The following is a 60948-nucleotide window of genomic DNA, read 5'->3' as shown; positions in this document are numbered from 1 at the left end:
TGGTTTGATATTTACCCTTCTATTTCAGATCTGAGATGATTCCAATTTGATGTAGATAAGGTTTGCAAAACGTTTTTGATGCAGCAATATAAACTAGCGAGAAAAAAAATTAAAACGAAATAAAACCTTAGGGTACCAAGGACAGTGAAAATGGAATCTGATTATTTAAATTGATTAAATTCAAAGTTGCAATTATATCTTGAAAATTATTAAAAACTGGAAATTCAAATTTTAATGAAATACACCTTCATATGCAGTTATGCTCTCTTTGGTATTAGCAGGAGCCAAAATAAAAAAAGAAAGGTGAGTGAAAAATCCGATAAAAGCAACTTAAGATGGTGAAGCTTCCCTTAAAAATTTGTCTCTTAACGGAGGCAAAACATTGTTAATATTTTAAAATAACACAGTCCTACTCTTTCGCAGATAAAAAGGCCTCAAAATATACCTGTTTGAAACTGCGACACTTCGTGCCAACCGAGCACTTCGAGTAGAACAAATTTCAATATGATACATCCAAAAAATAATGGTGAGTTTAATTTACAATCAGATAGTCAATGAAAGTAAGGAGTTTGCATATATATATATATATATATATATATATATATATATATATATATATATATATATATATATATATATATATATATATATATATATATATATATATATATGTAAATCTCGACAATGAAGAACTGAAAATAAAAATATCCAGTAGCTAAGGAGCAAACATTTGTCAACAAACAACTAATTCCAAGCCAATCAAACCGTCAGTTTTACGGAATAGCACAAACATAAATATATTTTATATATATATATATATATATATATATATATATATTATATATATATATATATAATATATTAATATATAATAAATATATTAATATATGTATAATATATATAATATATGTTAATATATGTGATTTGGCAAAATTTATCACATTTAGTTTACCTATTGTTGCTAAAAGGTGGAATACATCAACAGGATAAGCTTGTTTTGGTGTTACTTGGTTGTTCTAATTTGATGGTTTTCTTTTTTTTTTTCCACAGGCATGTATTTTTCCACAGGCATGTATTTTGGGGGTGATACCTGACACGGGGATGCCACGGATATTCTGTGGTAGGCACAACACTTGACTGGCTAGAGAATTTAAAGTGCCGAAACCCTATAGGCAAGTGTATTCTCCTGATGAGCCCTTGTGTTGGGTTGTTGCCTCTGAATTATTTGTCTTTATAGTTTTTATTGTTTGGTAAATGACGACTTATACTTATTGACGACATGACTGCCTGTCCATGGATTATTCTTTATGGTTGATTGTGTATGGCTATGCTGTCTGACCTATGTGATTGTATGGATGAGTAGGGTTAAGGCCTCGTTCAAGTGCTGATCTATATTAATCACTAATTTAGGAAAACAGTCTTCATTTTCTCCTTCTGTCTCTCTTTTTTTTTCAATGTGTTTGTGCTGTTGCATTGGTGATTTCTCTTTTCGTAATATATATATATATATCGTTATATCCAGCTTCTATGTGTATTTATTTCCCTTTCTTTGTTATAAATTTACTCATCTTGTACATTTAGTTTCGCTTCGTTCGTTTTAAAATGGAAATAAAGTGTCGTCAAAAAATTATTGATAAGTCGGGCAAAAATACTATTTATTTCAAGGAAACATTAAAAAAAAAAAAATAAAAATAAAAAAAAATACAGATTGGTATGACAACAAATTTGTGTACCGTACTTTAAATATATCACTCATCCAATGGTATGGCTATTCACTTTGGGATATGTTCCCAACTTTACACTTTTTTCCAGGTTTTTAGCAACCCTTTCCTCCAAACTATGTGAATACTTATTTCCTGATATTCAATGTCATTTATTGAACATAAAATTATTTTCTGACCTAAAATTAGTTCAAATTAGGATGAGCAAATAGCTGACGGTTCAGCTTAGGAGAAAAGAACTGTTCTCTAGGCGTTTTCCTCAGTGCCTTTTCATTGCCATCATAATACATTTCCGGCACAGTTTAAAAGCAGTGTCGACTGATTTTAAAAAATCCCGCCTTCGAAAACGAGGAACAAAATATCACTCGTTTTAAGATCAGGTCTTTCATCTTTTGTTAACACAAACCAAAGCCACGAAGTGACACAATTCTAAGTCTTTCAGTTGTTTACATTATTTCAAGCATCTAAAAGAAAGCGACTTTCTATTTAGTGCATCTTCCTTTTCTTCGACGAGGGCTTTTCAAATTGATTTCTCATTCCACCAGCAACATTGTTAAAGAATTTCAAATTTGTAGATGTCTCTGATATCCAAGGTGAATCTCCAATAGTTGTATCCTGGTCAACCAGATGAGTATACTTAGTACGACCACTTCTACCAAAGTTTTTAACCTAAAACAAGACAATAAAAACATTGTACTTTGACTTTTAAATCACCAATAAAAAAATTCGACAGCACTATTGTTCCGACTAGAATCAGTTAGAGCCAAGGTAATGAGTTTGGATAACGTATACGAGTGAAAACCGGCGCTAGTGTTGAAAAAAAATAACAGCACTGTCTAGCATTTGAAACTTTTTGGCACTGTTTTCAAATTTCGTGACTGTGTTTTTTCGAAACAGAGATCAGACACTTATTACTTCACCAATTATATTAATTAATTGGATTTTACCTTAATATTGCACTAAAAAATATCAAGATACGACAAATGGTAGATGGCATCGGTGATTTTATATCACAATAACACCAGTTTTTGTTCCTAGAACTTACACTAAATATTTGAGCCCCAGTTCAAAATATCACCAGTATCAGTATTAAAAGATAGCGTTGGTACACTAAATTCAATTAATGATACAAAATCATTAGAAAACTACCCCTTCTAATAAATGAATGTTGCATCATTCTTTGACAATTTTTACTATCTAAGTTCCCCAAGGTGTGCAAGTGAGAGCCATTTTAAGAACAAAGTATTTAATTTGACACATTCTGAGGTACACAACCTTGAGGTATACCTCAAAAATTCCTTTTTTGAAAGCCTAGCTCAGAGCTATTATTTATAAAAAGATTATTGCATCATTTATCTACTTTTACTCTCCATTATTCGTTAGGAGTTAAACCTCTTTTTACCATGATTTTGGCCTCTTCAAATTTATCAATTTTTTTGTGATTTTTATCTCGCGTTGGGCCTGTGCTTTGTTTTGATTTTAACATTTTTTTTTACTTGAAACACCAATTCAGCTTTCCTTTTTAGCTTGTGATAATCGTTTATCAATTAAGTATTATCTTTTTTTCTTACAGAGTTAAAACTGGAAATTTTTTCTATTATTTCAGAAAACACGTTCAAGAGGACCCCAATTTAACTCCGTGTTTTTTTTAGACATGGCGCAAACGCCAAGAGGTATAATCTCCTGTATAAAGGGTTTCTTATGGCTAACAGTGGTCTTGAGTCTAGTCAGAAACCCTTTACCTGAATTAGTCTCAAATAGCAAATCTGGGAAGCTAAGTCTTTTCCAGACACGAGATGGAAAACTGAATGGGCCAAACGTGGCTAGGTTAGGTGAATCCTGAGGCGGATCACTGAGCCTCCAACGATCATTCACACCTGATTCTTGAACACATTTTACCGTGATCCATTATGCTGGAACAAAATTTTCTATGCCAACAATAATTAAAGGACCTCCCCACAAGTCTCCCAGAGTATACATAAAGAATATATTGGATGCTGCTGATGCAACTCACCCTTTTGATGAGCTCATATATATGGCCCCGGGAGTATCCATTTGGCTTGAAATTTTTACACTGGTTGTAATGAGAATGACTGTATTGAGTCAGTGTGTGGGCTTTACACTTCTTTAAGACTTTTGGTGCATTTCAGAGTTCTGCTCTTTGATGGGACTTCTCATACTTAAGCTAATTCAGGAATTTGCTAATACTACTTAAAGGATATTCTCAGCATCTCTCAGATTGCTGAAAAATATTACCATAGAAAATTCCTATACATAAAAAAACTGCAGTAGTTAACTTCAACCTTTTCTAGTTTGAAAAAAAAAAATCGATTTCACTCTTGACTCGGATTGGTGAATCACGAATTTCATGTTTATTTCAAAGCGAGGATTCACGAGGGCCCAGGTATGGAAAAATTTCCTAAACTGCTAATAGCAGAATTCAATAGAATTCCAAAAGTTACCCAATCTGCCAACAAATTTTAATAGGTCATGAAAGCTTCCAAGTAGAATTTATACTATGCTTTCCCCCCACTTTTTCCACGGCCGCGAGCGGCGTACATTAATGGAACTGTAGCCATGGAAAATTTTGAGTTTATCCATAAATGTGATCTAATTAAAACAAGTCCAGGCTTGTAATAAAACAGTAATAATAAAGTAATAAAACAATATTAATAATGATAAAAACAATAATTAGTATGAGACTTTGTTGTAGCAAAAAAAAGATAGCATTAGTAACAATCTAAATGCTAGACATGTGGAGTCATCTATAAATGATAAAACTCACCTGCATCACTTTAGGCAGAACTTGCTTATTAAACCTATCTTCCAATGTTTCTGCCGAAAAATCGCGTTTATAAACATCCTCTTCTTTGTCCATAAAGAAAGCGCCCCGGTGATAGTATTTTTGGAGGAACTTATATTTTCCTTTGGAGGCTTTGTTTGTCACCACTTTCGGATTGTGCCGCAGTTCTGCCCTTCTCTGGTCTTCTGTCATGTTACGCAATCTTTCGATTTCTTCTTTCTCTTTTTCCATTCTGTGAAATAAGACGGAATTAGGAAATACCAATAGACTGACGGTTAAATCTATAAAAATAGACGAGCTATATAGTAGGAGAAATCAGCACGGGGTCAACCGGTGAATCTCAAAAAGCATAAAAAAAATGCCTTGCTTAAACTTTGCAACATGATCGTGAAATTATCCAGTTCTGTTAGAAGGCAAAATTTAAGAGATTATCTAACAATTACCAGATTATTCCCCTTTCTTTTGAGTGGTGTGGTTAGGGAACTCTGTTCCTTAGCCAAGGCCGTACCCATGATTTTCTTGGGAGAGAGGAGGGTTCTTTTTCGGGAGGGGGGCAGGTTACAAAAATACATTAAGAACTCTTTTATATGCATTTTCGCTACGTTTTGACAAGTGGGACAAACATCGCGGGGGACTTCAAACCCCCTACTACTCCCCCCTGGATACACCCTTGCACTTAGCTACATGAAATTCTATTTAAACCTAATTTCAAGTCAAGACTTTTTCTGAAGGAAAAATAATCCTATCTCAGTTATTTCTTTTCAGGAGAATTCATACTTGGAAATATACCAAATGCACGACTTGAATGCTTAGAATTTAGAATGCTTAGACTTGAGTCGACAAAAAAAAAACTCCCCTTTTTCGTCCGTTGACTAGATAATCTGTTTTTGCCGTAAGATTTGCCTCCTGTCAGGACTTATTTTAAACAGTTAAACTATTTAAGGTAGAAACGGGAAATTCTTGCAAGTGTCTCTTTTCCTTTGGAATAACCAACCAAAATATTCACGTTAAAAATGTGCGATTTTTTAAAACTATTATGCAATTTCGGGCAATATTGTAGGCCATAAAAAAAATCGCTGCAAAAAAAGAAAAAAAAAAAAAAAAAAAAAGAAAAAACCACGTCCTACTATGGCACAAGGCCAGTGCTGCCAATCTTAGCAAGCAAATGCTGAAAAAAGGTCTACATGTGAACGTGTACACTGACCGAAGAGTAACACTATAAAAGCGAGAAACGTAAAATGTCTCCAAAATAATTTGAGGTATATGCCCAACACTAAGCTGAAAAAACATATCCCCCCCCCAAAAAAACAAAAAAAACTATTTGTCGAGGAATAATAATTTATCCAACTTTTGGTAGTGACAGATAAGCTTATTTGAAGTCACTTATCCATTTTTACGTGGCATTTTAACGAACTTAAGGAAGTTCAGATAAGTTATTGTTAGTGCTGATTTGACTGTATTTGTATCCCAATTGCACTAGTATAAGCTACTCTGGTCAATAGAACACCACACATTCGTCCAAAAATCATATGCTTGGTATAAGAGGCTACGACTTTTCCGGTGTAATGAGATAGTTTGGAATCTTCTCTCCGTCTGAGCTACTTGATTCGTCTTCACCCCCGGAGGTGGCAATCCTACTAATACAGTCTCAAAGTAGCGTCGAGATAGGCCTCTCGCGATTTTGCCTAACCGGAGCCGTGACGGCAAATAAGCCTGAAAGGTAGCCATAAAGAGTGGCACTTCTCGAACATATTAAAGCCTGGTAAACACACTACTGCGCATTTTTTTTATAGTTTAATTGTTTTTATAGGGTCTTTTGGATTGTCGAGGCAGTTAGATTTGTTCAAAAATTCAGTAATAAAAGCGGATAATCATCATATACCCCCCCCCCCCCGGCGAGGCTCTATGGCTGAGAATGCTAGGAGAAAGGACAAACAGCCTCCAACCACTAATTGTAACTCTTGGTTCCATGCAGGGGCCGAAAAGTATGCCCGGATAGATATTACCAATTGGAGTAACTGTTGGATGTGCCTTGATTGTTCCGCTAAATCCAAGGTAAATCATACTTCTTCTCCGGGGCTTTCTGTACCCCGTTCTGGCCTCCCTCGAATGCCTCGTACCCCACTTAAAAGAAAAATATTTTTTATCTTTTAATTATCTTATTATGTAATTATTTTAATTTATCTTTTTGTGGGTATAAATATAAAATAAAATAATTGCTTGCCTTTATATTACATATTTTAGTTCAATAGGGGGTAAAAAGTAACAATAATAAATATTTATCCATTATAAAACCAAGGTATGAAAAGTTTTGGATACTTTTCTTTTTTCACTGCAGCTAATTTTAATACCAAAAAATATTATTAAATTATGTAAATATAATATTATATTTTATAGATGTAACTGTACAGCTGCAACTATGAAACTGCCAAAGATATTTTATGTTTCAGAACATCTAAAAATGTGTCCACTACTAATAGAAGTATATATTCTGCATAAGAGATAATTTCATCTTGTCTAGTCGCATACCGATGATTATTTAATAAATATAATGAAAACCATGGCTCAAAATGATCATTAGGTCCTTTGGTTGCACCCACACTAAAATGGTAAATTAGTTAAGTCAAGAGAATTCTAATGGCCATACTTATTCAATACAATAATTATGCATGTTTAGCCAAGTATAGGGATGTCTCACGGTTCTACTTGATGCCAATCAACATATACAGTAAAGTATAATGGTTGCAAATATCTTTAGATCTTTGGGGTGTACACGTTAAAATGGTAATTTAGTGTTGCAAAGGAATGTCTTCTAGTTAGTTATACTTACTGTTCACGTTCTTCTCTGTCGCGTTTAATTCTTTTTAATTCTCTTATTTTCCATGCTTCATATTCTGCCTCCTCATTTTCATCATCTGTGACAATGTCTGCAATATTGCCTTCATTTAATTCTTCATGCTTAGCTTGAGATTCCTTCTTTATTTCTTGTTCAACCATCTGAAAGACAGAGAATTATTCAATAAACCAAAGAAAGTTTGGTGAACCCCCCCTCCCCACAAAAATGAATGCATTTTTTTGTACAATCATAAAATATATAATTCTCTTACTTGTGGTGAAAACAATATTCACATTGTTTTTCTGTCTCTTTAATTTTTAATTGGTCTTACCCCGTTCCTTTGCTAACATTCCTGTTTTGCTGTGACTAATCAGTTCGGTTTTAGACCTTCCGTAAAATCTTGATTTTTCATTTTTTGAGCCCTCCAAAACCATTTTCATCTGGGATGTTTTTAAGCAGACCTACATGTTTAATCATTCTTGAAATTCAACCCTTCTTGACAGAACTCAAGCCTCTCGCAAATCGACTTTACACAACAAAAATTTTATATAGCTTAATTCAGATAAATCAAACTTTTGTATGGATTGTTGCCTCATTTTTCAAAACATTTCATTTCTTTTTTATTATATTTGAGGGCACGGCCTTTAAGCTATTTTGCCCCCCCCCCCATTTAGTAGCAACCCTACCCTGAGATAATTGTTAAAAAAGACTTGAAGGCTTTATCTTCTGTAAAATATTTCACTTCACGACTAGGAGCTTGCAATATTCCCACACAAAACTATTATTAATAATTTAACCCAGATGATTATAACTTTTTTTTTCTCTTGGAGTTTTTCTTGTGATTAAATAAAGAAAAAAACATGTTTTTTTTCAACTGAAATTAAGGAGCAATATTAAAACTAAAAACGAATAGACGTTATTCCGTATCTAAGGGGGGTGTCCCTTCCTCAACCCTCAGTCTTTATGCTAAAGTTTTGAAATTCTTTTAAGAATTCTCTTTTTAAAAATTCTTTCATTTCTCATTCAAATTCTATGGCCCTTGTGTTTGAGCAGTGTTTCTCAAAAGTTGTGACAAAAAGTCAAAATTTAGCGTAAAGAGCGAGGCTTGAGGAAGGAGTGGACCCCCTCATATAAGGAACAATTTCTGCTCGTTTTAGGTTTTAATATTGCTCCTTACTCTCAGTTGAAAAAGTTTACTTAATTTCTGACTGTTCCAAATCATGCCAGGAAATCATCCCCCTCCCCGTGTACAATTTCCCCTTGGAATCTTTCCTCCCCATGGCTAAGCTCTCCTCGTGAAAAATCCCTCTTCCCCAAAAAAACAATAACGAGAAATCCAAAGATTTCCCAACAACAAACGCTGTATGTGAACAATGGGCAAACTGCTAAACTTAAAGCCGTTTCCCCAGACACAATGGGCGGACATATTAACTCCTAAGGCAGAGCTATTGAACTTTTCAACTACGCTGCATCAAATGACTATCTCAAAAAATTTGAGATGATCGGATGCCTTTGGGGGAAAGGGGACGTAGGAGGGGGATAGCTACCCTCCAATGTTTTACTCTCTTAGAAAGGGCACTAAAAATTTTTAATTCTGTCCGTAATAGCCCTCTCCCGATCTTCTAAGACCACTGGAATGATCCGATCACACTGGAATAAAACACATATCCGTGATCTTTGTTCTGGTTAGACATACAAGATTCCTCATTATTGTAGATAAGAGCTCGAAATCTCTACAGTTAGGTTCTCTGATATGCTGAATCCGAGGGTATGGTTTTCATTAAGATACCTTGACTTTTTGGGAGTGTTTCCCTCTTTTTCAAAAATCAGGAAAATTTTCTCAGGCTCGTAACTTTTGGTGGTTAACATTGAACTTAATAAATTGTATATATTTGAAATTAGCATAAAAAACAAATTTATCTGATGTTTCTACTGCTATCAAAATTCCGTTTTTTGTAGTCTCGGTTATTATTGGGCCAAGTCGTTTCATTTCTATGTTTTGTTACTGTGATAATAATAGAAAACAAAGTGTATATATTTTTTTCATATAAATATTCATTCTTTTCTTGTATGTATTCATTTAAAGAGATCAGAAAAGTAAGTGTGTCTAGAGAAAGCCCCACTCTCTCCACCACTTTAGAATAAAAAAAAATCATTTAAATTGTATAACTAATTAGTTTTACTTAACCTTGACAATTTCTTGAATAGTTTTACTATTCAATAAAATAAACCACGAAACCATGATAACTTAGAATGTCTGTTTACATGTCACTTCAATTATCCTTACATTTCCCACATTTTCTGGGATTAGTTGTTGCAACTTATCTGACAACTAATCCAGTACGTTTCAAATATTGGTCCTCCTAACATCATTCACGCCTCGTGAAACGCTAAGGTTAAGTGATCAGACAAGGTATGCCGTAACTGTTTCCATGATGGGAGCCTCCGTATCAGTCTTGATGTGGGGGGGGGGGTAGCCCCCCAGAAATTATAATAATTAAGTAAGTTTTTTATTTTCTTCCATTATTGGAAACTCCACCCTCTAGATAGTTCAGATACGATTTTCACACGTCCTTATTTACATTCCTAGCTGTACAATATTAGTTACAAGCAGTAAACCTGTAACTTTGAATTTCCGCCAAACAAAATCAGTAGATGCTCGATTTTGAAATCGGGCACCAATTAACCAACGTTTAATCTGTTGGACTAAAATCCCAGCAATTGTTTTAGACCTCACAGCTTACACTGTGAGTAGGCATAAGAACACGGCACTAACGATGTGGAAGGTTACCTTAAGAGTGTATCTTCGACGCTCTTCTGCTAATTTTTTGGCTTCGACTTCTGCCTGTTTTTGCTTCATTTCCTCTTTTTCTTTTTCTGCAACAGTTACACGATCAGTTTTTCGGACAAAAACTGGCTTTAGCCTCGGCCCTGCTTCCTCTTCCGAGTCAGTGTACTCTTCGTATTCTGATTCTTCAATTTCTTCTGCTTCAGACTTGAAGTCGTCTTCCTTTGCAAGCAGTTCCTAAGAGCCAAAAATATACATTAGACAAATACTCGACAGATTACCTAAATGCAAAAGGGGAGAGGGAAATCAGGGGCCTAACCAGAAGCTCAGGGCGGGTATTGCACCCTTGTAAACATGTCCTCTCTCCAATCCTACCTGACCGGTTGCCTCACTTTCCAGTCACCATCGGCACCACCACAACTAGAAAAATCCAGAGCATCTGTCTTCCCAGGGAAACGAGAAACGAAAAACTGAATTGAAACACCCTTGTTTTCACGTTGTCATGAAACAATTTTCAAACTATTTATCTTAACCGTATTACGTTGAGTTCTGGATTATGGGCTACTCCTTTTCCTGACCTCATTTGAAAATAAGAATTATTGCTTCGCAGTTTATGCAAAACATATCGATAAAACTGATTCAAATGAACTTAGGCGTGACCTTTTCTTATATTTAAAGAATTTTATACAACAAGAACTTTGAAAAAAAAAAAAAAAAACAAAACAAAACAAGAGCTAAGAGCTCATATGGCACTTGTGACGAGGTCGGAAGAGCCGAGAGCTCATATGGTACGAGGTCGGAAGAGCCAAGAGCTCATTTGGACGAGGTCGGAAGAGCCGAGAGCTCATATGGTACGAGGTCGGAAGAGCCAAGAGCCAAGAGCTCATTTGGCACTTGTGAGAAGGTCAGAACCTAAAGTTAAACTTTATAGCACAAGATCCTTCTAAATATCAAATTTCATTAAGATCTGGTCACCCTTTCGTAAGTTACAAATACCTCAATTTTCAAAATTACCTCCCCCCTCCCAATTCCACCAAAGAGAGCAGATCCGGTCCAGTTATGTCAGTCACGTATCTTAGACAGGTTTCTATTCTTCCCATCCAGTTTCATCCTGATCTCACCGCTTTAAGTATTTTCTAAGATTTCCGGTCCCCCCAACTGCCCCCCCCCAATTACGTTTGATCCGGTTGAGATTTAAAATAAGATATCAGAGTTACGAGGTCCTTCTAAATATGAAGTTTCATGAAGATCCGATCACTCCTTCGTAAGTTAAAAATACGTTATTTTTCTTATTTTTCAGAATTACCCCCCCCCCCCGCAATTGAGCGGATCCGTTCCAATTATGTAAATTACGTATGCAAGACTTTTGCTTATTTTTCCAACCAAGTTTCATCCCAATCCCTCCAATCTAAGCGTTTCCCATCATTTTAGGTCTCCCCACCCCAAACTTCCCCCAATGTCACCAGATCCGGTCAGGATTTAAAATAAGAGCTTTGAGCCACGATATCCTTCTAAAAATCAAATTTCATGGAGATCCAATCACCCGTTCGTAAGTTAAAAATACCTCATTTTTTCTAATTTTTCAGAATTAACCCCCCCCCCCAACTACCCAAAAGAGAGCGGATCCGTTCCGTTTATGTCAATCATCTATCTAGGACTTGTGTTTATTTTTCCCACCATGTTTCATCCCGATCCCTCCACTCTAAGTGTTTTCCAAGTTTTAGGTTCCCCCTCCCAACTCCCCGCCCCCATCACAAGATCTGGTCGGGATTTAAAATAAGAGCTCTAAGACACGATATCCTTCTAAACATCAAATTTCATTGAGATCCGATCACCCGTTCGCAAGTTGAAAATACCTCATTTTTCTAATTTTTAAGACTTACTCCCCCCCCCCCAACTACCCCAAAGAGAACAAATAAGTTCCGATTATGTCAATCATGTATCTAGGACTTGCGCTTATTTTTCCCATCAAGTTTCATCCCGATCCCTCTACTCTAAGTGTTTTCCAAGATTTTAGGTTTCCCCCCTCCAACTCCCCCCAATGTCATCAGACCCAGTCGGGATTTAAAATAAGAGCTCTGAGACACAATATCATTCCAAACATCAAATTTCATTAAGATCCAATCACCCGCTCATAAGTTAAAAATACTTCATTTTTTCTATTTTTCCGAATTAACCGGCCCCTACTCCCCCCCCCCCCCCCCCAGATGGTCAAATCGGGAAAACGACTATTTCTAATTTAATCTGGTCCGGTCCCTGATACGCTTGCCAAATTTCATCGTCCTAGCTTACCTGGAAGTGCCTAAAGTAGCAAAACCGGGACTTTAGGTTTTCCCCCTCCGACTCCCCCCAATGTCATCAGATCCGGTCGGGATTTAAAATAAGAGCTCTAAGACACAATATCATTCCAAACATGAAATTTCATTAAGATCCAAATACCCGCTGATAAGTTAAAAATACTTCATTTTTTCTATTTTTTGCGAATTAACCGGGCCCCCACCCCCCCCCCCCCCAGATGGTCAAATCGAGAAAACGACTATTTCTAATTTAATCTGGTGCGGTCCCTGATACGCTTGCCAAATTTCATCGTCCTAGCTTACCTGGAAGTGCCTAAAGTAGCAAAACCGGGACAGACCGACAGACAGACAGACAGACAGACCGACAGAATTGGCGACTGCTATATGTCACTTGGTTAATACCAAGTGCCATAAAAAAACATAAAACAAACAACCACACAGGATTGAGGAGAAAAGTCCTCTATCAGTCCGAAGATCCAAAAAATATAAGTAAGCTTAGTTTTCAGTAAAGTTCAAGTTTTACAGAATTCTACAAATATAAGGAAATATTACGAATCACTTTATTCAACCAGTTTCTCAGATATATGTTGCATAAATTGCGAAGCAATAATCATTCTGCGTTTTAAGTTTCAACTTCGTTTTTACTTTCTTCCTAAATCCGGGTTTTTTAGATTAATTTTTATTTGTTTTTAAGTTTTCAAAATATACACCACAAACTTTGCATGATGGCTAACTCTTTACAAGGTTGCAGCCTTAGCTGCAACCATAACTTGAATGTAGGCTAAAATTTATTAAGACTGATAAAAAACAGTTACAATCCCTGAATCAGCTACAAACGACATTTTTTCTAACTATCCATCTTTTTAACGCTTTTTAAATTTTTTTTGTTACTATGGGTCATGGTTCATTTTTAAATAGGTTGCAGAACATTTTAACTACTAAAACAAATCGTCAAAATATTGCAGAAATACACAATATGTGTCAAAATTTCAATTTCAACTTTTTTCGTCATTATGATGACTCTTCTTAATTAGTTTCCGAATGAATTGTCATTCGTGAACGTCATGGAAACGTCATATTTGAATCATCAGGGATGAACGAATAAAAATTAATGAATATATTGAACCAATAAATGAATTAAAAATGGTTCAAAATGGGAAGACATATTGTGAATTTGAATCTTTATTTTTCTTAAAAATGTCATGCATCGCATATGCAGACAATGTTCTTCTATTGGCCGTCTGTTTTTTAAACTGGTTTATTGGAAATTTAAACAACCATAAACATCTTAAAAAAAAAAATCGTGAATCAAGTTTTCAGTTAAAAGACCTCCGTGTTTGTTTATGTCGTTTTTGGTATTAGCGGTTGCCAAATTAAAAAAGGAACATGAAAAAAAAGTAGTGATACCATAAGGCTTTCCATGGGAGCCCTGCTTTGAAACACATCCCTATCCCGTCATTCTGACGACAGCCCTAGTTTTAAATACGTCTCTATGCCGTTATTCCGACAACAGCCACCAGGCCGCATGTTACGTCATAGGGAATGTTTTCTAAGAGACGCAGGTGCATGAACCATGCACGTACGAACAGAAATTACTTCGTATGTGAAAGGGGCTGCTTCTTCATCAACGCCCCACTCTTTATGGTAAAGTTTGACTCTTTCTCTTAACTCTGCTTTTTTAAACAGTAAAAAACTTTAGCGTAAAGACCGTGGCGTTGATGAACAAGCAGCCCCTTTCACATACGAAGTAATTTCTGTTCGTTTTAAGTTTTAATGTCGCTCCTTACTTTCCGTTAAAAAAACTTGTTTTTTTATATTTAATTTCTGAACGTTTTTGAATCAATGCATGTTATGATTTTGGCTCTCCGCAGATGAATAATTAAAACGAAATTTGCATATTTATTTATTTTGGCTAATTGGCTTTCTCATAGTTTTGATCGAATGATTTTGAGAAAAAAGTAGCGAGGGAGGAGGCCTTTGTTGCCCTTCGATTTTTCGGTTACTTGAAAAGGCAACTAGAACTTTTAATTTTTTACGAATGTTTTAATTAGTAAAAGATATACGTAACTTGCAAATTAGCTTACGTAACGAACTTCTATATTCTCATGTTTTTATTACGTATATGAAGGGGGTTCACCCCCTCGTCAGTACCTCGCTCTTTACACTAAAGCTTAAATTTTGTCCCAATCTCTTAAGAATGACCCCTGAATCACAAAAGAATAAATAGTAGAATTAAGCTGTAGAATAAATAGTTGAAATTACTAAAAATGCTTTAGCGTAAAGAACGAGGTATTAGTAGGAGGTGAGCCCATCATATGCGTAATAATTTCTGTTCGTTTTAAGTTTTAATGCTTCTCCTTACTTTCAGTTGAAACAACTTTTTCATTATTATTTTTTCCGTTTTTTTTTAAATAATGCTTGAAAATCCTGCACCCCCTTCATGAAACTTTTCTTCCCCCATGACAAAAACCTCCAAAGAAAGTTCCCCCAACACATTCCCCTCTTCTCAACCCCCCAACCTAAAAATCCCCCAGAAAACGTCTGTACACTTCCAAATAACCATTACTATATGTAAGCACTGGTCAAAGTTTGTAACTTGTGGCCCCTCCCACGGGGACTGCGGGGGAGTAAGTCGTCCCCAGAGACATAGTTATTAGGTTTTTTGACTACACTAAATAAAATAGCTATCTCATAATTTTGATACAGTGACTTTGGGAAAATAATTAGTGTGGGAGGAGGCTAGATGCCTCCGATTTTTTTGGTCACTTAAAAAGGGGACTAGAACTTTTCATTTCCGACAAAATGAGCCCTCTTGCAAGATTCTAGGACCACTTGGTTGATACGATCACCCCTGGGAAAAAAAAACCAATTAAACACGCATCTGCGATCTGTATTCTGGCAAAAAATGCGAAATTCCAAATTTTTATAGATAGGAGCTTGAAACTTTTACAATAAGGTTCTCTGATACGCTGAATCTGATGGTGTGATTTTCGTTAAGATTGTATGACCTTTATGGGTTGTTTCCCTCTTTTTTCGAAAATGAGGCAAATTTTCTCAGGCTCTCAACCTTTGGTGGGTGAAATTAATCATGATGAAACTTATATATTTGAAATCAGCATTAAAATGCGATTCTTTTGATGTAACTATTGGTATCAAAATTCCATTTTTTAGAGTTTCGGTTACTATTGAGCCGGGTCGCTCCTTACTACAGTTCGTTACCACGAACTGTTTGATTATCCTATATGAACACATTACAAGAACTTACTTCGTTTGAAGGTTTGTCCTTCAGTTGATTATGCTTGTGGCCAGAGTTTTCATACGCATGACCAGGGGCATCTGTTACGGGACAAGAGGGAGGGGTATTTGCCCTTTTAGATTTTCGAAACTAACTTTTTGGTATTTTCATAGATAAACAGAAAAAAACAATATAATTCACCCTTCTAGATTATGTAAATTGTATACATTTTGGTACCTTCATTACAAAGAAAAATTGAAAAGTCTTTATACGTTCCCCTACATAATCATGAATTGTTCTTTACCATATATTTCATATCAAATATTTATTTAGATACTCATCTAAATGGTCAAGATTGAGTTAAGTGAATTTAGTTTTTATTTTTAATAATGTACATGCTCATTTGTTTTTCTCATCAAAGCATGAGCATTAAATCAAAGAAAAACCAAATGAAATTTTAAATGGTGCTTCGAAATTGCGACCATGATAGAAATCATGTAGGCCTACCCATAAATCATTTTGAATGTATAAATAAAAAAAAAAATTATGCTTCGAAAAGGAGACATAATCAATGTATCTTGGAGTTATATATGCCATCCCTAAGTCGTCTGCGTTTGCTTTTATGTCAGAGCCGAGGGCTGAAACTGTCGACATATAACAAAATTTTTTGCAAAATCAAGAATAGCCTCTTTCAGGCAGTTTTTTGAATTTGCAGCAAAACTATTAAGAGATAGACTATGTGAATTAAAAAAAAAAGAATTTGAAGCAGATGCACCTACATGTTCACCCTCCCCCTACGTTTGGCTAAAATGAAGCTCCTGGTGGCAGTATTAAGGCCTCAGCTTCCCACCGTACCGTGTGGAGGTGCAACAGAGGGTAGTATTTATAGGACCGAAGGCCAAAACTAGGCTCTTCTTTCAATCATTACTTCAGCATTAACTCTAAGTTGAAAGTCTTTGAAAGACTTCTTAAAAACCAGTTGACTCACATCAAAACCGCAACTTCAGTACTGTTCTTTAGGTGGACTTTTCAAAACTTCCTCTTTTTACAGGTACCCCACTAAAGATTTCTATATCATGCATACTCACCCGAAAAGTATTTCCTCTACAATTCCAGATAACCATTTTTCTTATATCATAAGCAGTACCGCAGCGCTGCTTAAGTAAAGAGCGATGTGAGTGCAATGTTTTTTGTTTTTTTTTTTTTGGGGGGGGGGGTAAGACTAAGGTATTTAGTATAGGATGATTTGTCGTAGAAAATTTTGGAAACTGAACGTTCTAGTGCCCTATTTAATAATCTAAAGTGATTGGAGGGTAACTAGCCCCCTACTCATCATTATCCCAAAGATGTCCAATCAAAATTTTGAGATAGCCATTTTGTTCTGTGTAGTTGAAAGGTCCAGTAATTGTATCTTTGAGGACGATAATCCACCCATACAAAAAGAAAAAGTTATCAGGACGAGGGTTGTTAGTTGTGCCCCGAGGTATATACAAAAAAAAAAACTAATATAAATATTAAAAAATCAATAATCATTTAAACTTCAACACACTGAACGCATAGTTTGCGTAAAGTGCAATTTAATAATCATGCGAAATTCTTCGGCACAAAAAGAAAAAATTCTTTTCAAAGTTGTTTCAAGCTACGACGATGAATTTAATTTGATAACCTAGGCTACTCTTCGGTTTAGAATTCGATTGTAAATCTGTAAGGATTTTTTGTCTTTTTAAAACATAATTCGTTTTTAATCGAAATTATTCAATCGAATGCATTACAAGAACTTTCTTTGGTTGAAGGTATCCTTCAGTTGAGTATGCTTTTGACTAGACTTATCATACGCATGGTCAGGGGCGTCCGTTAGGGGTTCAAGGGGGAGCGGTATTTGCCCTCTTAGGTTATCAAAACTATCCTCTTTGGTATTTTCATAGTAAAAAAGAAAAAAAATATATTTCACTCTCCTAGATTATGTAAATTATATTTTTTTTGTCATAATTTGTAGCTAAATTTTGCCATGTAGGAAAGTGAAAATTTAGGCAGAATAATTTTGGGAGTATTAGAACGGTACAGCTATCAAAATAGAAACTGAACGAAAAAAGAAGAAAAAAAAAAGAAAAACTGACAAATTTAAAATATTATATCAGAGCTGAGGGCTCAAACTATCGACATTTAATATAAATTCATGTAAAATCAAGTATAGCCTCTTTCAGGCAGTTTCTTGAATTTCCAGAAAAAAAATATTAAGAGGTAGTCTATATGAACTAAAAAAAATAATAAAAGTTTAAGCAGGTGTGCCTACGTCTTGACCCCCCCCCCACCTATATTTCGTTGAAATGAAGCTCAGATGGCAGTGTTCTAGGGCCGTATCTAGAGAGTAGGGGAGGGGGATCTGGTGTTCTGAAGAGCATTTTTTTGTTTGTTTCTTACTTTTATTATTCTTTTGTTGGATTGCGGGGGGGGGGGGAGAAACCTTGTTTTTTTTTGTGTCCTGAAGCGTTTTTTTAGTTGGTTTCTTACTTTTATTATTGTTTTTTGTTTGGTTGGGGGGGAGCCTTGTACCAAATGTCTTCCTAAATTTATTGAATATGGTATTTATGAAAGTGGTTCCTGAAACCTAGGCGTCTTAAAAATCAAGAAACTTCAAATATGGAATTTGTCTTTAAGGAAAAGCTACACTATGGTTATGTTTTAGCTGAAGAACCCCTAGTTTCAGAACGGAATGATGTGTTTTTATTCTCGCTCACTCATCGTGTCAATATATGAATTAAATATATTGATTTAACATATGAAATACATATATGAAATAAAAACTTCATTTACATGACGATTGTTGCATTTTTCTGTGACACATCCATATTTGTAGTGTTCGGCTGTATGGTTTGGTACTTTCCCTTCGATACTTCGCCCAATATGCATAATACACAATTATGATATTACCATATGAGTGCAATATATAGTACCAATAATATACAACATAGTAGCCTAATCTCAAAAATTTCAAACGGGATTTTATGGTGCTGTGCATAAGCACCAAGTGGGTGCTGTTTTGACACATTTACGTATTGAGCTGTTCGGTAGGTATACCTTCGAAACACGTTAAAATTTAATGAAAACAAAATTTATATTATATTAGAAAAAATATTGTATTTATTTACTGACTTGTTTGTTTGTATTATTAGTTTTAGGGTTATTGTTGTGTTGGGTTCATAAAATTACGTAGTTTTAATGTGCATCATATAAATTACATTATAAAAAAAGGAACTGATGCGTTTTAGGTGGTATCAAACGCGGATTACAGAAAATTAATTAAAATATTTACAAAATAATTTGAGAAAGATACAAATTATCACAAAACAAATTAAATAAGTAATATTATATAAAGTTATTTATCTTTGCTTCAGAACTTTAATTATTTTTTTTTTTTTTCTCTACCTAAATAACTACTAAAAATCGGCGCTAGTATATGCGATAAAATTGTACAAAAACAAAAATGAATATTTTACATTTTTTGAAATTAATATGTAAATCAGTTAGTAAGAATAGAGGTAAACAAGCTTACATCTTCCTCTCGTTTTTGAAGAGCTCTCAACCTGAGAAGGTGCCGCTTTCTTTCGATTTCATCTTCACTGAGTTCTTCATCTTCTTCGTCCGAATCACGCCTTCCATACTAGAAAAAAAGAAGCAACGATAAATTAAAGTCTTATATAAAATACAAAACAAGGAAAATAGAGACTGATATAAGGAGCTCAAACAGAATGACAACGAAAGAGAGCCAAAAACCACGCTCACCACAGGTTTATTAAGGGAAAATGTGAGAAGTGCAAAACAGCTCGCAAAAAAAAATGACACACAGTTCATGTAAATTGGTTTAAAAGGAAGATCTCGAGGAATATTTCCTTCCTGACGAATATGACAACCAGACACAATTCATAGATAAAATCTGCTCTGATGGAGGGGACACTTGAAAATAAGTTTTGAAACTACCCCTTGAAGTCTAAAAGACATCTTGAACAGCTTCAGGTTTTCTTTCCTGGAGCTAAATATAAGATGGAAAAATTTTATTAGAGGTTCAATTTTGAAAAAAGTACATTCTTTCTGTGTTCGATATCACAATGATACGAGTTTAAACAACAATAAAAAAAAATCCCAGGAATGAGGGTGTCATTTTGGTATCAAAGAAGTCCAGCAAAATTATGCAAGATGACTAATGAATCCAAACAGCTAAAGGAAAAGACAAGGAAAAATGTCTAAGGTATTGACGAACAAAAATCAAGCACAACAAGATATCTGAATAGAGCGTATGCAACAACAAACCAAAATGAAGTCCCAAGCGAAAATGATGCAGAACAAAATGTGCTGTTGGAAAACAAGCGGCAGCAAGAATCACCAATCAAACAAGAAGCATTCGTAAAGTGCAAATTGCAATGGGAAGAAGGAACGCGTTATCTTAACACCAGTCAAAAAGAAGCAAGGGAAATATTAATGCTGAGATTGTTGATCACCTCCCAGAAGAATACAAATTCTATAAAATATACGATCCTTTGAAGGATAAACGGGAAGGAGGAATTGACTTCCTCCACCATCCGTTTATCCTTCCTTAGCTTAACTGACATTGCTGATTAGCTACCTCATGACTTAAACTAAAGCATAACAAGATAAGTATGCTAAAGCATAATTTAGACATTTCAGAGGGCATGTGCAATGGAACACACCTGGTTATTATTAAATTGTCTAATAAAATTGTCAAAGCAAAAATAATTAAAGGGGACAAAGTCTTTTGGGTATCTATGACTACACCATATTGTACAAGATGATGAATGAATCCAAACGGACAAAGCAAAATGTATGAACAAAATGTCTAAAATAATGGTGAACAAAAACGAAACACAACGAAATCTGCGGTTTGAACACATACGACAACAAGGATCCAAACAAGTGAGAAATAAAACTGAAGCAAAATAAAATCTGAGATTAGAAGACAAGCGAAAGCAAAAACCGCATCGAATCATGAACGATAATGACGCACAGCGAAATCGGCAGTTAGAAGACATGCAACAACAAGAATTATAAACAAAACTTGCGTCGAGAAGACACGTGACAGCGAGAATCACAACGAATCACAAACGATAGGTCAAACGAACGTCCATCATCAATCAAGCAGGGAACATTTACAAAGTAAACAAAATTAAAACTGAATGAAGGAGCACGTTATTTTAGCGGAACTCAATAATTCTATTGAGAATAAACAGGAAGGAGGAATTGAATCCATGGCAGGATTCCTTGACTCCATTGAAAATGCCAATTTGCTACCCAATGAAATAAACGACAGGCGACAGCTAGTACCATTTACATAAAAGCCTGCTACTTGCCAAGTTCCAGCGCCCAAGCGAAGCTTGATTTCCTGGTACAATAGTTAAACGAGCAATAAATATTTATATATATATATATATATATATATATATATATATATATATATAAAATAAGTTGTCTGTCTGTCGAGTGACGTCATTATATGACGTCTGAATTATTTCATCATATACCAATTCAAAAACAAAATGTATTCAAGCCGAAGTAGTTGAGTTGGTAAAGCGTTATGTTCCAGGTTACAGGTCCGAGAGGTTCCAGGTTCGAACCTTGGCTTTAGCATTAATACAAAAGAAGAAGAAAAACTAAAAAAGGTAAAAACTACAAAAGAAACTAAAGAAAATACTAAAAAAACTGAAAAAGCTAAAAAAATAAAAAAAGGTAAAAAACTAAAAAAGAAAAGAAACTAAAAAAAGGTAAAAACTACAAAAAAACAAAAACGAAAAATAAACCAAAAACTAATAAAAAAACTAAAAAAAAAAATAAAAACTGAAAAAGAAAAAAACTAAAAAAAGGAAAAAAACTAAAAAATAAAGGAGAAAAAGAAAACTAAAAGCCGGGACACAGGGAATACAAATGACAACCGGGACACTCAAAGAGAAATTACAGACTGGGACACTGGGACACAAATAACAACCGGGAGATATAAATGACGACCGGGACACTCAAAGATAAATTACAGACCGGGACACCGGGACACAAGTGATGACTGGGACACCGGGAATATAAATGAGGACCGAGACGCTCAAAGAGAAATTACAGACTAGGACACAAATGACGACCAGGATACTGGGAATATAAATGACGACCGGGGCACAGGACTACAAGGGGGATGCCGGGGGCACAGGGGGATATATAAATGACGACGGGACACAGGGAATGTTCGATTAGCAATCACAATCAACAAAGCTCAAGGGCAATCATTAGAATAATCAGGTATAGATGTGAATACGGATTATTTTTCCCATGGACAATTTTATTTTGCATGTTCAAGAGTCGGTAAACCTGACAATCGGTTTATATGCACAGACAATGGGACATCGAATAATGTTGTATATTCGCAAGTTTTACGTAGTTAAAAACATATATATACTTACGCGCGGTGGGGGGGGGGGTTGAATATGACGTCATCATTAGTACATAAGGCTTTGTATATGCACAGACTATATATATATATATATATATATATATATATATATATATATATATATATATATGTATTTATTAATGTATGTATTTTTCCCGAAAATGGCTTCATATTTTTTCGGGAAAGTTGGTGTTCTTGCACATAAAATGATCTAGATAGGTCAAAAGTGAATACAATTCATTAAAAGTTTTAATTTTGGTTTTTGAAAATAATGTCATGTATTATGTCAGTACATCATATAAGCATTTTCTTACATGATGTCATGCATAGCATAGATGAGATTGTTGAGTTGGACATCAGTTATTTATGTAATATAATGTATGTTGGAAGGCCTAAAAAACGAAATCTTGTACCATAGATTGTGACAACACCAATACAGAGAGCTAAAGCAAAGGCAATTGTTAAATTGTCCGAGTCTGATTAAAATTCGTTAAGAGCCTTAATTTTTGTTTTTGCAAATGACGTCATGTATTATGTCAGTACATCATAGAAGCATTTCTTATGACATCAAATAAGCATTTTCTTATGTGATATCAAGCATAGCATGAATGAGATTGTTGAGTTTCCAACACACCAGTTATTTATACGATGTAATGTATTTATGTTGGAAGGCCCAAAAAACGAAAATTTACACCATCAATTATGACAACACCAATACAAAGAGCTAAAGCAAAGAACATAGTTAAATTACTTAAGTAATCAAAATCCAAAAACATGTCAAGAATAAAAATGAAGAGCAAATACACGGGCAGTTAGAAGATGTGTAAAAACGACAATTGGAGCAAGTCAAAAATGAAAATGAAGAGCAAATACACATTTGGTTAGAAGAACAGCGGCAGCGTGTCAAAAATGAAAATGAAGAACAAAGACACACGCGGTTAGAAGGCATGCGCAACAAGCATGTGAGCAAGTCAAAAATGAAAATTAAGAGCAAAGACACACTTGGTTAGAAGACATGTAACAATGACCATGTGAGCGAGTCAATGGAAATCAACCCAGACAGCAAGAATTAAAATGTGTCAAAACTGAAAATGATAGCAATGACGATTGGGTTTGAGAATTTCACATGGATAGGGTCATCAATGCCTACCATACCTAAAAAAAAAATAAAGTTTGGCCATAAGTATTTCATAATGACGAAAGACAAGCCGAGATAAAACAACCCAACAAATTGAAAATGATAGCAATGATTATTTGGTTTTGGCTTTTGATATAGAAGACAAGGTCATCAATACCTACCATACCATTGAAAATGTTTGATGATGTCTTTCATAATAACAAAAGACAAGCAACAGCAAAAGAAGAAGTTTTTGTCCCACCATTTAAAGAATTAAAAGAAACAAAGATTTGGCAATATTTCTTTCATAATGACAAAAGACAAGCTGTGACAAAAGAAGAAATTTTTGTCCCACCACCTGAACAGTTCAAAGAATATATATATATATATATATATATATATATATATATATATATATATATATATATATATATATATATTTCAGTCTGTTTATTAAGAGAAAATAAAGAAAATTACATATATATATATATATATATATATATATATATATATATATATATATATATATATATATATATATATATCACAAGCTAAAGAGCCTTTGTGGGGTCTAATGCTTTGTAATTTTCTTTATTTTCTCTTAATAAACAGATTGATATATATATATATATATATATATATATATATATATATATATATATATATATATATATAGTATTTTTAAATGATTAACAATTGTAAATAATTTTTTCTCAAAAATATTTCCATATTTTTTACCGAAAATATACATCTTGGGATTTTTTGGTGTGAAAAAGAAACGATCTAGATAGGTCACGAGCTTGAGAAAATTCGTTAAAGCTTTAATTTTGGAAAGAAATTTATATGAGTGACGTCAGGGCTTACTATGTTTATTCCAATATGCCAGGTTTAACAACTTTTAAGTTACTAATTAAGTTGTTTACATAAGAAAATCCGCTTACTTTGCAAGTTGTTTACTTTATTCCTTCTGTCAATAACTCATTAATATTATTTAATTACCTAATTCATAATTATTTAATATCTGTTAATTAATATTTACTCGGTAATGACTGTTATAGAATTGGTTAGATTTCAGATACCTCTCTTTCTACTTCTCCTTCATATACTTCTGGCTCATGTATTTGTCTATGTCTCTCCTCCCTATCCTCGTCAACTTCCCTTATTCTCAATCGTCTTAATCTAGGATCATCATATGCTTCTGGAGGTAGTTCTGGTGAGCTTTCTCGGTCGATAATAGCACGTTCAGATTTTCCAGCATATTTTCTGTGTGCAATAACATCTTCATCTTCACTATCGGATTCACTTGAGGATTTTGCAAAGTCTGGTCGTTTACCACTCACATACCTCTGAACTTTTACTTTTTGCATATAAAATTGACCTAAAACCAGAAAGAATCGTTTAGAACTTAAAGAAGCTGCTATGAACCCATTAAACTAGGTATGAAAGCAAGATTTTCTGGGGAAGGGTAGGGTGATTAATAATTTGTTCAGCAGATAACCTAAACTAAAGAGAATTTTCAATTACAGGCAGAAGTCCAGACCTCCATCTTCTTACTCTTTGCATGTACAACTAGGATTTATCATTATAAGGTATCCCAGCTTTGATGCATTATTAGACCTGAATCCCATCTGAACTCCAGACCAGCCAGAGAAACCTACTGAAAACTCTAGCTTTCAGCCAACAAATGTACTTTAATACATAGTCATACCTGAACATAAAGAGACGTTTGGAAAGAGGTTCCATTGCAACTGATAACTCATGTAACTGAATCCTCATGTATCCGACCCCACATACAGCTGAACCCCCATGTAACTGAACCCTCATTCAACTCAACCCCATACAACTGAAGACTCGTGTAACATAATCCTGGTTTAACAGAAAATGTGTACAACTCTAGTTCCATCAAACTCAACTCAATATCTCTGTAATTCAACCCCTGTGTTATTCAACCACCATACAACTCAACCCTCATTTATTTCAAACCCCTTTCAACTCAAATTCTGTGCAATCAAACCCTCATTTAACTCCTTCCTCATCCACCTCAACCCCTGTTTAACCCAAACCTGTCTGATTCAACCACTATTTCACCCAGCCCTCCTCAAATCAAAAGTATAACTAGAAAATGTCACTTAGCACGTTTTGTCAGAGGTGACAAAAATTTTATTTGAATGGAATGGTCTTCATTTATAGGTATTTTTATGTTATGCCTTGAATGTAATACAACACCCCTTCTAAAAAACCAATATTTATCCTTCTGTACTACATATCTGAAAATTAACGAAACATTTCATACCCAAGGCCTGAACAGACTTGAACCTCATGGTTTTAACAATAGTTGCACCCTAGTACATAGAAAACTACAGTCTTTAGTAACAAAATTAAAAACTTGCTAAAAAGCATTATTTTGTAAGAAAAAGCTCGCCATTAATGCTGATTCAGGAATATTACTTAGTATTTAAATTGATCTGCATGGTTTGCAGAAACAAATTTCAGGGAATTTTTAAATAGAGCTAGAAATGCTTTTAAGTCTCCTTTTCTGTTTCATTTCTACAGCACTAATAGAATACTAGATTATTTTGAAGAGCTGTATAACACAACTTGAAAGCTAATATTCACATTACAATTTTTTCAAATAATTTCGTAATGAAAATACTATCATAAAATGTCTAATAGCACCCAAATGTGCCATAAAAATGCAAATAAAAGGGGGAAAATCCAATTTTAGTGCCATTTCTGTAGTGTAAAGGCTTGAAACCATAAAAAAATCTACTACTGAAGTCTCCAAGATCATCAGCCCTAAAACTGCCGTTTAAAACCCCTTTTGAATACTCCCTTTCTAAGCCACCTTTACAAAGGAAAACAAAAGAGTTTTGAAAAAACTACTAAGTAGAAAAAATTCATCCAAATACAAAGTTGATTTGTTGATGATAAAAGCTATATATTTTTATTTCATTACTAAAATTAATTACAAATCAAATTCATGAAAATTTCAAAAGAGCTTGAAACCTGGATGAGTGTTCTTATTCTCTCTTTTTTCCACAGCATAAGCCAGTCACTAGAACATTTTAGGGACACTGAAATGGATAACCATCTGTCTGAATTAGTGTTTTATTTTCCAACTCTATAAATGAATGCATTAACTGGTGACTGGTTTTAATGATACATAGCATATTTCACCCAAAAGCACCAGAAAAAAGACAATTGATTCACAATTCAAAACTCTTCAAAAAAAGTAGAAAAATCGTGAGTGTCACAGTATTCTTTAATAACAATTTTTCAGCAGAAACTATTGAAAATGTAAAACTTTGGTTTCTTCTAAATACCTCTCAGTTTTTCTTCAAATTCTATCCAACTTTTGTGTATTCCTAGACTAGAGACTATATCTTTCAAAATTTTTCAATTGAAATTAAGGAGTAGCATTAAAACTTAAAACAAACAGAGATTATTAAGCATATGAGGGGTTCTAAAAATACTTTAGCATAAAGAGCAAGGTATTTAGGAGGAGATAAATACATTGCTCTTTATGCTAAAGTATTTTTAGTAATTTCAACTACTTATTCTACAGCCTTTCTGATTCAGGGGTCATTCTTAAAGAATTGGGACAAACCCCCTCACATACATAATAAAAATATAAGAATATAAAAGTTTTTATGTAAGTTAATTCTTAAGTTATGTATATTTTTTACTAATAAAAATGTTCATTAAGAATTAGAAGTTCTAGTTGCCTTTTTAAGTAACTGAAAAATTGGAGGGCAACTAGGCCTCCTTCCCCACTCCTTATTTCTCAAAAACATCTGATCAAAATTAAGAGAAACACATTTAGCCAAAAAGAGAACTAGTATGCAAATTTCATTTTAATAATTTATGTGCAGAGAGCCAAAATCAAACATGCATTAATTCAAAAATGTTCAGAAATTAAATAAAAAAACTAGTTTTTTTAACTGAAAGTAAGGAGGGACATTAAAACTTAAAACAAACAGAAATTACTCTGTATATGAAATGGGTTTTCCCCTCTGTAATCCCTCACTCTTTAAACTAAAGTTTGACTCTTCAGCACAATTCTAATTTTTAAAACAATTAAAAACTTTAGCATAAAGAGCAAGGGATTGTAGAGGGGAAAACCCATTTTATATACAGAGTAATTTCTGTTCATTTTAAGTTTTATTGTTGCTCCTTACTTTCAGTTAAAAAAAAACTAGTTTTTTTTATTTAATCTATTATACAAATCCCATAAAAAAAAAGCATGTTCTAAAAACTAACCTGCTTTGCAAAAAAAAACAAAAACAAAGGCAAACCCAAAAAACCAAAACAGACAGCCAAAAAAGTAATATCATTTTCCTTGCCTCAGTGCTATAGCAAGACTCAAAAACAAATTTTTGATAGCCAAAAGAATTAAATATTTGACTTTTAAGCCCTGTTTTGACAGCACAATCCTGATGAAGATTTTTGCCTCCCAGTTGGCTTTTGTGGTAAAAGGGACACATTCCCTTGACAAACCAATATTTAATTAAATATTTATGTTTTATTTTATTTTATTTAAATTAAATTTAAATAAATATTATTATTTTTTAAATATTAAATATTTTAAATATTATTTATTTTTTTATTTAAAATATGTTTTAAGCTTGTTTGCAAAAAGAAACAATCTTAATAATTAAAAACTTAATTAAACAAGTTGTGCTGCTAAAATGTTAGCAGCTCTTAGAACTCTGCTACTGGCAGCTTTGGAACTTTTTATACATCTGGCCCAGACTACCTGACATAATCAAAGGGAGGGATTAGACTAATTGGCTAACACATTAATCAAATATATAATGGTATTACTCTTTTTGTTTCATACAGTTTCTCTTAGAATATTCACTCTAATCAGGTGGTAGTTTCTTTACCTACACTAGTTTAAATGGTCCAGTCTTCTTTTTCAAGAGTAGCCTAGTCTCACAAAAGAAAAGCAAGTCCAAAAACAACTAAACCAGTTTCAGCTGAACTTTTCAACTTCAAGGATAAGAAAAAGTCTCTTAACAAGAATTAGATCACATCAATTACTTTGAGTGTATGAAGCCTAGGCTAATAAATCAGGCCAACACTTCATTTGAAAGAAGCAAACACTGATTCTACACAAAGAGATTACTAAATGGTTAAAAAGAATAAATAATTGAATGAAAACATACCTTTATCAGTCTTTACTGGAATAGCTCCAGCTGTAGATCCAATAATATACTGCCCTGTACTTCCACTTTGCTGGTCCATTTTGCTAATATTTTGAACTTTATGCCTTTCTTCTCTGACTTCCCAATAAACGTTGCCGAACTTTAAGATATTACTTTGAGCCGAAATATAACCAAAGACTTCAATTCCAAATTCTAAACCGTAACTTGGTTCTGAAAAGATGAAGAACTAAAGAAGGGAGATCTATTTTGTACAGATTCACATGAAACTAGGTTGAGCTATGAAACTAGATATACTTAGATATATCATGTCAATTAGATCTTATCTTGATTTTCCTAGTTTGGCTTGTCCCTAATTTTTGAAAGTGGATTTCCGGAGGATTTTGTGTATATTGTCATTTCAAATGGTCTGATTTTGAATTCTTTCCTTGCTTTTTACTAGTTCATATTTATATCAAGAGAGAAATTTTGATAAATTTTGAATAATTATTTAATTTTAATATATATTGTGAATTGGTAACTTAAATACACGAAAGCCAGAACTAAGGTATGATAAACGCATTTTGGTGTTACTTGGTTGTTCTACATTTATTTTTTCTTAGCCATATCTTTTGGGGGTGATGTCCGACACGGGGATACCATAGGGAATGTTTGGTAGGCACGCCACTTGCCTGGGTAGGGAATTCAAAGTGCCGAATCCCTATAGGCAAGTGTGTATTCTCTTGATGAGCCCTTGTGTTTGGTTGTTGCCTCTGAATTATTTTTCATTTTTTTAAACTATTTTTACTATTTGGTAAATGACGACTTATACTTACTTACGAAACGACTCTCTGTCCATGGATTATTTATGGTTGATTGTGTATGGTTATGCTGTTCGACCTATGTAATTGTATGGATGAGTAGGGTTAAGGCTTCATTCAAGTACTGATCTATATTAATTACTAATGTAGGAAAACAGTCTTCCTTTTCTCCTTCTGTCTTCTTTTTTTATGTGTTTGTGCTGTTGCATTGGTGATTTCTTTATTCATTATATTCATTTTGGCATATATAATGTACAAAATAGTCAATAATTTACAAAACAACAATCACTGAAACAGAGGCTCGTTATTAGTTTTTGAAATTGATACGTTATTTAGAATGAGCGAGCAAAATTGATGTCAGAAACCTTTTTATATTGTACCAGTTTTCCACCATAGATTTTCCCATAAGAAATTAAAATGTACCATTTGATCTCTTAGTACTATTTACAACTCACTGCAACACCAAGCCACCTGATGCCAACACAGACACGCACGCTCCTTCTCCATCCAATCTATTCAACACCACCCTCTTTACGATCTCCCAGAAGGTTCAATTTCCTCTTTTTCCCGCGACATCGTCCCATCACATTTGGGGACGACCTGCTCTTCATTTGGTCCTAAATGGTTGGTCTCAAAGACAATCTCAAGCAATCTATTATCCCTCATCCACCGAATGTGTCCTGGCCACCTCAGCCTTTCTCTTGTGAAAGCCCTAGAAAGCGGGATTGGCAAATTTCACCGTTCAAACAGATTAAAAAATTACAGCATTTTTAATCTTTGAATTTAATAGTATGTTCAGGCATATCTTGCCCGATTATTTATTTTTAGCCTTTCACAAGGCGTAAATGATATTACAAGAACCATTATTTGAAACGTACTGGATTAGTTGTCCGATAAGTCGCAACAGTTAATCCTAAAAAATTTGGAAAATGTAAATAATTAACGTGACATATAAACAGATTTCTAAGCTCTCATGGTTTTGTGGTTTTATTTTATTGTCTAGTAAAACCATTCAAGAAAGTTTCAAGATAAGTAAAACTAATTACTTATAATATTTAAATGATTTTTTTTATTCTTATGCGGTGAAGAGAGTGGCTCTATCTCTAGACACACTTACTTCTGTGATCTCTTTAAATGAATACATACAAGACAAAATCTAATATTGATAAAAAGAATACGTTTTTTATTAACAACTAAATGGCCCGAAGCAAAGCTTCTTTGGGCTTACAACCACAATACACGTACAAATAAAAACAATAAGAATAAGGAGAAAATCGAAAAACTTGAAATTGAAGTACTACCTGCATCAGAGTCATATTCAGGATTTTTTTTTTGGAGGATGTTCTACAAAAAGATTTTTTATTGGGGGACTACAAAAAACTTCAAAAAATGGATAAAAATTAGTTTTTTCATTTTTTTTTAAGTTTTTTACGAGTCAGACAAACATTACAGGGTGGTTCAAACCCATGGCCTCTTTCTCCTGGATACGGCCTTGACCGACATAAATCTATCATTTACCTTTTTTCTTCAAATATTGCCACTTTGCAATAATCTATCGTTCGCTTAAAACCTGAAAATAAGAGGCGCTTATAATTTTTGGCAATGATCTATAAAGTTTAATGTATAGTTCTTAACTCGTATATTACTGTATATTACTGTAATTACTGTATATTTACTGCAAAATAAGGCGTTTGTAATAATACTTCTATAAATGGCAAGAAAGGAAATGGTATTTCATTTCGTTTGTATTTGGTGAGAAAGAGGTCTTTTTTTTCTATATCGTCCTGGGTTGCTAAGATAAAAGAGTATCTTCATGCAAATAGCTCTTAAATAATATCTCGGAGATGGACTGAGCGTGGGAGGGATGGCTCAAGTTCGTACCTTTTAGACCAATGAAGAAAAGAGAGCAAAAACTGCTCATATTTTACCATTAGTGTTAACCATAAAACTATAGAATTCGGATTTTTCCTGGCTATTCCTCCCCCCTCTTCTATATCGCCTCCCTCGGTCTGCCTCAACAAAATTCCCCTTGTAAAATTTTCAAAGAAAGATATAAAAAGTATTTCCCCTTATATTATTGAAGTGTTAATTAAGTGAGCTTAATTAATTGAGTTTCACTCTCCAATATCAAGCTTTTTGGGAGCTTTGGGTCAAAAAGTGTAGTCATTTCAGATTTTGGAGTTAAAATCTCCCAAGAGGCACAGCACATCATGTCTTGAAATGTTTTTAAAAACACCCACTAATTCATTGCAGAAGATCTGCTTATCCTCCGCGGGTGCTTCATTTGTGGGGGCATAACATACAACTAAATACAATTTTGAGACAACGTAGAGTTACTGATTGATAGGGGGAAGCATTTTTCTTAATCCAGACATACATAAATACTCCTGGAATTCACCTGATGGTCGAACAAGAAACCAAATTGATCACTGTCTAATTAAACGAAACGGAGCTCAAGTCACTAGGATGTCAGAGCTTATAAAAGACTAAACGTAGAATCTGATCACAATTTAATGATAGCCACCATTCTTTTGAAACTAAAACGAATACAGGAAGGTGCCCACTACCTGCAAAATCCCTTTTTGCATCATCAAAGCTAAAAGACAAAGAACTAAATGCTTTATTCAATATCAAATAATTTTGAATATCTTGTTCTGCCTGAAGATGCAGATTGTGAGACATGCCGCTATTATTCGTGATAATATTAGGGTCCAACTTATCATAGCTTCGGCAGGAACATTTATTAGTAGAAGGGCCACTCCTTGATCTCTTGACGCATCGTTATCGCTGTAAATGAAAGCACAAAGGTGACACATGAAAACCCCCTATAAGATTTGCGCACGCACGGCTGTATAGAACAAAATTACCAGTCACGTAACTTCCAGGGAATTACTTGACGCCCTGATAATATCTTGGATGCAATAATTCATCCAGGGAGTAAAACTAAAGACACCCCATAGTGAGGGTCCATTGATTAGAAGTTATAGAGGGAGAAACTGGTGTTACAAAATGAACAAAGAAATAAGAATTTGTTGAAAATCGAACAAAATGTTTTATGGCTAGTTTGAATAAATTGGGATGGAGGAGGAGCGTGTGTAGCTGTGTTGGCCTTAGGTGGCTTGGTACTGCGGTGAGTTGTTACTACTGCGGTGAGTTGTTAGTAGTAGTAGTAGTATACTGTTGAACAATCGAGGTCTGATGAAGCAGAGTAATACTTACGCATCTATTTACATTATCCATTTTTTTTTATTTATTTATTTCCAGCTTAAGAATTGAACCTACCTTTTCCAGTCATTTAGATAAGAAAGGATACATCCGGAATAATAATCTAGATAACTAGAAAAAGTTTTGCTTGAAATAAATAATTAAGGTAATTATGGCAAGAAAAGATGTTATTACAGGATCATTACATCTGTTGACTAGCGGATTGGGTGTGGTTATTGATCTAACCACATTTTTTAAGACACGCATGTGCCAAGAAATTGATGACACGAAAGGAAGATGAACCCTGCCCGAAAATAAGCTGAAATCCATCAGTAATTTTAAAACTAGGGGATGTTACTATATAATATCCTGAGAATTCTTTTAAGCAATCAGTAATTGCACAGTTTTCTTGTAATATCTGTTAATGGAAATGCCTATGAAGCTGGTAAGTAGTAATCAGAACCAATAATCGCACCAACAACATCATTTGCAAGCAACTAATTTGACAAAAAAAAAAAAAAAAAAAAAAAAAAAACATGCGAAAAGCTCTGTTTTTATGTATTGGACATAAACAATACTGGACATACATTGTGTAATATAATGTTTATTATTTTAATAAATACGTGAATAGATACGTCCTAGCCAAGTGGTTTGCATCTGGAATTTGAATCCTGAGAACAGGGGTTCAATTCCCCGTGTCGCTGGTTATTTGGTTTAGATCAGGGGTGAATAGTGTGACTCTGTAAGCTCAGTCTGAGTCGACCCACGTGGGAATTGTCGGGTGATGTGCCCTCGACCACTCATTGCACTCCCGGCAGAAGGGAATGAATCAGAAAATCGGTACCTGCCCAACGCAAACCATTCGTCAGCACGCAAAAAGGTTTTTCTTTTGAAAGTATTAACAAATGATAATTATACTGTATAAAGAATTCGTAGCGAGTCCACTACGATATTATATGCAGAATATGGGGAAAATTAAGCATCAAGCAGTTGGTACATTATATAGTTAAATAATGTAGCGACATTTGACACAACATAAAGAAATGACCAAGCGAAAATTTCAACTTTTTGATGTGAAATCTACGTTTCATTATTTCGAAATAAAATATTACTGCTGTAAGCAAAAACACAATAAGAACAATGAACTTGGATATGTTCAATTTTAGTAAATTTATAACTATTCTCGTTTTGATTTTAAGTATATACAATGTCTTTTCTGTAAGATAAACGATTATACTACAGAAAAAAAACATGACTTTTTTTTTAATAAGATATAAATGTCGGTTTTACTTCTTATCTCCCTCGATATTTGTTGCTATACGACGCAATATGTTGTACAATATAGGCAACTAATCAGAATTCATAATTCACTCCGTAAGGTATATTATCCCCTGTGTTATTGAGAAGTTGCAGATAAAAATCACTTTCTGTCGCTCTATCACTCCAGCTTTCAATGGATTTTATTTAAAGTTATCAAACTTACTGTGTATTAGAATTCAATCTCAAAGTCTAGTATGTCTTTTCAGTCTCTACTTTGATTTAGCGTTTCAAGAAATACCCATTTACCTTTTAGCATCTAGTATGCTTAATTTTTTAAATATGTTTCAATTAATGTTTTTCTTACATACAAGAGCAAGATCTTTTAAGCAAAAGTTAACCCCTCACCCCTCTTCAATTGTTCCAAAAGATTGTAGCAAAAACTATGTAAAGAAAATGGTCAAAGGTGGAACGAATAACGAACGTTACCAGCAGTGGCGTAATTTTAGGAAAAGCAGGGGGGGGGGGGCAAAGTTGGAGCTAATTTTTCCAACAACTGAAAATGACAGTACAAACAAAAAAATTAGCCTTTTCGCACTATGAACAATAAATATATACTAAAGAAAACTGATCCGTTTCTGTTGATGCTTTATTTACGCAGGGTTATGTTAGTTCTGACAAGACTTTTGAAGAAACTAAATTTCATCTGGGGGGGGGGGCAAACTCATGTCTGGGGAGGAGGACTGAGGTTTGAGAGGGTTAGTTGTAATAAACCCCCTTCGTTCATATCAAATTATGCCCCTGGTTCCCAGGGAGGCTTCTAAATTGGCCCATATAATATTATGAATTTTGAATAATAAGAATATTTGGTTCCTCAGTTCAAATAGAGTCGGTCCATTCAATAAAATATTATAGGCCTATGCATTGGGAAATTTTAAGAATTTTTATTTTTGTTTTAGAAAACACCTATGGCAAAACTAAAGTCAGTGATATGAAAACCATAATTAGTTATAACTAATTTGTTATATCATAGGCCATTATCATAGTAAAGGTAAGACACAGTAGTAAAATATTTTTCCAAACATGACACACATTTCTTAGCGTGCAATTTGGGAAGTTTTACAAACTGCCAGAGTCATAGTTTCAGGTGCTACTTGATTTTCCATCGAAAACATTTGTCATTGCATGTGTGTGAAGGTGGGGTCATGAAGCTTGTCTGGTTTTATATCTGCGTTCAAAATTTCAATAGAGAGTATAGGACTTTTCGCCACTGTATATTACCATTTCTGTGACCATTAATATAAATGACAAATTTTGTTTCAGTTTTGCGTCTCAAGTATCATTGCCTTTGCTCTGAGTGCTCCGCAGGGCACACGTGACGAATCACGCTCATCAACAACCCAAGTTCCAATTTTGAATCAGATTAACCAGGTCAATGACGATGGCTCGTATACTTTTGGCTATGAAGCTGGAGATGGTACTTTCAAGGTAATTTTCAAACTTTACAATTATAAATTTGAATCAATCAAGTATTTTTGTTGAACACATTGCGTAAATATAACTTGTAAGAGGATAAAAGCTCCGTGGTGGAAAACTTTGTTACATTGTTTTTTATATAGTATAATAGCTGGCATGGAACTAACTGACTCGTGCAGTTGGAGACAGAAGTTCAGAAAGCCGTGCTTAGGCTAAAGTGTCAATAAATTTTCCCCAAAAATTAGAGAAGTTCTGCGCTTCCTAATCTGCCTAAAGACTGGCCTAGCCATATTTGTATAATATGAATTCCTAACCAGTGGTGTCAATCGGAAAATTATAGGCTCTTCTACCCTTTTTTTGCCCCTTCCCTTAAATTTCAACTTTCTTTGAGTATGTTCATTGAAAAAACGACAAAAATGGCTTCATGTAGGTTTTTAAAATCACACTGTGCTTCACCCCTTCCTTGCAAAACTATTTAAATCCTGAAAAATAGTTTATAAGATCAAACAGTTCGTGGAAACGAACTGTAGTAAGGAGCGACCCGGCTTAATAGTAAACGAAACTCTAAAACTCGGAATTTTGATCCTAAAAGATACATCAAAAGAATCAAATTTTTATGATGATTTTAAACATATAAGTTTCATCAAATTTAGTCTTTGTCATCAAAAGTTACGAGCCTGACTAAATTTGCCTCATTTTCTGAAAATAGGGGGAAACAGCCCCTAAAAGTAATAGAATCGCAACGAAAATCAAACCATAGCATTTAACGTATCGGAGAACCATGTAGCAAAAATTTCAAGCTCCTACCATGTAGCAAAAATTTCAAAAATGTGGAATTTCGTATTTTTTGCCAGAAGACAGATCACGGGTGCGTGTTTATTTGTTTTGTTTTTCCCCCAGGGGTCGTCGTATCGACCAAGTGGTCCTAAAATGTCGGAAGAGGGCTCATTCTAACGGAAATGAAAAGTTCTAGTGCCCTTTTTAAGTGACCAAAAAAATTGGAGGGCACCTAGGCCCCCTCCCACGTTCATTTTTTCTCCAAAGTCAACCGATCAAAATTTTGAGGTAGCCATTTTGTTCCACATGGTCGGAAACCATAATAACTATGTCTTTGGGGATGGCTTACTCCCCTACAGTCTATGGGGAAGAGGCTGCAGGTTACAAACTTTGACCAGTGTTTACATACAGTAATGGTTATTGGGAAGCGTACAGACGTTTTCAGTGGGATTTTTTTGGTTAGGGTGGGGTTAAGGGGAGAGGGCTATGTGGGAGGATCTTTCCTTGGAGGAATATGTCATGGGGGAAGAAAAATTCAATGAAAAGGGTGCGGGATTTTCAAGCATTACTATAAAAAACAATGAAAAAATAAAAATGAGAAAGTTTTTTCAATTGAAAGTAAGGAGTAGCATTGAAACTTAAAACAAACAGAGATTATAACGCATATAAGGGGTTCTAAAATACTTTAGCATAAAGAGCAAGGTATTTAGGAGAAGATAAATACCTCGCTCTTTATGCTAAAGTAGTTTTAGTAATTTAAACTATTTATTCTATGGCCTTTCTGATTCAGGGGTTATTCTTAGAGAATTGGGACACAACTTAAGATTTAGTGTAAAGAGCGAGGTATTAACAATGGGACAAACCCCCTCATATACATAATAAAAATATAAAAATATAAAAGTTTGTTACGTAAGTTAATTCTTAAGTTACGTATATTTTTACTAATCAAAACATTCGTTAAAAATTAAAAGCTCCAGTTGCCTTTTTAAGTAACCAAAAAATTGGAGGGCAACAGGGCTCCTTCCCCACCCCTTATTTCTCAAAATTATCTGATCAAAAGTAAGAGAAAACCATTTAGCCAAAAAAAGAATTAATATGTAAATTTCATTTTAAGAATTTATGTACTCCGTATATGAAATGGGTTGTCCCCTCCGCAATCCCTCGCTCTTTACGCTAAAGTTTAACTCTTTGCCACAGTTCTACTTTATAAAACAATCAAAAAATTTAGCGTAAAGAGTGATGGATTGTAGAGGGTACAACCCTTTTCATATACGGAGTAATTTCTGTTCGTTTTAAGTTTCAATGTCGTTCCTTACTTTCAGTTAAAAAAAACTAGTTTTTTTAGTTTATTCAATGCAAAGGTAATATGAACAGACTATCTGATAGGTTTCACCAGATACTTGGCTTCAACATTATTGCAAACCTCAAAAGGCATCCGATCTCACGGCTTGTCATCCTAAAAGTTAACAATATTCAATGGCATTGCACAGGCGTAGCGTAATCCAATCCAATGACATTGTACGGGCGAGCGAGTTCTAATGACAAATATAAAACTAAAAACGAACAAAAATTATTATGTATACGATGGGAGTTGCCCCTTCTCAACACCTCACTCTTCACACGAAAGTTTTTAAGTACTATCAAAAAAGGTTCTTATTATATTGTTCTAATTAAACAACCTTTGTGTTTCAGGAGTTGTTTTTAAGGAATTGGGACAAAATTCAATCTTTTAGCGTAAAAAGTTAGGTGTTGAGGCAATCCCCCTCATATATGCAATAATGTAAGTTCAATAGGTAATTTAATTGAGGATCACTTTGGTTCATATATTTTGCTGTGAGTAAAATATCTGCGTAATCATCAATGATTTATGGTAAGAAACTAAATTCCTTTTTTTTTTTCTGCTTTAACTTTTAGCACCGGATAATCATTGATGTGTGAATTGAAAGCTGGTTATATTTCCATTACATTCTGGGAATAATAAATCTAAAAAAAATAATGAACCCGCCAAATCTTAAGAAGAACTTGGCAGAACTCTAGGCCCAGAGTTTTTAGGAGGCCGAGTAGCTCTCTGAGCGTAAACTCGTTGATGATTACTGTATAGAATAGATCAAATCGTAAATCTCTTCCCTTCTCTGTAATGGCTAATCTAAGAAAACACCCAGAACGCGCTTTCTCCATACGCTCTTCACTTCTCGCTCTTCATGCTAATGGTCTTAAGTACATACAAAAAACTTCCTATTTTAGTATAACAGCCTCTGTTCTTCAGGAGCTGTTTTTAAGGAATTGGGTAAAAATACAAACTTTAGTTCATAGAGAGATGTTGAGAAAGAGATGACTCCCTTCATATACGGAACAATTTATGTTTCTTCTTTGGTTTTAATGTTACTCCTTACTTTCATTTGAAAAAGTTTTTTAAGTACTTTAAAAAAATCTTCCTATTTAAGTATAACAGCCCCTGTGCTTCAGGAGTTGTTTTTACCGAATTGGAAAAAATTCAAACTTTAGTTCATAGAGGGAGATGCTGAGGAAGAGATGACTCCCATCATACACGGAATAATTTATGTTTCTTCGTAGGTTTTAATGTTACTCTTTACTTTCATTTAAATAGAAGTTTTATTTTTATTCAATTGCTGAACGTTTTCAAATAATGCCGGGAAATCTAGCTCCCTTTCAATGGAAAATTCCCTCTCTCTCACGAGAGTGTCCTCCCTGAAAAACTCCTTCCTTATAAAAAAGCCCTCTCCCGTAGGATCCCCTGGACCATTCCATCCTCGCTAAAAAATTATTCCTCGGAAATCTTCTCTTAGACAATTCTGCATAACAAATTATTCTTAGCATGCTTCCCTCTGAAAAATATTTTAATTTTTGGTTGTTTTTCAAATCATGCATGCAATCCTTACTTCTGTGGAAAATGTTTTCCAAAAATCCCTTACCCGTGAAAGGTTACACCTGCAAAAAATTTTCACACATGAAATTTCTCCTATATACCCCCATCCCCTCAGGAAAATCCCCCATGCAGTTCTAATCCTGCTGAAAGTTTCCCTATGACAATTGCCCTCGAATATCTCCATATGTAAAATCAAGTCGGCTAAGAAAAAGTAAGATAATCCAAAAGATCTTTGGGTAGGAATCCTGGAAAATTCCCACAATATAAAACTTCCCTAGAAAGCTCATCCTCGGAGACATCTTTCCCCACAGAAGACTATTTCCGTGGAAAATTCCAAAGCAGAAATCCCCCACAAGAGTCTTTGAATTCTTCACAATAGAAAACGATACGTACAGAATGGTCAAAAACTGTCAGCCCTTTCCTCATGGGTTCTTGGAAGTCTCGCTATCCCTTAATACATTGTTACTGGATGTTTAACTATGTTGAAAAAAATTTGGCATCTTAAAATTTTGATCGGATGCCTTCAAGGAGAAACGAGCATGGGAGGAGGGCTAGTTTTCCTCCAATCTTCAATCGGCAATAGAACTTACAATTTCCCTTTGAATGAGTCCTTTTAAAGTATCTTAGGACCAAAAGGGTTCTTCAACTGGGATCTCTTAAACGATGAATCTGAAGTTCTGATTTTCATTAATTTTCCGGAACGTTTTGGGGGTGGTACTCCTCTTTTTTACAATCATGTACATTTTCTCAGACTTGTAACTTTTGATGTAAATGAAACTTAATCAATTTTCGTGTGTTTGGGATCAACATAAAAAGCCACTTCTTTTATTGTATCAATTAATGTTAGAATTTCCTTTTTCAGAGTTTTGGTTACTATTGAGCCGAGTCGTTCCTTACTTACAGTTTGTTACCACGAACTGTTTGGTTAGCCCCATGGGTCATTATTTCTTATAAAGAAGTCTGCACTTTTGTCTGTCAAAATTTTAGATTATGCTAATTAATCAAGTTTTTGTTAAACAATTATACTAATCAATTTTTAGGTTGAAACTCGTGATCCTCGAGGCAACATAACTGGACGTTATGGATATGTTGATCCAGAAGGATATCTTAAAGTGGTTGACTATGCAGCTGGTACTAATACTGGCTTCAATGCCAAAGCTAATCATATTCCTGTTTCACCATTCCCTCTTCCGGTGCCATTTGGTGATTCAACAGGTGCTGATCTGTCATTTACTTCTTTTGTGGAAGTTCCTCAGGTATAGTTATTTTTTCCATCATAATATTAAATATGGAAAAAGTTTTTCAAATTTCCTGGGACTAAAAGCCACTTAGAGTTCTGAAGAAATTTCTTCTAATCGAATTCCTTTGTCTCTTGACTTTCTTTTTGTTTGCTAGAAGAAGATCTTTCTTCTCAGATCTTCATCTCATAACCAAGAAAAAGACGAACACTCTCCTTATGCTGAACATCGGTTCACACTACAGCTGCAGCTAAGACAGGCCGAATGAACCGAGGGAAGAACAATTCATTAATATACCGGTAATTAGTTGATGGAGAGCATAAAAATGAAATTGACACTTCGTAGAAAGCTAAGAATATACACAAGTAGCTACTTAAGACAGTAGAAAGAGTCAAGCAGACCCAAAGCGGAATGACTTCAAGTCATTAAAGACCCAAGATCCATATCAACTATTAAGAAAAAATTCGAAGAAATGATTAAAATTGGATTGCCTATTTCTAGACTGAAACTTTAGTGAACTTATGGACTTCAGCCAACTTCAATTTGCGTCCATGAAAAAAATTCTAGTAACATGATAGGAGCCATGGTTTATTTAGATCTTATACGCCTGTCAACTTAAAGCCTTGTGTTTTAATAACCTGTGCTGTTCTTGATGGGTAAAACAATTCTTTTCAAATATGCTTTGAATTTATCACCGTAAACCGGATATTCCTAAAATGTCAGTGCATTGCTGTACTTACCACTTAAACAACACCATCTCATTCTAAAAATGCTATCCTTACATGAGCATTCAGCTTAAAAGAGGCCTATCAAGGTGGAAGGGGGAAAGGTCGCAAGTTAAACCTATTTGCATAATATTAACTTTACTAATATTAACAACGTATGAGCTTACTTGTAAATCTAATTCTCAAATGTCTTTCAGGTTGTTTCTCGTTTGCGATGAATTAATTTTATAAATGCGACATAATAACAACAGCAAGAATATTTTCTACTACAAGAAGTTATTGACATATATCTTACTGTTTTAAACGTCTTTCCGCTAAATAAGAAATGATGTACCCAGATGCTAAAATTTTAATTTACTTACAGGCCAAAGAAACAATAGAAATTTTTAACGATCAAGAAGACTTTGGCAATGATCCTGATGAGGATAGAATTCTAGGCACCTTGGAGAACAATATTAGCGATCTGAAAAGAGCACCAGTCCCTGCCCTTTCTGCTCCATTTGCTGTTCCAGCATCAGTACAAACAGATGTGCCTCTGCCTCAACAGCAGCAAACAGAGCCTCTATTTAGCGCTGTTCAACAAGAATCTGCTACAAATATTCAATCTGAGCCCAATGCATTCACCCAGAAAACTCCACCAGGATTTGACCTCTCCTTTGATGCTCCCGTTCAAAATGCTAAACTTGAACAACTGAATCAAGCTCGCCCTCTTCTGCAGAAAATTCCTCAACTTGTAATTGACCAGTTCCAGTCTCATTCTTTCCAGCCACAGTCTTTTCATTTTAACCCGCAATTTATTTTTTTCAACTAGAGATAGGGATAATAATTTTTGTGTATTTTGTACATACTTTATTTTTGTTATTTCCAAATAGAATAGTTTTGTATTATTTTTTAGTTGTTTTAGACATTCCCGTCATCCGGTAATTAAAATGAGTCCTGGAATATGATTTTAACCTGGAGATACAGTGAAATAAGACAAGATTTATCCGTTACGAAAAACACATACAGTATTATATTTTACTATTCCCCCAAAGGCTCTTTGGCCTGTAAAGAAACTATCTCAGGAAGAATTTAGAGCATTAAATTGAAATTTTCAATGCGTTTTAAGGGGGATTTTGAACCAACCGAAAGGCACTATATGCAGACTATCCCTACTACTTGTATTGCCACTATTACTACTACTGATGAAAAATGTCGAGAGGGGGGTATGTTAGCTTAAATTGAAACACGTTGTATGTACACAGTCTGTAAAAAGACCTTATTAGTGGTATAAACCATATCAGTAGGCCATATTGCGGGACTAAAATTAAGTATTATTTTTCAGAAAAACTTGATGAGGTGTAAAACTAAATTAAACAATACTACGCGTGTCCAGATTTTCACTTAAGATTAAACTTAAAACGAACAGAAATTATTCCGCATATGAAAGGGTTATCCCCTCCTCAGCGCCTCACTCTTTACGCTAAGTTTGACTCTTTGTCACAACCCTACTTTTTAAAACAAAAAAAAACTTTAGCATAAAGAGCGAGGCGTTTAGGAGGGTTCGACCCCTTTTATACACGGAATAATTTCTGTTCGTTTTAAGTTTTAATGTCGTTCCCTTACTTGCAGTAATTTTTTTTAAATTTAATTTCTGAAAGTTCTTTAATAAATACATGTTTCGATTTTGGCTCGTCATACATGAATAATTAAAGCGAAATTTGTATATTTTAATTTTTTGGCTAAATGGCTTTCTCATATTTTTGGTCGGAAGATTTTGATAAAAAAGGGATGGGCGAGGAGGCCAAGTTGCCCTCCGATTTTTGGTTACTTAAAAATGCAACTAGATTTTTTTTACGAACAGTTTTGTTAGTAATAAACATATTTACATTAAGAATTAATTTACGTAACGAACTTCTACTTTTGTGTATTTTTGTTACGTATATGATGGAGTTCCCCTCATTCTTTACACTTAAGCTTGAATTTTGTCCCAAATCTTTAAGAATGACCCCTGAATCACGAAGGCCTTAGAAAAAATAGTTGAAATTACTAAAAATACTTTAGTGTAAAGAGCAAGGTATTGCGGAGGAGACGAACCCCCTTATATACGTAATATTTTATGTTCGTTTTAAGATTTAATGCTGCTCATTACTTACAGCTGAAAAAAATTCAATTATTTTCCCTTTGTTTATTTTTTTTAATACTCTTCGCACTCTTCTTGAAAATTCTCTTCCCTCATTAAAAATTCATCCATGGAAAGATCCTCCCACCTAACTTCCTCCCTGCGACCCATCCCCACCCCAACATGAAAAAGTCTCTCTGAAAACGTCTGTACACTTCATAATTAACAATTACTATTCTTAAACAATGGTCAATGTATGAAACTTTCAGCCCTTCCCCCGCGGACTGGAGGGGGTTAAGTCATCCCCAAAGACATAGTTATTAGATTTTCGACTAAGTTGAACATAGTGGCTATCTGAAAATTTTGATCCAGTGACTTTGGGGAAAAATTTTCGTCGGAGGGAGTCTAGGTGCCCGCCATTTTTTGGTCACTTAAAAAGGTCAATAGAACTTTCAATTTCTGTCAGAATGAGCTCTCTTGCAACAAGCTAGGACAACTGGGTCGATATGACCACCCCTGGGAAAAAAAACAAATAGACACGTATCCGTGATCTGTCTTTTGTCAAAAAATACAAAATTCCATATTTTGTTGATTGGAGCTTGAAACTTCTACGGTAGGGTTCTCTTATACGCCGAATTTTATGGTGTGATTTCCGTTAAGATTCTATGACTTTTAAGGGGGTTTTCCTTCTATTATCTAAAATAAGATAAATTTTCTCAGGCTCGTAACTTTGATGGGTAACACTAAATTTATGAAACTTGTATGTTTAAAATCAGTGTTAAAATGCGATTTTGTTGATCTAACTATTGGTATCAAAACTCTGTTTTTTAGAGTTTCGGTTAGTATTGAGCTGGGTCGCTTCTTACTACAGCAGGGCTTCCACTCTCGAATCTCAAAATTCGGGGACAAGTTTAAAAAATTCGGGGAGTTTTCGGGGACAAGTCTTCAAGATTCGGGGAATTTTCGGGGGCAAGTTCAAAATGGACTTTTGTTACAAAATTTGGGAGCCAAAATTGGTTATAGCTTCGTTTTCAGGCTCAAGTAGGGCTTGGATCCGCGTACTAAATCTAGTTTTTAACAGAATAGGTTCTAGAGCTAGGGTAAAGGATTGGAACCCATAGCCAAAAACGATTTTTGCTGGTATTGCAGACAAAACCTCAGAACTATTTTTAAATAAATTAAAAAAAATAGGCTGAATGACACTGCAATTTTGTTGCTTTAGGTTCTATATTATCTTTGCTGCTTTATTCCCATAGCCCGAAAACGAGATTTTTATGTCATTTATTTTCAGAAAGACGACGAAAATAAAGTAGCCTATAGAAAGGCAATAATCTCATACAAAGCAATAACATTTGCAATGATTTCTCGAAATTAATGAATATTCTTCGGCAAGCAAACATGAACTTACACCAGAAATTTAATTTTTTAAAATCACCTGAAAGCAAGGAACAGAATTAAAAATTAAAACGAATAGAAACGATAACATAGTGAGAGGACTGTCCCCTTTTAAACGCCCAACTATTCATGCTGAAGTTTTTTAGTACTTAAGCTTCTCATTTTTCAATTGTTTTGGAAGTTGTTCTTACAGAATCGGGACTAAATCTGAACTTAAGCGTAAAGAAAAAGGGGGCTATCCCCTTCATATATATAATATTTTTTTGTTCATTTTAATGTTGCTCCTTGGGCGTACTTTCAGACGGAAAAAAATCTTTTATTTTATTTCAAACAGTTTTTAAAAATGCCAGGAAATCCAGCTCCATCTCCACAGAAAAATTATTCCTCTCCCAGGAAAAATCGTCTAGATAATTCAATACCGTTAAAAATTTATCCCGGAAAATACCATAAAGGTCCCCACGCGTAAGATTCGGTTTAAAAAGATAAACTTAAAATAAATAAAAAGAATTTTGTTTAGGATACCTGGCCAATCCGTTTCTTCTCTGATTGGTTGAAAATATATACAGGTTTTATTTTCTTGACTGGTGTTTCAAAAGCCTTTTCGGTCCAGCGGTTCTACCTAGCTTCAAACACTTAGGCCTGCTTAAATCCTAGAGTGGAAATCAGCTTTTTCAATTTATTCTGCACCAAAAAGGGAGTATTTTGGGATGGGAAAGCCAAAAGAATTTTTCGAATGATCAAACATGTATTTGCAACAAACCTTGTTTGTACAGGAAATAATAAAGCCTTCAAGTTTCAATTATATTCAATTATACAAAAAAGAATATGTCATTGAAAATTGCCACGAAGAGGCTCAATATCAGCTAAACTAAGCACACTACCTACGACCTAAGGGGCCACAAAACTAGAAATAAGAGTAGCTGCTTCTTCAACAGTTGCAGAAGCCTTAACATTTGACAGAAGCTTCGTCATTTCACGGTCAAGGACAAGAGAAGAGGAACTGAGATTGAGGCTCTTCATTCCCACTTTGGTCTGAAGACTACAAGCAACCGATATTGTCGCCAAACAGTTTCATTTATCTGTTTTCAAATCTTTGAGGGCGCTGAACAAGCGTTCTGCTGTAACGTTAGAAAATTGCAGTGCACACATGTAGTTATTATTATTGTTAATTTATTACCCGTCAAAAACGGAAAAGACGGAGTATATAAAAGAAAAAGAAAGAAAAGCACAAAAATTTAAATACACTTCCACTTCAAATATTATAAAATATCACTAGTCCAGGGGTAGTTGGCTCTTAAAATATTGGTACTGAATTTGGAGATTCTTCTCTCTGTGGCCATGGAAGGGTTGGTGACCTTATGTTTCCTGGAGATGCCGCCATTGCTGTCCCACAAAGGGAGACGCAGGAGAAACTTATCATATCTGTGAAATGCGCTGCAAATGGCTTTCTTTTCGGTAGCTTTGAATATTTTTCAGAAGGGAACCAGAGCAAGCAGATGGGGGGTAGTAAAAGCATTGTATAGCCGGGCAAGGAGAGGACGGTTGAAACGATACTTATTGGCAACAAGTAATCCGTAAGACGCTCGTAGACGGGAACAGCGACGGTTTGTCAGTGCTGAGCGTGTGTCCTTCAATGTAGAAGAAATAGGAAGGCCAAGATACGTAAAGGACTCACAAGGCTTAATCAGAGTGTCGCCAATTTTAACGGAGAGGTTAATTGAAAGCTCATTTTTTGAACCATTGAAGAAAAGAAGTTCTGTTTTAAATTCGTTGAAGGAAAGTCCGATCTACTAGTATGCCGCTGCAAGTGAGTCGTAATTTTTTTGAAATAAAGATATCGAACGAGAAACATGAAGAATGTCATCAGCAAAGTTCAGCAGCAAAAGATTAATCCCACGGAAAAAGCACGACGGCTTTATTACTTGCTGTACTTCGATAATAGCGTTATTAAACAGTGATGGAGAAGTTTTGCCACCTTGACGTACGCCTTTCTTGACACTCTGCATTTCTTTAGAAGGAAAACTGCCGGACGGAGAGGGGATCAGGATAACAGCCGAGAGCTTATTGTACATACTGTAAACAGGGGAAATGATGCAAGAGGAAACACCTCGCTGAAGGGCTTTGAGCAGGATATGGCCATGGATGCCAGAATCGAAGGCTCTACTAACATCAAGTGCTCCAAAGACGAGAAGATCACCATTTTTATCTGCATCAATAAAAAGATTTGCAAGAACGCTGTGAACGTGTTCCCGTCCTGAGTGCTTTTTGAAACCGAACTGGTCGTCCGGAGTAGTGCATCCAAGTGCAATTTCATCAAAAATAAGGGATTCAAATAGCTTACAAAAAGTAGTTGAAACAGTGATCGGCAGATATGAAGCGCACTGGTCAGCTGGTTTACCTTTTTTTAGAATAGGATGGACCAACCCAACACCAAAGCTGTCTGGAACGATGCCAGTAACGAAAATCATTTGAAATATCGCTCCAGGAGAAGATTGCTGGCAAAGCTTAAATGGGTACCAGATATACCATCGATGCCCTTAGATTTCTTTTTTTTTTACCTTATCAATTTTGGAACGCATCAAGGACGGAGTGACCAGGACACCTATATCCTTAACTGCAAACTGAAACTCCTTATCGAGGGCCTGGCAAAAGGTGTTATCTAGGTAGGAATTAGGGGCTGAAAATTGGTTTCTGAAGTAGTCGCACCAGTCTTTTTCTGGCATGCAGGGCGGGCCATTGGAAGATTTGTTCTTAGATCGAAGATGCCACAAAGCAAGAGGCGAATTATCGACAATCTCGCTGGTACGGGCAATTTCGTTAGCCTTATGCTGTGCGATGGCTTTGGGAAATTTACGTTTCGTGTAAATACGAACAGCGTTGACTACTCCAGAGCGCGGCTTCCCACAATCTACCCATAAATGTAGCGAGAATTTTGCTGAATCACATGCGGCCAGGAGATTAGGATTATTCCGCCAGTTATGCCCTTCCGTGCCGTGGCGAATATTGCGGACCGGAGCTGCAGTTTTCTCAGCTGTATGGATAGCATGCGTTATCTCAGAACAGTAAATGTTTAGTAGGATGGTTTTTTCTGATTCTACTGTCATATTCGGACAACAGAGAAGTGCGAAAGGAATCCGGATCTTCGACAGTATGTAGTCACATGAACTCTGGTAGGAATCGATGTTAGCTGCTTCCCAGTTGAGGCTGAACAATCATTTAGGTGGGTAATTTGTGGGTGAAGTTTGCGGCAAGGGCTTTACTTGAAAAGAATTACAGATCGGCATGTGGTCGGATATGGAGTAATCAAGAAGAACCGTAGTATTAGAGGTGGGTTTAATCATAGAAGAACAATAGAAATAGTCCAACTGAGACACGGAACCAGATTGATGGATGTACGTAAAATCACGATCATTTCCAACATAGGTGAGACTTGGACAAGCATGGAGCAAGATCTGAGATCTATTGTTTTCAGGGTCAGGCAGTTCACAGTTAAAAGTCACCAAACAGGAGACAACTTAGGCATTCATATTCATATTTTAATACTAGCTTGGCAATAGATGTACATGTGAGAGAGAACTTTCTCTCAGACATATCATTACGGTAATTAGTAGGAAAATAAACGACGAATATGACCACATTCGAAACTTCAACCGCAAGGAAACTATCAGACTTAGCAACTAGATTACCAAGTAGCTCTTTCCGTATCATCAGGGCCAAACCACCTGAAGGCCTACCGCGAGTGGACTTATCATGGTGAAAAAACAGATTATGAGAAGACGTGAACTCCAACAGTTGACAACTATCGCTTGACAAGAAGTGTTCCTGAAGACCCACCACGTCAAACCGCAAGCAAAGTTCAGACAGTAGGTGATGTCTCGGTAGAACTTACACATTGATATTCCACGATACAATTTTTAAGGTTTCTTCAGGCATTGGAATTCTTTAGAAGAGACTGAGCGACAGGACATTTAAAAGTGTAACATGGGTGGTCGGAGAAATTGCAAAGAGCACACTTAAGTGCCTTGGTACAAGGATTATCTTTAGGTGGAGTGGTCAGCCTCACCACGCTTGGAACATTTTCGGGTACCTGAGCACGCAGACGCAAAATGACCATATGACTGGCAAGAAAAGCATTGGGGTGGCAAGCGTTGAAATATACTAATGGGGAGTCTTTCGCACCCTATGATGGGCGGAAAGCGAATAGAAGACTCGAGGTCCTCTTTAGAATCAAAAAGAAGCTTAAACGAACGGGTGTTTCGCATTTGAGTTGCTTTCAAACAGTTGGCAATCAGATCATATAGGCTTTTTTGATCCAGATCTTCAGGAACATAACGGATAATACCGAAAAAGGAGGGGCATTGGAGTTTAGGCTCGACTTCAGGGTTATTCCCGGTTATGCGTGATATATTAGATTCGGCACCACTTATCCTTTGTGACTACTTTCCAGGCGTATCTACTTGGACGAAGCTCGATTATATTCCCACTAGCTTCTCCACAAACATGCTCCAGATAAGCTTTACGGGAGTCAGGCTTTTTAAGGTCTAAGGGGGGCTTCTTGAGAATAACTGCATAGGAAGGCTTGGCAGGTGAAGTGACTAATTGATTCATGGATGTAGCAAGTTTCTCAGCTGCAAGGGCTTTTTTCTCACTTTCAATAAAGTCCTTCAAATTATTGGAAGTTTTTGTCACTTTTTGAGTAACAATAGCATTCAATTCATCAGGCGTAGTTGGGACCTCCGTAGGATCACAGATTACGATTTTCGGCAATTTGATCTGGTTAGTCTCACATAACTGGATCAGTTTCAGCATATCAGGTTCAGCTAAAGAGTCAGTCAGACTCTTTAGCTCTACATTCTTTTTGAGTGTGTTCATATTCCTGGGACTTATAACACTGAAGGACTCTGCAATAGTACTGATATACAATATACCTCTCTTTTTCTTCCAAAGCACCTAACATTTGGTGCTTGCGTATATATTGTTACACTTTGTCCTTTAGTGAGGATTCCAAATAGAGTTTGAGAGTAGGGGGGATGGAAATTTTGGGTGGGACCAGGTAGACCCTGGTTAGGTAACTGAAGCATTCAGCTGCAATCACAATTGTCTAAAGTGTAAGTATGGTAAAATAATCAAGGAAATACGAAGAATCACCAATACTCACGAGATGATTATAACTTGAAGCAGAAGATATTATATCCAACCGGTTAATTTTGAACTTTCCAATGCTTAGAAGATTTGAATTTCCAAACTATAAGCTCAATTCCGTTTTATATTTTTCAATATCATACGTTCGCCAGCGTACCATAGTATAAAGTTGCAGAACAATATTGAAACTTTGGAACGAACAGTGAGCCTTCCACTAATTCTATTTCGGGTAGATCATGGGAAAAGAAAGATTTTCGGGGAGTTTTCGGGGATTCGGGGAACGACATTTTTTTTCGGGGATTTTTCTCAATTTTCGGGGAAATCCCCGAAAATTCGGGGACAATGGAAGCACTGTACTACAGTTAGTTACCACGAACTTTTTGATGCTGACTACCGCTAAAGTTGTTCATGCATTGACGCACCGTAAACCGGTTTCTTTCGCTAGTTTCTTCTACCTTAGCGGGGAAAAAGACAAAGAGAAGTGACACAATGAATGGGAAATGTATAGATTTAGCTATATATTTGCATATTAGTGGTGGAGTGTGGTTAAAATATTTGACAGTTTGAAGTCAGAAAAAAATTCTTACTTCATAATATTGTAGAGTAATTTTGCATAAGCTAATTTTTAATAATTGCATAAGCTAATTTACATAAGATAATTTTGCATAATAATAAGCTAACACATTTTGCATGCACACCCGCTGTACTTTACTGCCCTCCCCCCTCAATGTCCAGACATTTAGCCCAAATTTGTTTCTACAATATTATATTTGTATCTTACAAAAGTATATTTATTAGGATTAGCTTAACTTCACTTCTTGAGTGGTAGTGCATCTGTTATACAAGGTCCCTACTTTCTAATATTTTAGTTACGATTTGACTCTACTGATAGGGTTGAAATATCAACATACTAACTATAAGCTTATGGTTGAACTGGGTTCAACCCAGTTTAACCAACTGGGTATCCATTAAAGATTATTAAGCTTTTCAAGAATGATTTTTCTCGACATTTTTAATGTCGGGTCATAAGATAAATCAGAACAATTAGAAAAATCAATAGCCGCAACTGAATCAAATGCTCCCCTACGAAATACCTGATTTTCAAATAGTGATTTTAACAAAGATTAAAAAAAAACACACAGTTTACGATAAAGCATAGTTTAAGACCTTGCTATAAATTTAGGTTTAAGCATGTGAAACACATATTATGAACATATAAATACTGTTTAATTACCATAAAATATTAAGTGAAAACATGATAAAACCCCGGAATAACCTGACTAGACACCTATTTGTACATATAATCTGCTTATAAAATTCCATAAGAGGACTGTTTTACAGGAAATTAAAAAGCTACAGTATGCAATAGCGTAAATAAATTCAAATAATAATTCAAGCGCGAAACGACCATGAACACAGTTAACAAATAATTGAAAACAAACATGTATTACAATAAATAACCAAATCAACGTTTTAACAAAGAAACTACCAAAAACAGAAGTATGGCTAACGCCCCCTATCAAACAATTCCTGGTAAAAAACGGTAGATGAGGAACTACTTGGCTTAGTAGGAGCCAAAACTCTAAAAATAATCTTAACAGCAGATGAATTAAAAGAATTTCCCTTTTTTGCTAATTCCATAATATATAAAATTTATCAAGTATAAATACGTTCTGATACCATAAGGCCTATGCAAGACGCATGAAAAAAAGAGAGGAAATATAAATGAAAAGAAAAAAATCAAATAGGTGAAAAACGAGGATTTTGTCAGTCAGTAGACATTTTCATATTTTGCTACTGGCTGACGAAATCCTTGTTTTTCACCTCTTTTGTTTTTCCTTTTCATTTATATTTCCTCTCTTGTTTTCAAAGTTTATCAAGTATAATGTTACCTACCAAAAGCTATGCGCCTGAATAAATTTTCCCGTCTTTTGAAACGAGAGAAACACACCTAAGGCATCATTTGATCCAAATGACAGTCGTACCATCAGCTTTAACATGTTAGGGAACCTGAAAAAACTGAAAAATTTTCAAACTACAATATGCAAAAATGTAGAATTTTGTATTTTTGCCCAAGGAAAGATCGCAGATGCGTGCTTATTATTTTTTTTCCCAAGGTGTGAGCATACTGAACCAATGGTCTTAGAAGATCAAGTGAGATTTCATTTGAACATAAATCAAAATATTAGTGTCCATCAATGTGACTAAGAAAGATTAGGGCGTTGCTAGCCCTCCTCTCACGCCCATAATTCATAAGGACATACAGCTAAAATTTTCTAATAGCCATTTGGTTCAACATAATTAAAGGCTAATTTTCTGTGCCTTTGGGAATAAAGTTTTTTCCCATAGTACCTGAGAGACGGGCTGTAATCTAATAAATTTCCCCATTGTGCACATTTATTATATGTTATCGGGATAAGTACAAAAAATTTTTGGGGAGGAATTTCCAGCGGGGGGATTTTCCAATGGTAGAGTTTTTAGTGGGGAGGAAAATTTCCACGAGAAACTACATGGGGAGGAGGAGGGAAGGAGATGTTCTGACATGATTTGAAAAATAGTAGAAAATTAAATAGATGTTCTTTTCAACTAAAAGTCTTAGTTTTCAATCTTAGAACGAACAGATACTATTCTTTGCAAAAGGGTGGCTCCCAATTCACAAGCCTCCACTTCTTGCGCTAAAGCTTGATTTTTTCTCATAATTCTTAAGAAAAAGTTGCTCATGCAACTTGACATGCGCAATTTGTTGCAAACAGTCATAACAAACAAACTTGCAATAGGTACTAATATAAATTGAATATGTAGATCAAGCTTACAACAACAAAAAAATCACTTCAAACAAGAGTTTCGGTTTCGCCTTTTTCTCTCATTGTTAAAGCCTAAAACCTACCGTGTCATTGGCACTTTATTGAAAATTAAATAAAAAAAACGAGTTTTTCAAACTGAAAACAAGAATTGACATTGGTTTCCCCTCCTCAACATCCCGCCCTTTACGCAAAAGTTTTTTTATTGTTTTAAAAAGTAGAGTTGTGAGAAACAGTCAAACTCTAGCTTAAAGAGCAAGACGTTGAAGAGGGGACAGCTCCTTTCTAATACAGAATAATCTTTTTTTCGTTTTAAATTTTAATGTTGCTGCTCACTTTCAGTTTAAAAAAACTTGTTTTTTTTTATTTAGTTGCTGAATGTTTTTGAATTAATACAGGTTTTGATTTTGGCTCACCGTACATGAATAATCAACACGAAATTCGCATATTAATTTTACATTTTTTTGGCTAAATGGCCTTCTTAAAATTTTGATCAGACAATTTTGGGAAAAAAGGGCGGGGAGGGGTTCTGGTTGCCTTCCAGTTTTTTGGATTACTTAATAAGGCCACTAGAACTTTAAATTTTATTTACCAATGATTTTATTAGTAATAAATATGCGTAAATTACGAATTAACTCGCAGAGTGAACTTCCATATGCGTATATTTTTAGTATGTATATAAGGGGGTTGAACCTTCATCAATAGCTCGTTGTTTACGCTAAAGTCAATTTTTTTTCCAATTTTTTAAGAATGACCCCTGAATTTCAAAGGACGTTTAATTAGAATAAACAGTCCTTTTGAAACTAATAAAATACTTTGGTGTGAAGAGCAAAATATTGAGAAGGAGAAGAACCCCTAGTATACTTAATAGTTTCTTTTTTTATATTCTAAAAACTTTTTTTTTTATTCAATTTCTCATTGTCTTTTAAATAATGTTGGAAAATCCAGCACCCCCTTCATGGAAATTCTCTTTCCCCATAATAATTCTTCATCGAGAGATACTCCCTCATACCCCCCCCTGACCCATCCCCCAGCTTTTAACTTGCAGGTATGCAAGTTCATAACTTGCGTCCCTTCCCCTCGGGACTGTTGGGGATTAGGTTTTTCCTTAAAGACCTAGTTATTAGATTGTTTGACTATGTTGAACAAAATAGCTATGTAAAACTTTTGATCCGGTGACTTTGGGAAATAAATGAGTATGGGAGGGTGCCCAGTTGCCCTCTAATTTTTTGCCTAGTCGCCTAAAAGGGCACTAGAACTTTTAGTTATCATTAGAATGGGCCCTCTCATGATATTCCAGAGCCACTGGGTCGATACGATCACCCCTGGGGGAGAAAATGAAAACGTATCCATGATCTTTCTTTTGGCAAAAAATACAAAATTCCACATTTTTGCAGATGTAAGGTAAAACATAGGGTAAAAGCTACAGTAGGGTTCTCAGATACGTTGAATCTGATAATGTCATTTTTCATTACGATTCTATGACTTTTAGGGGGTGTTTCATTCTTTTTTTGAAAATAGTGCGAATTTTTTCAGGCTCATAACTTTGGATGGGTAAAACTAAACTAGCATATTTAAAATCAGCATAAAAATCTAATTCTTTTAGTGTGTCCATTGGTATCAAAATTCTATTTTGTAGAGTTTCGAATACTATTTAAGCCGGGTAGCTTCTTACTTACAGTTTGTTACCACGAACTGTTTGACTCTATGTGTCTGTGTCTTGAACAGTCTTGGAAAGTACAAATAAAATCAAACTGAACGTTTTATAGATAATTCTATTAATTGTTAAAGAATCATCAGTTTAAGATGATTCACTACACTTTTATTTTTGTTTTCAATGCTGTAATGACTGGAAAATAAGACATATAATTCGTTGTCTGTGAAGCACCAATGATGCAGTGGGCTTTCGTCTTTTACAGTTAGGGTAGGGGGCAGTATCACACTCCTCTGGGAGTGAAGCTATTATTGTCTTGAACAGTCTTAGAAAAAAGTATAAAAATTAAACTGAATATTTGATATATAATAATATTAATTTCTAAAAGCTCATCAGTTCAAAATTAAATTTTACTGTAAATTTTATGTTTTATTACAATCTTGTTTTAAATACAAAAATTTTAATAGCATAATTTGTTTCTGGGAGGAGGGCTGTGTTGACCCGAATTTTTCGTTATCTGATCGTTGGACTATTTCAAATAAAATGGTTCTCTCAAAATTTGGATTGAATCTGTTTGGAGAAAAGAGGGTGTGTGTGAAAGGGGGTGTAGTTGTCCTCATTTCACCTTTGACTCTTGAAAAGGTAATTATAAATTTCAATTTCTAATCAAATGAGCCACCTCTGTAGCTTATACGACCACCCCTTGTATGAAAACTTTATATGCCCCGATACATAACTTGCAACACTTATTCCCGAGCACTGGGGCGTCATGTTAACCCGAAGTTTTTGTTATAGTTAAATTATTTTGAACAAAATGACTATCTAAAAATTTCTATCGGACTCATTCGGGAGAAAAGGGTCTTTGCTAGTTACATCCCGATCCCCTTTAACTCTTAAAAAGTGCACTGGAAATTCCAACTTGCGATCGGATGAGCCCGATCCAAAGTTTATACTACCATACCTTCCATGAAAACCTTATTTGCTCCGGGGGCATAGTTTACAATCCTTTCCCCCAAGTTCTGGGGGGTAGGGCTATCCGTGGAGTTTTTGTTATACGATTTTTGGTCTATTTTAAACAAAATGGCAATATTAAAATTCGATTGGACGCACATGGGGATTGATTTTCTAATCATTTGAGTCCCCTCGGAAGTTTATACGATTAACTATTTCATAAACACCTTATATACCCAGGAGGCACAAATTAGGACCCTTAGTTCGCCCGGACTCTAGGGGGAATGTTGACTCCGAATTTTTGTTATCTGATCGTTGGACTATTTCAAAGAGAATGGTTATCTCAAATTTATCAGATAAATTTAAGGAAAAGAGGTTATGGGCGTGGGGTACGATGCCGTTCAATCACTTTTAATGACTCTCGAAAGGTGACTAGAACCTTCAATTTCCAATCAAATGACCCACCTCTGATTTTTATGCCACTATACCTTTCATAAAACCTATTCTGTTCTGGGGCATAGCTTACAACACTTCCCCTAGGCTCTGGGGGTTGTGTCGACCCCCTGAATTTTGTTATTTGTTCTTCAAACTATTTTGAACAAAATGGCTATCTCAAAATTGTGATCGGATTTGGGAAAAAAGGGCCTTGGAGGGCAGTTGATCCCTTATCACTTTTGGCTCTTAAAAATAGCTCTAGAAATTTGGATTTACAATCTAGTGAGCCCCTCCGATTTTTATAAAATCATCCTCTCCTTATAAGCTTTATATTCCCCTGGGACAACTTGCCCATGGTTCTAGGGGGCTGTGTTGCCCTTGGAGTTTTTTTTTATCTGTTTTTTTTTTTATTTTAAACAAAATGGCTATATAAGAAATTCGATCGTACGCATTTGGGGAAAAGAGGGCTGGGGGGGTGCTTTTTGTGGTTGGCCACTTTGATTCTTAAAAAGTAAATTAGAACTTTCAATTCCTAATCGTTTGAGTCAGCTCCGTGGTTTATATGACCAATACATCCTTTGTTCGGATGTATTTGAGGAAAAGAGGGCGTGTGTGTGAGGCGGGAGTAGATGCCCTCCGATCTCTTTTGACTCTTAAAAACGTAACTAGAATTTTCAATTTCCAATCAGATGAGCAACCTCTAAGGTTTATACGACCATCACTTGCATAAGAACCTTATATGTTCTCGAGCTTAAAACGCTTGCCCCAGGCTCAGGGGGTTTGTGTTGACCCCGGATTCTTTTTATCTGATGCATAAGGCTTCCTTAACTAAATGGCTATCTCAATTTTTATCGGATAGGTCTTGAAGAAAAGGGCTTGGGGGACTAGTCACCCTCCAATTTCTGGTTGACTCTTAAAAAGTGAGTTAGAACTTTGAATTTCCAATCAAATGAGCCTTCTCTGAAGCTTATACGAGCATTCCTTCCATAAGAACCATATATACTCCCAGTGCATAAATAACAACGCCTACCCCCGGGCTTTGGGGGGACTGTGTCGACTGCAGAGTTTTTGTTATCTGACCTTTGAACTATTTTTAACAAAATGGCTACCTCAAAATTTTATCGGATGCATTAGGGGGAAAAGGGTGTAGGAGGGTGGGTAGTTGCCCTCTGATAATTTTGAGTCTTGTAAAGGGCCCTAGAACTTCCAATCGAAGGAGCTCCCTTCAAAGTTTATAGGACCACCCCTTCCATATGAAGTGCGTTTGGGGAAAATAATAATAACACAACTTTGGAGCCGTATGGCCATTACTATAGGCAACGCTATAGCATTGCCTCTGATTCGGGCAAAACAGGAAATGTTTGGAAGAATAATCTTGATATTTTCAAAAATTTGTCTAAAAGAAGTTATTAAGGTAATTGCGGTAAGAAAAGCTGTCATTGCGAAATCATTAGATTACTTGATTAGCGAATTAACTGCGGTCATTGATCTGACTACATACTTGAGTTAAGAGACTAATAAGAGGGGAGGATGATGAGCCGTCCCTGAAAAAACCTGAAGTCTCTCACCAGTTTGTAAAGCAGGGGAAGTTACTATAAAACCTTTTGAGTACTGTTTAGAGCAATCAGTAATTTGACTGTTGTCTTGCAATATCTGTTAATGGGAATGGTAATAACGCTCGTAAGTAGCAATCAGTAGCATTAATCACACCAGGAATTTCATTAGTCGGAAATGAATCTAAAAAAAAAGAAGAAAAATTGTTAAGCATGTTGTAGCTTGCATACACACTAGGTGATAAAATGTGAACGTATTAGTATATGGTAAGTTCTATGAGATAAAAAATGTAAATTTTTGTTGGTTTTACTAGGAAGCTCCTAATTAGATAGGGAGAAAATCCTCGGTCAAATTGTGCTGGTTATGAAGTTGAATAATGTAAAGACAATTTTTAAACGACATAATCAATTAAATGAGTGAAAATTGGCACTTTTACTCTTTACGCTAAAGCTATTTGCAGTTTAAAAAAAACTTCCTATTCTAATTAAACGGTTGCTACATTTTGGTAACCATTCTTAAGACATTGGGACAAACAGTCAAGCTTTAGCGTAAAGAGCAAGGTATTGCCGAGGGGGTAACCCTTAATATACCGAATAATTTCTGTACCTTTTTTGAGTTTTAATGTTGCTCCTTGCTTTCAATTAAAAAAAAAAAAAAATACATATGCTTAATTTATGTTCCTTTTTCAAATAATGCAGGTAAACCTGGCTCACCCTCTATGAAATCTACCCTCCCCCCTCAAGGCAAACTCCTCCGGGAAAATTTGATCAAATGGAAAGTATACCCTCCCCGCCAAGTTTCCTCCAGACAGTTCCAGTTGCGGACGATTCAGCCTGAAAAATTAAATAAAAAAACTTTTTTTTTTAAATTGAAAGTAAGGAGAGACATTAAAACTTAAAACAAACAGAACTTATTCCGTATATGAAATGGGTTGTCCCCTCTACAATCCCTCACTCTTTAAGCTAAAGTTTTTAATTGTTTTAAAAAGTAGAATTGTGGCAAAGGGTCAAACTTTAGCGTAAAGAGCGAGGGATTGCGGAGGGGACAACCCATTTCATATACGGAATAGTTTCTGTTCGTTTTTAGTTTTAATGTCGCTCCTTACTTTCAGTTAAAAAAAAAGTTTTTTTTTTATTTAATTTCTGAACGTTTTTGAATTAATGCATGTTTGATTTCGGCTCTCCGTATATAAATTATTAAAATGAAATTTGCATATTAATTCTTTTTTTATGGCTAAATGGCTTTCTCTTAGTTTTGATAAAACAATTTTGAGAAATAAGGGGTGGGGAAGGAGGCCTAGTTGCCCTCCAATTTTTCGGTTACTTAAAAAGGCAACTAGAACTTTTAATTTTTAACGGACGTTTTTATTAGTAAAAAATATACGTAACTGAAGAATTAACTTACGTAACAAACTTTTATATTCTTATATTTTTAATTATATATATGAGGGGGTTTTCCCCCTCGTTAATACCTCACTCTTCACACTAAATCTTAAGTTTTTACCCAATTCTTTAAGAATGACCCCTGAATCAGAAAGGCCGTAGAAAAAATAGTTGAAATTACTAAAAATATTTTAGCGTAAAGAGCGAAGTATTTATCTCCTCCTAAATACCTCGCTCTTAATGCTAAAGTATTTTTAGAACCCCTCATATGCGTAATAAGCTCTGTTCGTTTAAGTTTTAATACTACTCCTTACTTTCAATTGAAAAAACTTTTTCATGTTTATATTTCCATTGTTTTTTTTAATAGTAATGCTAGAAAATCCTGCGCCCTTTTCATTGAATTTCTCTTCCCCATGAATATTCCTCCAAGGAAAGATCCTCCCACATAGACCCCTCCCCTCAAACCCACTCCCAAACCAAAAAAATCCCCCTGAAAACGTCGGTACACTTCCCAATAACCATTACTGTATGTAAACATTGGTCAAAGTTTGTAACTTGCAGCCCCTCCCCCAGGGATTGTGGGGTAGTAAGTCACCTCCAAAGACATAGTTATTATGGTTTTCGACTATGTGGAACAAACAGACTATCTCAAAATTTTGATCCGTTGACTTTGGGAAAAAATGAGCGTGGGAGGGGGGCTAGTTGCCCTCCAATTTTTTTGGTAACTTAAAAATGGCACTAGAACTTTTCATTTCCAATAGAATGAGCCCTCTGCAACACTCTAGGACCACTTGGTCAATGCGATGACCCCTGGGAAAAAAAAAACAAAAAAAAAACATACAAACGAATAAACACGCACCCGTGATCTGTCTTCTGGCAAAAAAAAATAAGAAATTACACATTTTTGTAAATTGGACCTTGAAATTTTTCCTACAGGGGTTTCTGATACGCTGAATTTGATGGTGTGATTTTCGTTAAGATTCTATGACCTTTAGGGGGTGTTTTCCCCTATTTTCTAAAATAAGGCAAATTTTCTCAGGCTCGTATCTTTTGATGACAAAGACTAAATTTGATGAAATTTGTATATATAGAATCAGCATAAAAATCCGATTCTTTTGATGTATCTTTTAGCATCGAAATTCCGTTTTTTAGAGTTTCGTTTACTATTGAGCCGGGTCGCTTACTACAGTTCGTTACCACGAACTGTTTGATTATACTTTATGTACTTTCATTTGAAAAGACTTTAATGTCTAACCAGTTTCTTGATCACTTCCAAAATGTCCTCTTCTGTGGGATTTTTTGCCGGAAATCAAAACCTACGGTAAATAGACCCCAGACATTGCCTCTGGAACATCATAAAAAATTGAGTTGTCAAAGGAAATATATGACAATTAAAAACAATCTCGCATAGTTATTCTGTCAAATCCCAACAGTTTCATTGAAAAATTCATCCGTCCTGGAAATATTCCTCCCCGAGGAATATTCTCCCAATAGAAAGCCACCCAAAGCACAATCCCCCCTTGAAAATTTTTTGTATACTTCCCAATAAAAAAGAATATATGTAAGCAATGGACAAACTTCAGAGCTTGCAGGCCTCTCCCCATGGATTATGGGGATCATTTTACCCCTAAAGACATAGTTATTTGATCTTTTAAGTATGCTGAACAAAATGACTATCTCAAAATTTTGCTCAGATAAAATTAGGATGCAAATAGGCGTGGGAGGGGGTCAGTTGCCCTTCAATCTTTTTTGTCACTTAAAAAGGGCACTAGAACTTTTCATTTCCGTTTGAATGCAGCCTCTCGCGATCTTCTAGGACCGTTATTTCAATACAATCTCTCCTGGAAAAAAAAAACAGAAAAAAAACTAATAAACACGCATCCTTGATGCGTCTTCTGGCAAAAAAAGCAGAATTCCACATTTTGTATATAGGAGCTTGAAACTTCTACAGTAGAATTCTCTGGTACACTGAACCTGATGGTGTGATATTCGTAAAGATTTCTTGAATTCTAGAGGCTGTTTTCCCTTTTTTTAAAAATTACGCCAGTATTCTCAGGCTCGTAATTTTTGATGGGTAACAAGCTGAATAATTTGCAATTCAATCATGGCACCCCTCGCCCAAACCTTTCTCAACTTGTTTTGAAAGAATGTAGCAAACAAAGCTATGAACGAAATTGAAATGGTGAAAAAAGTGACGAACATTCGCAGAAAACTTTCTCAACTGGTCAATCAAACAATAAGAATAAAAAATTGGCTTCCTTGGCTCCAAGAAAATATTTTTGTTTAGCAGACAATTGTTTCATTTTTGAATATACCAAATTAATACTTTAGTCACAAATCAGTGACAATAACAACTTCAGTTCTGGCCTCTCTAGTACTCTGGGCAAAATCTTGATTAGCACCCACCATATCTCCCAAAAATTATTTAGGAAAATTTTAAACAAAATTTACATTTATTACTACATTTTTTTTTATTGTTTCTATCAATTAACAGTTAATTTTTAGTTATTTTTAATTTATAGCTTAAAGAAGCTTATTTAGAATAGAATAGAATCGGTTTTATTTGCATAATTTCTCGTAGTCATAAAACTAAATGGCACTTGTGCTTACAGGAAAAGGATTAAATTAAACGACAAAAAATCAGAAGACAAATAGGATAAAATCAACAATTGTTATACTTTGATACAAAGAAAGGGATGAATGAGTTGGAAAAACGATTTGTGCGTGAAGGAGGTGCTGCTAATCTGTCAATTTTCTTCGAC

General features: G+C 35.0%; 3 protein-coding genes across 4 annotated transcripts in view; 2 read left to right on the top strand and 1 right to left on the bottom strand.

Moving 5' to 3' along the window:
- Positions 1–1057: 1057 nt before the first annotated feature.
- Positions 1058–28548, bottom strand: LOC136035717 (microfibrillar-associated protein 1-like). Its single transcript, XM_065717671.1, has 7 exons — positions 28411–28548; positions 24322–24620; positions 19234–19341; positions 10152–10385; positions 7355–7521; positions 4507–4756; positions 1058–2390 (listed from the first exon to the last, which is right to left on the bottom strand). The coding sequence occupies exons 1-7, from the start codon at positions 28487–28489 to the stop codon at positions 2208–2210; spliced, it is 1320 nt and encodes a 439-aa protein (XP_065573743.1). The 5' UTR covers positions 28490–28548; the 3' UTR covers positions 1058–2207.
- A 4200-nt stretch (positions 28549–32748) lies between these two features.
- On the top strand, positions 32749–41658 carry LOC136035722 (uncharacterized). The gene is made up of 4 exons (XM_065717675.1): positions 32749–32856; positions 34992–35156; positions 39849–40064; positions 41136–41658. Exons 1-4 carry the CDS (start codon positions 32836–32838, stop codon positions 41580–41582), a joined length of 849 nt encoding a protein of 282 aa, XP_065573747.1. The 5' UTR covers positions 32749–32835; the 3' UTR covers positions 41583–41658.
- A 15148-nt stretch (positions 41659–56806) lies between these two features.
- Positions 56807–60948, top strand: part of LOC136035844 (uncharacterized) — an 8278-nt gene continuing 4136 nt past the window's right edge. Inside the window, exon 1 of one of the 2 annotated variants that reach the window (XM_065717803.1) lies at positions 56807–56930. In XM_065717803.1, the coding sequence (XP_065573875.1) occupies positions 56910–56930 (21 nt within the window). In that variant the 5' untranslated portion in view covers positions 56807–56909. The remainder of the gene's footprint in view (positions 56931–60948) is intronic. The other variant, XM_065717804.1, reaches the window with a different exon arrangement.

Source organism: Artemia franciscana, chromosome 14, assembly GCF_032884065.1.
Source record: "Artemia franciscana chromosome 14, ASM3288406v1, whole genome shotgun sequence".
Classification (NCBI taxonomy): Eukaryota; Metazoa; Arthropoda; class Branchiopoda; order Anostraca; family Artemiidae; genus Artemia; species Artemia franciscana.
This window is presented reverse-complemented; position numbering and strand designations above follow the sequence as displayed.

Coding starts and splice junctions, on each gene's coding strand:
- LOC136035717 (XM_065717671.1), bottom strand. CDS start 28,489: ATGGACCAGCAAAGTGGAAGTACAGGGCAGTATATTATTGGATCTACA. Junction 24,621..28,410: donor TCCAGTAAAGACTGATAAAG/GTATGTTTTCAT, acceptor TTCTGGTTTTAG/GTCAATTTTATATGCAAAAA. Junction 10,386..19,233: donor TTCAAAAACGAGAGGAAGAT/GTAAGCTTGTTT, acceptor TTTGGCTCTTAG/GAACTGCTTGCAAAGGAAGA.
- LOC136035722 (XM_065717675.1), top strand. CDS start 32,836: ATGGAAATGCCTATGAAGCTG. Junction 32,857..34,991: donor TGGAAATGCCTATGAAGCTG/GTAAGTAGTAAT, acceptor ATTTTGTTTCAG/TTTTGCGTCTCAAGTATCAT. Junction 40,065..41,135: donor CTTTTGTGGAAGTTCCTCAG/GTATAGTTATTT, acceptor ATTTACTTACAG/GCCAAAGAAACAATAGAAAT.